The 72,089-nt window shown below is 43.6% G+C and overlaps 1 protein-coding gene across 2 annotated transcripts; it reads right to left on the bottom strand.

Moving 5' to 3' along the window:
- Positions 1-273: 273 nt before the first annotated feature.
- LOC149468403 (uncharacterized) lies at positions 274-49,833 on the bottom strand. Of its 2 annotated transcripts, none has more exons than XM_089670157.1 (10): positions 49,446-49,833; positions 32,224-32,333; positions 28,544-28,683; positions 26,685-26,907; positions 23,528-23,650; positions 18,003-18,222; positions 17,266-17,413; positions 14,166-14,348; positions 7,352-7,494; positions 274-3,244 (listed from the first exon to the last, which is right to left on the bottom strand). In XM_089670157.1, exons 3-10 carry the CDS (start codon positions 28,619-28,621, stop codon positions 3,157-3,159), a joined length of 1,206 nt encoding a protein of 401 aa, XP_089526283.1. In that variant the 5' UTR covers positions 28,622-28,683; positions 32,224-32,333; positions 49,446-49,833; the 3' UTR covers positions 274-3,156. The 2 variants fall into 2 exon arrangements, with proteins under 2 accessions (XP_089526283.1, XP_089526282.1); XM_089670156.1 differs by lacking the exon at positions 49,446-49,833 and adding an exon at positions 40,497-40,668.
- Positions 49,834-72,089: the final 22,256 nt, after the last annotated feature.

Consider the following 72,089-nt stretch of genomic DNA (forward strand, 5'->3'; position numbering starts at 1 on the left):
TGTGATTTCCTGAATTTTTTTTTTTAATTCTGTCTCAGAGTGGGAATGCACTTACAATGTGAATTTCAGACCCCTCCATGATTTCTAAGTGGGAGAACTTGAAAAATCGCAGGGTGTTCAAATACTTCTGTTCCTCACTGTATGTATGACACTGCCTTAGAAACATGATCTGTAGGACAATAGAGTTCATGAAGATCTACACGTTATCTGAACACCACATAATAAAAACACAATGTCATTCTTTTTAGTATTCAAAGAAAACTCCCCCGTCCATCCATGTCTCCATGCTTTATTTTGGCAAGAAATCGCTTTGAAAAACACCTACTTAACATTTCTGGCCATGGTCATCTTGAGTAATGGCAAATGATTCATGTAGCATTTACTTCCTAGAATCCATCTACCCTTAGCTCATTCATGCAAGCAGGAGGGTGTGCTTAGCTAAGTAAACCCCTCTTCCCCATCTGAAGGCTCCTGAGATGTATGACATTTGCCTAGGCATAGAAACCAGGAAGTAACTGAGGAAATGGATAAAAATAAGTTTAGAACAAGTAAATATAATATACCTTCCTATCTATTTACTAATGATAGCAGCATAAGGATTACAAATAGTCAGTGTTGACTGACAGAGTGAAGTTCCACTTCAAGACAGGGCTCTGCATGTCCTGGAAAATAGAAATGTTAATCTTTAATTGATTAGGGGTCATTCCTCTTGTATTGATGCTCATGGGATCAAGACTTTTTCACCTATTCTGAACATGCTTGCCCCTCTTATGTGACACTACTTTGGGAACACTCTCTGAAGAGCAATAGAATTATGACAGGGCTCTGCATGGGCCCAAAAGAACAAATGTTCATTTTTAAATATAGCAAATTGAATGAAAATGACAAATGTTGCCATAAACAAAGCAATATCAGTTTTTCAGTAAGGGCTCATTCACACTGGCTAGAGGAGGTAAAAATAGGTGGTTGAACTGCAGTTTTACTGCCCCCTAAACTCAACGCAGTTGTTGGAGGGGGTTGTATATATGCTATGGTTGCAATGCTTTGCAGGCTTGGCATAATTGTGGTGTTGGGTCCTAGGGCAGTGCGTGCAATGACTAGGAGCTCATGGTTATAACACATGTGCAATAACCCCCTGTTGAAGAGCCAACACTCCTTTGAGTAGCAATCAGGGTGACCATGAGGCCACAGAGATGCAGTAGAGACACCAATGCATTGTCTGCCCATACACTAGCAATATGACATGGGTCTACAGCAGGGGCGGACTAACAACTCATGGGGCCACCAGGCAATAGGGGGTTATAGGGCCCCTGTGTCTTTGCCCAAACTCAAAAAAGCCTATGAAAAAGGTACCAGGGGCATCTCATGGGGCCCCCTACTGACCCCGGGCCCTTGGGCAGTGCCGTGTTTCCAAATGGTCAGTCCGCCCCTGGTCTACAGTAGTGCTTTGCTATTTATTAGACCTGGATGTGACTGAGTGGGACAGAGGGCCTATCATCTAAAAGGAAAATTGTAATGTAAGTATCCCCTTTCCTTTAGCACATCCTACAGCAAGAATGAAAAAAAAAGGTCTAGAGTCCCCCCACCCCTTCCCAAAATACATACCAGACCCTTTGAATCTGTTATGAACTTTAGTGGGGTACGTCACACGGAAAAAAAATGGAAATCCATCCACTTTGGATCTAGTATAAATTTTAAGGGGGATCTCCATGCAAAAAAATGCATAAGGTTCCAATAAAAATCCATACCAGACCCCTAATCCAAGGATTCAGCCTAGCTGATCAGGAAAGGGGGGGGGGCAGCATGCCCCTCCCCCCCGGCAAAGCATATTGATGATGACAAGAGCCCCTTCCCCCATAACCTGCACTCCCCTATATGAATGAGTAGGGCGTACCCCTACTCATTCACAAAAAGAAAAAATATTTCACCTAGAAATAAAAACACCCCAACATTGAAATACATTTGTATTAAACCAAAAATCAAAAAAACTGCCAACCCGCCCCATACAACCAATCAGCTATATAAAGAGAGGGGAAGGGAAGTGGTGACATTATTGTCCAATTATTTAGACAATGATGTAACCCTTTCTGATCCCCGTTCATTTGCTTATGTGGGTGGGGATTCCCAGACATGTAAGTTAATGAGCTGGTTGATGTCAGTGCTTGGTAAGAATGCAGCACCATGCTCAGCCCGAAAAAAATCCCCGCCCATATTTGTGCAAGTTGGAAGGATAATCTGGTAAATTATGCATGTGAGATATTAATTTATGACATCTAATGTAAACCAGCACTACCAGATCTGTGTACAGTGAATTCTTGCCAAAGCCAATGCATTTCATAGTGCTTTCTTATTGATCGAAAAGCAATATAAAAAAATTCCTGACTCACAGAGCAATTTTTGGTCACTGGTGTTCATGGATGGATTCCTGGATTTGGGCATCACTTAAAGTAGAACTATAGGCAAAACATTTTATTTTGGATAGAGTAAGGGAGGGTTATAACCCCTGTCTGATTTTTTTTGTCATCTGTGTCCTATTGTGGAGATTTACCTGCACCTCCTTTCCCATTTGCCATTTCCATCGCCAATATAGGAAGTGGGAGGAAATCTGCAAATTAAGGGAATCCCCAGGGACTCCCCATGTCCCAATTGGAAGATTCCCCCACCCCGTTACTTTTCCGGGGAAAACCCAAAATTTGGGATTTTTTTTAAATGTCACTTTTGATGATAATGGTTAGCTGGACAAATGGGGGGGGGGGGATTCTTCTTAATTGGGATACAGACAGCAATAAAAACCTGGCAGCTGTTCTAATCCTCTTCCACTCCTTCCAAACCTGAAAAAAAAGACATTTTACCTTTAGTTATACTTCAATGACTAGATTTTCTAAGGTGTTTACTAAAACTTTTTAGCATATTTTCATATTTTGATTTAAAAGAGGATATGTATATATATATACTGTGTATGTCTCCATGGTCCTGAACTCTACTATCATTGCGTTTAGACTTATAAAAGATAAGATATTGGTTTACAGATTATATTTCTATAGAATAAACGTATCTATGCTGTATAGTGCACTCAGACATTGAAAAAAACAAGGCTGGAAATGTTATGCAGAAGAGCAGGGAATCATTAAGCCATCAGCTAATAATCGTCTTGCATTACTGATTTTCCTTTTGCTGATGACTGTCATTCTGTCTTCTTTGTTCAAGGTAAATCTGCAATCGGCACTGAGGCAAAGCTGGAGACCTGAATAAGAAGAGGGCCAGAAGTTAAGTACATCCAGATTTACTTTACAAGTTGCTTTTTTACAATTTTACAGCAAGAAAGTGTTAATGTATATCATTAAATTGACACTAAACTCTGGTTTAAAAAATCTGAAGTATTTAATGTTATCTCAAAAAGTGCCATTGCTGTCCTCGTACAAATTTCCAAATTCCTTTTTTCTGCTGCTGTGATATGATTTCCTGCTAGAGGGTGGCTGCATTCATTCTCCATGGCCCCATTGCATGTAGGAATGTAGCCATCCTCCCTTGCTTGCTTCTGAAATGGATTAGGGACTATGGACATTTTTAACCACTTGAGCACAATACATATATAAACGTTGCGGTTTTCAAGTGGTTTACCGGGGTTATGGCTGAAGAAATCAGCCATTTATTATTATTATTATTATACAGGATTTATATAACGCCAACAGTTTGCTCAGCGCTGTACATTATATTGGGAGACAATACAGTAACAATACAACTCAATACAAGAGGGATTTGAGGGCCCTGCTCTTTGGAGCTTACAATCTAGGAGGGAGGGATTAATGGTACAGTAGGTAATAACTGTGGGGGATGGAGCTGTTGGAAGAGCAGAGGATTCCAGTATTAGCAGAGGGCGGGATAAGCTTCCCTGAAGAGATAGGTTTTCAGTGATCGCCTAAAAGTCAGCAGAGTAGGCGATAGTCTGATAGATTGGGGTAGGGAGTTCCAGAGGATGGGGGAAGCCCTGGAGAAGTCCTGGAGACGAGCATGGGAGGAGGAGACAAGGGAGCTAGAGAGTAGAAGGTCTTGCGAGGAGTGGAGAGTACAGTTTGGGTGATATTTAGAGACAAGATCGGTGATGTAATTTGGGGCAGTGTTATGAACGGCTTTATACGTTATTGTTAGTGTTTTGAATTTTATCCGTTGGGCAACTGGGAGTCAGTGGAGGGATTGGCAGAGAGTGGTGGCGGATACAGAACGGTTAGTAAGGTGGATGAGTCTGGCAGCAACATTCATGATAGACTGAAGAGGGGATAGCCTGCGATGAGGTAGGCCAGTGAGGAGGGAGTTACAATAGTCGAGGCGAGATATAACAAGGGAGTGAATAAGTTGCTTAGTGGTTTCCGAGGTTAGGAACGGACGTATCTTAGAGATGAATAGTAAATTATATTGTGCCGCGCTCTGTTAAATATCTTAATCTATATATTAGACAAAACTCTGTACATGATTCCAAGTATATGATAGTCTGATATCTACATGAACTTCCACCATAAATGTGCATATATATAAATTATTCATGTAATCCAAATTAATACAAGATGAATAAATAATAATGGTATAAGCATAAAAGTGAAAATTAAATAAATCAGCATAAACATAAAAGTGAAAAAGTCCAATCGTGATCTTTATAAAAAATATATCAATATGTAAATCCAATGTGCATTTGTGCAAAATCAAACTGGGTAAAAGTTCAGCAGATAGCTGGTTTCAATATACTCTCCTTGTGAACAGCCTGTGGTTGTATAGCTGGAGTTGTGTAGAGAGGAAGCTGCACTGTGAGCCTGTGTGGGTACAGGGATCTCTCCCTCCTCAAAGTACTCCTCAATCCAGTTCTCTATATTTCCTTTATTTGATTCTGACTTTATCAAAGGAACCTTCTAAGCGTAATGCAGGCCATAGATGGGTCGAAAATCGGCCGATTTTTCGGCCGAAAATAAAATCGGCCGATTTTCGGATCGTTAGTGGGCGATTTGGTCGGCCGTTTTTCGGTATTTTGGCCGTTTTTTTTTTCGGTAAAGTTGGAAAAAAATCGGCCGATTTTGCCGATCGGCCGATTTTCGCGGCAATTAGTGGGCGAATCGGCCGATTTTTTACCGATAAAAAAACTGCGCATGAGCAGTGACCTGCAAGAGGAAGACAAAAAGAAGAAAAAGAAGAAGAGGATGAAGAAGAGGATGAAGAAGAGGATGAGGATGAAGAAGAAGAGGATGAGGATGAAGAAGAGGATGAGGATGAAGAAGAAGAGGATGAGGATGAAGAAGAGGATGAGGATGAAGAAGAAGAGGATGAGGATGAAGAAGAAGAAGAAGAAGAGGATGAGGATGAAGAAGAAGAAGAGGATGAGGATGATGAAGAAGAAGAAGAAGAAGAAGAGGAGGATGAAGAAGAAGAAGAAGAGGATGATGATGATGATGATGATGATGATGATGAAGAAGAGGATGAGGATGAAGAAGAGGATGAGGATGAAGAAGAGGATGAGGATGAAGAAGAAGAAGAAGAAGAGGAGGAGGATGAGGATGATGATGAAGAAGAAGAAGAAGAGGATGAGGATGACGAAGAAGAAGAAGAAGAGGATGAGGAAGAAGAAAATGAGGAAGAAGAAGAAGAAGAAGAAGAGGATGAGGATGAGGATGAAGAAGAAGAGGAAGAAGAAGAGGATGAAGAAGAAGAGGATGAGGATGAAGAAGAAGAAGAAGAGGATGATGAAGAAGAAGAGGATGATGAAGAAGAAGAAGAGGATGAGGATGAAGAAGAGGATGAGGATGAAAAAGAAGAAGAAGAAGAGGATGAGGATGAAGAAGAGGATGAGGATGAAGAAGAAGATGAGGATGAAGAAGAGGATGAGGATGAAGAAGAAGAAGAAGAAGAGGATGAGGATGAAGAAGAAGAAGAAGAAGAGGATGAGGATGAAGAAGAAGAAGAAGAAGAAGAAGAAGTAGGATGAAAATAAGAATAATTCCAGTCCAGCAAAAAGTGTCTCTGCAGAGAGCTCCGCTATTTCTGACAGTTCTCTGACAGTTCTTTGACATTTACAGCGGTTGAAACATTGTATCTATTTGTTTCCGAATAAAAACATCTGTATCCTAAATGGAAATAAATAGATACAATGTTTCAACCGCTGTAAATGTCAAGGAACTGTCAGAAATAGCAGAGCTCTCTGCAGGGACACTTTTTGCTGGCTGTAGAAGGGATGAAAATCGGCCGATTTTTTTTACCATTGATGGCAACGTCGGCCGCTTGAACGACCGAATTTTCGTTTTTTAAAAGAAAAATCTGCCGTTTTTCTCCCCATCTATGGCCTGCATTACTTTCCAGCCATCCTCCACAGCAGATATAATCATTTCAATTTGACATATAAACCTTGTAAGTGGAACCCGCTGATCTCAGATTTGACTTTTTATTACAGTGCAGGGAGAAGCACCTAGCCAATCACATAGGCAGGAAGTGAGATTTCGGAAGGCGTTCAGTATACAGAGGGCCTCCAAGCTCCCATCTTGCAAGGAAAAGATTTTTTTTTTTTCTGACGGTTTTGAAAAATAACAGGAGCCGCCGTTCCAATTAAAAAGTTTATATGTCAAATTGAAAGCGGCTGTGGGGAGAGGATTCCCAGCTCGCTGTCTCAATGGGGATCAGGGAAGGGGGGTGCTGCTCCATCAGTAACATGTTACACCCTGAATACAGGTGTAACATATTACAAATGGTGAACCTATCCTTTACCTTGGCAGTCAGCAAAGCTGATGCTCCCTGCTGATTGGAGAGCTGTGGCTCCGACTCGAGAGTGGGGGAAGACAGACCTCTGCAGAGAGTTCACTGTTTCCCCAAAGAACAAGGGTTGCACTCTGCAACATGGTAAGGGACAGGCTTTGCCATGCAGGCTGTGGCTGCTTTAGAAGGAAAATTAATTGTAAGACATTGCACACCTTTTGTTTTGAAGCAGCTGGATAGTATGTAGCAGATTAATGACTGAAAGTTCAGCCAAGCTTTAAATTTAGTTTGTGAAAACATAGCTAAGGTAGTCACAGAAAAAGCCAAAAATCTTTAAAATTTCCAACATGTCTGCAAATCGGAACAGCAGCCTGTATATACTGTCACTTATCACGTTGCCCATTCAGGTGATTGATGGCCATTTTGGCAGCATGATGGAGCAATGATCCCGTGTAGCTCTGGCCTAGCCAACAGTATAGAGTTTGTCATGGTGGACCACGGTGATTAGAGCTGTGCCAGTATATCCTGCTTAGAATGGAACAGTCCATTATGGTATTGGTAGTGTTTGGCCTGGGGATTTCAGTGGCCATACCTATGAAACTAATGAAGTCTGTTCTAATACCTGTAGGTCTCCTTGTGTACAGTGCAGAAGTCCCTGTCACCGCTCAGCTCCAGGTTATCCTTTGCAGGTTTGCAATTCTTCACCAGCTCACCTTTTTTAGGTATGAATGTAGTGCCAGTTGTAGTTTCACTGTCAAGCTTTACCTGTGAATTTTAACAGATTAGTATGTTGTTCTACATGGGAAATTCATTTTAAAAGTACATGAGGGATGTTTGTGAACTGCCTTTACTAACTTCTTTTAAAAATCACCTGCCTTAGGGCTCTTTTACAGTTGTGGAGCCCTCTGAAAAGTGATCTGTAGTGCATCACTTTTCAGAGAATATTTGACAGGCAGTGTTGCTGTTTCACTACCTGCTTTAATGCCTAAAAACCTGTCCACCGGACACAAGGAGGAAGGGGATAATGTTTTCCCCTCCACAAGACAAAGCAACGTGGCTGCAGCATGTGTACACTGCTGCCCACTGCCTTTGTAGATTAAGGGGGAGAAATTGGGGGTGGTAAAATGCAGATCAACCACATGTTTTACCACCCATATCCCCCCTGAACAAGTATAAATGAGGCCTTACTGTGTTTGGTTGTTTACCCTGCCAGAGCCACTTTTTGTTAAAATGCACATTTTAGACCTGAGGATTAGTTAATACCACAATATTATATATTTTATGATAGCAGAAACCCTGGATAATACAATAGTGGTAGTTCCAATTCTTTTGTGTCACATGGTTTATGAAACACATATTTTCAGTAAAAAAAAATACAATAAAGTGAAAGAGAAATCCCAGGTATGGATATTTCATATACGGTAACATTAATCCAGTTTGGACCAATGTGACTAAGTATATACCATACCCCCTGGAAGCTGGAAATCACTGAAGTAGTTCCATGCTGTGTGGCTGGCCTGATGCATTGTGAATACAGGAGGTTGGGTGCCATTCAGAGAAACTTCTAAATGAATGCAAAGCGTTCTCAGATTGGATGAGGCAGAGTAGTAATGTCAAACTCATCCAATTCATTTTTGGTATAATATAAAAGATGAGGATCCAGAGGATCCAGTGGATATAAAAAGTCTACACACCCCTGTTAAAATGTCAGGTTTCTGTGATGTAAAAAAATGAGACAAAGATAAATCATTGCAGAACTTTTTCCACCTTTAATGTGACCTATAAAATGTACAACTCAATTGAAAAACAAACTGAAATCTTTGGAGGGGGGAGAAGTAAACATAAAAAAACTAAAATAATGTGGTTGCATAAGTGTGTATACCCTCTTATGACTGGGGATGTAGTTGTGTTCAGAATTAGGCACTCACATTCAAAATCATGTTAAATAGGAGTCAGTACACACCTGCCATCATTTAAAGTGCCTCTGATTAACCCCAAATAAAGTTCAGCTGTTCTAGTAATTCTTTCCTGACATTTTCTTAGTCGCATCCAACAGCAAAATCCATGGTCCGCAGAGAGCTTCCAAAGCATCAGAGGGATCTCATTGTTAAAAGGTATCAGTCAGGAGAAGGGTACAAAAGAATTTCCAAGGCATTAGATATACTATGGAACACAGTGAAGACAGTCATCATCATGTGGAGAAAATATGCCACAACAGTGACATTACCAAGAACTGGACGTCCCTCCAAAATTGATGAAAAGACGAGAAGAAAACTGATCTGGGAGGCTGCCAAGAGGCCTGGAGCTGCAGGAATATCTGACAAGTACCGGCTGTGTGGTACATGTGACAACAATCTGCCGTATTCTTCATATGTCTGGGCTATGGAGTAGAGTGGCAAGACGGAAGCCTTTTCTTATTAAGAAAAACATCCAAGCCCAGATAAATTTTACAAAAACACAACTGAAGTCTTCCAAATGCATGTGGGAGAATGTGTTCTGGTCTGGTGAAACCAAGGTTGAACTTTTTCCCCATAATTCCAAAAGATGTTTGGCGCAAAAACAACACTGCACATCACCAAAAGAACACCATACCCACAGTGAAGCATGGTGGTGGTAGCATCATGCTTTGGTGCTGTTTTTGTTCAGCTGGAACTGGGGCCTTAGTCAAGGTAGAGGGAATTATGAACAGTTCCAAATACCAGTCAATATTGGCACAAAACCTTCAGGCTTTTGCTAGAAAGTTGAACATGAAGAGGAACGTCATTTTGCAGCATGACAACAACCCAAAGCATACATCCAAATCAACAAAGGAATGGCTTCATCAAAAGAAGATTAAAGTTTTGGAATGGCCCGGCCAGAGCTCAGACCTGAATCCGAGGGTGTGCACACTTATGCAACCATATTATTTTATTTTTTTATTTTTACTTCTCTCCACCGAAAAGATTTCAGTTTGTTGTTCAACTGAGTTGTACAGTTTATAGGTTACATTAAAGGTGGAAAAGGTTCTGAAATGATTTATCATATAACAAAAACCTGACATTTTAATTAGGGTGTGGAGACTTTATATATATATTCCACCCCAATTCTTGTCCCCTAGAAGAAACAAGAAGTGAGAGAAAGTAATTCCAAAGTGAGGAAAATCTTAGGCAGTTATCACTACAACAAGGGTCCCCGTTGGATGATTTTCCCTCTATTTGTTCCTTCACTTTAGTCCAAGTAAAAATTGTCACAAGGACAAAAAGAGTAGGTGAAATATCTCCAGCAGAGGACACAAACAGCAATAAAATATATATATATATATATATACACTGTATATACAATATATATATATTACACACACTATATTGCCAAAAGTATTGGGACACCCCTCCAAATCATTGGATTCAGGCGTTCCAATCACCTCCATGGCCACAGGTGTATACAATCAAGCACCTAGGCATTTGTGAAACATTTGTGAAATAATGGGTCGCTCTGAGGAGCTCAGTGAATTCAAGCGTGGTACTGTGATAGGTTGCCACCTGTGCAATAGGTCCCTCTATGAAATTTCCTTGCTACTAAATATTCCACGGTCAACTGTTAGTAGTATTATAACAAAGTGGAAGCAACTGGGAACAATAGCAACTCAGCCATGAAGTGGTAGGCCACGTAAAATGACAGAGCGGGGTCAGCGCATGCTGAAGCGCACAGTGCGCAGAAGTCACCAACTGTCTGCAGAGTCAATAGTTTAAGACCTCCAAACTTTGTGTGGCCTTCAGATTAGCACAACAGTGTGCAGAGAGCTTCATGGAATGGGTTTCCATGGCCAAGCAGCTGCATCCAAGCCTTACATCACCAGTTCAATGCAAAGCGCCGGATGCAGTGGTGTAAAGCATGCCACCACTGGACTCTAGAGCAGTGGAGATGTGTTCTCTGGATTGATGAATCATGCTTCTCTGTCCGGCAATCTGATGGACGTGTGTGGGTTTAGCGGTTGCCAGGAGAACGGTACTTGCCTGACTGCATTGTGCCAAGTGTAAAGTTTTGTGGAGGGGGGGATTATGGTGTGGGGTTGTTCGTCAGGGATTGGGCTTGGCCCCTTAGTTCCTGTGAAGGGAACTCTTAAAGCATCAGCATTCCAAGACATTTGGACAATTTCATGCTACCCACTTTGTGGGAACAGTTTGGGGATGGCCCCTTCCTGTTCCAACATGACTGCAGACCAGTGCACAAAGCAAAGTCCATAAAGACATGGATGAGCGAGTTTGGGGTGGAGAAATTTGACTGGCCTGTACAGAGTCCTGACCTCAAACCAATAGAACACCTTTGGGGTGAATTAGAGTGGAGACTGCGAGCCAGGCCTTCTCGTCCAATATCAGTGCTTGACATCTCAAATGCGCTTCTGGAAGAATAGTCAAACATTCCTATAGATACACTCCTAAGCCTTGTGGACAGCCTTCCCAGAAGTGCTGAAGTTGTTATAGCTGCAAAGGGTGGGCCAACTCAATATTGAACCCTACGGACTAAGACTGGGATGCCATTAAAGTTCATGTGTGTGTAAAGGTAGGCGTCCCAATACTTTTGTCAATATAGTGTATATGTATATATGTGTGTGTGTATATGTGGGTGTGTGTGTATATAAATATATATATATATATTACTGTTCAAAAAAATTAAAGGAACACTTTGAAAACACATCAGATCTCAATGGGAAAAAATATCATGCTGGATATCTATACTGATATGGACTGGGTAATGTGTTAGGAACATAAGGATGCCTCATCGTTTGATGGAAATGAAAATTATCAACCTACAGAGGACTGAATTCAAAGACACCCTGAAAATCAAAGTAAAAAAATGATGCAGCAGGCTAGTCCATTTTGCTAAAATTTCATTGCAGCAACTCAAAATGGTACTCAGTAGTTTGTATGCATGCCTGACAATGTTGGGGCATGCTCCTAATGAGACGATGGATGGTGTCTGTGAAAAGCAGAGGGTGCCAGTGGTGGACCTGTCAATTCTGGTGTTCAATGGAAAATGCCAATTGAGCTCTGTGGTGCCAGGCAGTGAGCACAGGGCCCACTAGAGGACGTTGGGCCCTCAGGCCACCTTCATGAAGTCTGTTTCTGATTGTTTGGTCAGAGACATTCACACCAGTGGCTTGCTGGAGGTAATTTTGTAGGGCTCTGGCAGTGCTGATCCTGTTCCTCCTTGCACAAAGGAGCAGACATAGGTCCTGCTGATGGGTTAAGTACCTTCTATGGCCCTGTCCAGCTCTCATAGAGTAACTGCCTGTCTACTGGAATCTCCTCCATGCTCTTGAGACTGTGCTGGGAGACACAGCAAACCTTCTGGCAATGGCACTTATTGATGTGCCATCCTGTAGGAGTTGGAATGCCTGTACAACCTCTGTAGGGTCCAGGTATCGCCTCATGCTACCAGTAGTGACACTGACCCTAGCCAAATGCAAAACTAGTGAAAAACAGTCAGAAAAGATGAGTAGGAAAATAATGTCAGGGGCCTCCATCTGTAAAACCATTCCTGTTTTGGGGGTCATCTTATTGTGGCCAATCTAGTGCACCTGTTAATGTCATTAACACCAAAGCAGTTGAAACTGATTAACAACCCCCTCTGCTACTTAACTGACCAGATCAATATCCCAGGAGTTTAATTGACTTGATGCTATACTCTGATTAAAAAGTGTTCCTTTCATTTTTTGAGCACTGTATATATATATATATATATATATATACATACACACACAGGTGAAACTCAAAAAATTTGAATATCATGCAAAAGTTCATTTATTTCAGTAATGCACCTTAAAAGGTGAAACTAATATATGAGATAGACTCATTACATGCAAAGCAAGATAATTCAAGCCGTGATTTGTCATAATTGTGATGATTATGGCTTACAGCTCATGAAAACCCCAAATCCACAATCTCAGAAAATTAGATTATTGTGAAAATTATTGTGCAATATTCTAGGCTCAAAGTGTCCCACTCTAACCAGCTAATTAAGCCATAACACCTGCAAAGGGTTCCTGAGCCTTTAAATGGTCTCTCAGTCTGGTTCAGTAGGAATCACAATCATGGGAAAGACTGCTGACCTGACAGTTGTGCAGAAAACCATCATTGACACCCTCCATAAGGAGGGAAAACCTCAAAAGGTAATTGCAAAAGAAGTTGGATGTTCCCAAAGTGCTGTATCAAAGCACATTAATAGAAAGTTATGTGGAAGGGAAGAGTGTAGAAGAAAAAGGTGCACAAGCAGCAGGGATGACCGCAGCCTGGAGAGGATTGTCAGGAAAAGGGCATTTAAAAGTGTTGGGGACTTTCACAAGGAGTGGACTGAGGCTGGAGTCAGTGCATCAAGAGCCACCACACACAGATGGATCCTGGACATGGGCTTCAAATGTCGTATTCCTCTTGTCAAGCCGCTCCTGAACAACAAACAATGTCAGAAGCATCTTACCTGGGCTAAAGAAAAACAGACCTGGTCTGTTGCTCAGTGGTCCAAAGTCCTCTTTTCTGATGAGAGCAACTTTTGCATCTCATTTGGAAACCAAGGACCCAGAGCATGGAGGAAGAATGGAGAGGCACACACTGCAAGATGCTTGAAGTCCAGTGTGAAGTTTTCACAGTCTGTGTTGATTTGGGGAGCCATGTCATCTGGTGGTGTTGGTCCACTGTGCTTCATTAAGTCCAGGGTCAACGCAGCCGTCTACCAGGAGATTTTGCAGCACTTCATGCTTCCTTTCCGCAGATGAGCTTTATGGGGATGCTGACTTCATTTTCCAGCAGGACTTGGCACCTGCCCACACTGCCAAAAGCACCACAACCTGGTTCAACAACCGTGGGATTACTGTGCTTGATTGGCCAGCAAACTCGCCTGACCTGACCTGAACCCCATAGAGAATCTATGGGGCATTGCCAAGAGAAAATGAGAGACATGAGACCGAACAATGCAGAAGAGCTGAAGGTCGCTATTAAAGCATCCTCGTCTTCCATAACACCTCAGCAGTGCCACAGGCTGATAGCTTCCATGCCACGCCGCATTGAGGAAGTAATTGCTGCAAAAGGGGCCCAAACCAAGTACATATGCATGCTTATACTTTTCAGAGGTCCGATATTGTTCTATGTACAATCCTTGTTTTATTGATTGCATGTAATATTCTAATTTTCTGAGATTGTGGATTTGGGGTTTTCATGAGCTGTAAGCCATAATCATCACAATTATGACAAATTACGGCTTGAACTATCTTGCTTTGCATGTAATGAGTCTCTCATATATTAGTTTCACCTTTTAAGATGCATTACTGAAATAAATGAACTTTTGCACGATATTCTAATTTTTCGAGTTTCACCTGTATGTAGGGAAAAAACTAATCTAGGGTGTACATAATATTAATAGATCGGCTGTATTCTTATTTTTGAATGCAACAGTTTTTACTGTACCAGAGGTCGTAGTGAAACACCATCCATAGGATCTCCATATCGCTGTCGTGGTTGAACACCCCAATCTTTGAACACACTTCTGTTGTGAGTAGTGCCGTCAAATTTTCCATTAAGAGGCCGAAGTACTGATCGTGGACGTCTCACTGGCTCCCTGGATTGCGGCTCAGGAGGCAGGAAAGCAAGCTTTAAATATAATTTAAAAAAATCTAAGTTGAATAGATGCAAGAAAGACTGGAGGTACTCATCTTAGTTGGTGAAGACCTTTTTTCCTAATGTGGGGATTGAAGCATAGCTGGTGGTCCTCAAAATAAATTAACCTTTTTTATTTTAGCTTTATTTTTTGTATCTCCATTAGTTTACATATCATGTGGTTTTTACAAAGTTAACAGAAGTGCATCCAGCAGCGATCATCGCAGGTAATTGCTGGCTGTACAAACATCCACGAACAGCTGCCGCTGCTGACAACCTGTCTTTGAAGTGTACATATTTAGTGGCTGCAGCTAGCAACATACATTTGTCAAAAACAGCAGCAGGAATTTGCAGATTCTTGCCACTGCCATTCACACCGTGGCAAAACGCCCATGCAAATGTAGCCTAAGTACATACATTTGTCTTGATATGGGAAGCCTGTAATCCTGTGTACCGCAACACTCAGGGAGAAGGAAGGCCATCCATCGCCAAGTGCTAATCAATCTCTGCTGCGGTATATGTTTTCTGTGTATACAGAGTGATGATGACTCAGTGTGCTTCTGCTCCATCATGTGCAATCATCAAACAAAAAGACAGTTTGAGGGCGCCTCTGCTGGAGGCAGTAGCCTCTGTGTGGATGACATCTGGAACAAGCACCCGGCAGCACTTTCAAGAGTGAAGCAAGGCTCTGTGGGCATATGGAAGAGGACAGAAAGGCACTTCTAAGTGCAGTATTCCACTGTGTTTTATTCAGAAACAGTTAAAAACACTTACAGGATTTCCGTGATCAATAAGCTCATCAGTGAAATCTATGCAGGGTTCCTGTCACTGGGGGTCTCTCTCATAATACGTTGCCTGCCAGCAACTGCAGGGGGAGCAGAGAGCACAGGTTCAAGAGGGCTGCTGCTCTTCTGGGATGCCTGGTGGACCGCACGCCGCAGTTATGGAGTGCAAACACCAGAAGTGAGATCAAAAGGGGGCGGTGATGTGTTTTGAAGCATGCGCAGTAAGCACCTTCATCAAGACCTTTCTGAATAAAACACAGTGGTTTACTGCACTTAGAAGCGCCTTTCTGTCCTCTTCCATGTGCAATCATCAAGCAGGTGGTGTGTTCTTTACTAACCTATGCTAATGCTGTGGTAGAAGTTGAGGCCCCAGTTACACTCTGGTATATGTGTATTTTTACTTTGTAATTAGTTGCTACTACAAGAGTTCAGCTTTCAGAAATATAACTGATCTTTATTTAGTATTGCAATATATCTGTAAAAATAAAATTGAATTAAGATGCATTATAGTTAAATTTAGTTCTCACTATAATTTTGGATTACAATTATAAGATGACTTTTGTAGGAGAATTAATTATAATTGTCTGAAAATGTTTAATTATTATGTTTAAAAAATAAAAAAAACAATTGCTTGTGTCCAGTTAAACTAATTAAGTAACCATATTGATAAAGCATGCAAGACTTATTAATTTTGTAACTTTCATAACATTATTTAAAACGTTGTTTTTTGTAAATATCCATTATTTACCATTGTGCATGTGGAGCATTATCAGCAGACTTTGGTGATACTAAAGTGTATTAAGGATTTTAAAGACTAAGCTTACCTATTGAAAGGCATTGCAGATGCAATCTCAGACTCCTGCAGATTCTCATAATAGCTGTTGGTCTCTACCTTGTACGGACAGGTAGTTACCTGGGAGCAGGAAGGTCAGTGGACTGCCAGAGCTCTCACCAGCACTCACAGTTAATTGAGAACTACAAGCCATCAGCTGCAATGGCTGAGAGTACTTGTCTATCCATTCACAGGAAGCCATGAATGAATAATGTGGCCACGCTGTTTTCAAATTGTGACAACTGGTGCAGGGAGAGGATCCGCTGCCCCCTGTCATAGGAAGGGATCAGGGGTGCAAGCTGCAGCTGCTAGAAGCATGTTACATGTTCCAAACTAAAAACGGGTGGAACAAAGGTGAACTTATCCTTTAAGGTGGATCCTTCTCTTATCTAGATTTGCCTTGCCATACTTTCTGGTGTAGTAGTGTACACTTGACACCTCTGTTTTTATTTCAAGCTTATATTTAAGTATTTTCTATGGCAGCCATTCTCAACCAGGGTTTCGTGGAACCCTAGTGTTCCTCCAGAGGCTGTGGGGGTACCTTAATCTGTGGCTGATCAACCTCCTATTTGATTCTACTTGAATAGTTACAGGGCCAACACAACTTGACAGAGCCAGCAGTATAACACCAATGATCTCTAAAGCTGTCTGATGGCATTCTAGCCATCACTTTAAGGGGGGCATTCTTCTCAATGACCACCATTGTAAGGCACATTTTTTTTTCATAGACTCCCTATTAATTGTTAAGCAGAGGTCCCCTTAGACCTGAAAATCATTTCAAGAGACCCTCTGTGGTAAAAGGGTTGAGAAAGGCTGGTCTTTGGCATTAGTGACAGATGATCAAGCATGAGGTGCCTTAAAAGTCAACCACAATGATTATCACATCTTTCACTTGCATTTTAGCCAATATGAATATATGCACACAATAACTTGGTGTATTCTTTTACATACTTTTATGGTACATTTCTTATAGCTATATTGGTGGCTCTCTGTAATTGGAAACAGTATGCTTTATTGGTTAACATAAAACAATAGTGAAAAATAGATGAAGACATAAAGTAATACAGTGAAAACAAATCATAAAATAAAACTACCTTTACATACTTGCGTTAATCAGAGAGAATACGCATGTCCATTACAAGATTAACATGCTATGAATTTTCAGAAAAAAAACTGGACATGAATTGGCTAAGGCTTAAATAAAAGAAGCTACACTATATTGAGGATGAAGGTAAATGTGTGGATTAGCGGGTAACACAAACTCCACAAATAATGTTGGAGAGATTTTTTTTACCTTTGTGACTGTATTTCCATCTACTTGTCCTCCTCTCTCCTTATCCATGGCTGTCAATTCCTCTTTCAGCTGAGCTGGCTCAGGCCTAGGGTGCAGAACTGGGTTCCAGCCAGGAAAAGCCTCCTTTTGAACTGTCCTAAAGTCAGTGCTGATAATCATGGAAAAAAAAGATAGTTTTCAGTTTCTTATTGGGCATGCTCATGTTATCCCCCTTTTTTCTCCCCATCAAATGTTATATTTACTGCATGTATCTCTCACACTTCAGTGCTGGGTATAGCAAGTCAATCTTTTGACTTTTTTTTAGGTAAATGTTTCCTTTACAGCTGTACTCCGGTCAGCCATTGAAATTAATATTATGTGCAACCCTGAATAGCAATGCTGAAATGCTTGCTTAGTATAGGGGAGGTTTAAAACAGAGGAATACTTACCTTATTCCTCATTCTGCAGGCCTCCTTAGCACTGTACAACCGGCTGAATGGAGCTCAGCCTTATGGTAATCATTAAAATATTCATAAGTATTATATTAAATACATTTGCACATTCCATGTACCTGGAAACATAATTTCTAAATTATCTGTAGGGAGTATATCACTGCAGAAGATCCAATTAAAAATTCAAATACTGCTTTCCAATTTATGGTTCTATTAAAGTGGATTGGGGTTCAAGCATTGAACACAGCTTAGGGTTTAAAGTGCATATTCATGCATATATGTATCTCCAAAACTCCAGTTTCTCACCTATAAAATGGGTTTACTGTCAGGTTATTGCTGGGTGGGAGAGCCAGCTTGCTTGGTTCCACGTGATAGTAGTTGGAGAAGTCACTCTGGTACTTAGTCACAGTCTCCAATGGTGGCCGCTTGATTATGTTTTTTGGCATTGGTTCCTTGGGTTCTTTAATCTTTTCCAATGGCAGAGGATGGTAAGTAGATTGATGAGTTGTCATCATGTAATGCTCTCCTGAAAGTAAAAACCAATACTGGAACTAATAGAACATTGCTAAAAGCTGGAAATATCTGTCTATTCAGTAATAATCTCTGTAATAATGAGGAGTGGATACCTTTTGTGGTGTTTTTTTTTATAGGGACCTGTAAAAGCACATTTTACCTGCAAACCATGTCAGGCTGCTTACTAGAAGGCTGTAGGTAAAGAGAAACCCTTCCATGTTACCTCACAGAGGGTCTTAATGGGTTTACTTTTTTTTCCAACTCACCCTTAGATATATTTAGATAAATAAATACAAATATTTAGCCCTAGAATTTGTTTTTTTTGCCACTGGCTGGTCATTAAATCTTTATCTGAACACCACAAACCAAATTCATTTTTAATATTCAAGGCAAACTCCCCCAATCCGTCCATATCGCCATGCTTTATTTTGCTGAGAAATCACATAGAAAAACACCCCTAGCATTTCTGGCTGTGGCCATCTTGAGTAAGGGCAGATGATTCATGTAGCAATTACTTCCTGGAATCTTGCCCTTAGCTCAGGCATGCAGGCAGGAGGGCGTGCTTAGCTGGGAAAACCTCTCATCCCCTCCTGAAGACTGTATGAGATCATTTGCCCTGGCCTGGAAATCAGGAAGTAACTGGAGAAATGTAAAAAATAGTTGAAAACAAGTAAATATGATATACTTTCCTATCTATTTACTAATGCTAGCAGCATAAGGATTCCAAATAATCATGTTGATCGAGGGAGTGAAGTTCCACTTTAAGCTATATTTGTGGAAGATGACAATGTCTTCACCATAGCACAAATAATTATTTTATGAGCTTATATTGCACCAGCATTCTGCTGTGATTTCTACACAACTCTCTAAACTCTATTATTAAAGGAGAAGTACAGCCAAAGCTCTTTTGAGTGCAGTTTGTTTTGAAGCCCCGTCAGCTGATGTCACTCAGCTGGTCCAGGCTGGGGAAAGATCCTGACTTTAGATGGGGGTTATCCATCCCAGAGTCTGGAGTGGCACCTGGCTCAGCTTCCCCCTTTGCAGCCCAACGCTTCAGTGAGCTTGGGGGGTGCAGAACAGACAGCAATGGCCGACAGTCACCGCTCTCTGCTCAGAGTGGCTGTGAGAACTCAGTGATCAGTGGTCATGCGATCACCATGTTCTCACCTGTAGAGCAGGGGACAGAGGCAGAATCGGACTGATGCTGCATCCACCTAGGTGAGTATAGATGGGATAAAAAAATGTCCTACACTTCTCTTTTAAATCCTAAAAGATAAAGTTGCTGTTGTTGAGAAACGTTTCTTTCATGGGTAATGCATTCTTGGTAAATGGTCCCTTTATTTCTTTACATAGCCCTCCTTCTTTCAGGCAATGGTTAGTTGTCCATAAATACAGTACTTGTACCTTGCAGTAAGATTTTGCATAAAGACCAAGTTTTGTTCAGATGAGCATGTCAACAAGAGGACAGCTCATTACAAAAATGATTCAGAATGATACACATGTGACTTAACATTTATTGTAATTACAGTATGTGCAAATATGCAGTAATAAAAATGTTACGCCTGCTGAGATCCTAAATACAGTATGTACATGAGGTATCCTTAAAAACCTGAAAATCTCAATAATAAATATACTTGGTATATGAATTATGTATTGTCTGTCAGAAGAGAAAGGAAGGGAGGTATGTAGAATGGCATTTTCAACATCCCTATTACATGGTTCCTCGTGTTGGTGCTGCAGATCATATGCTTGTTAAATCTAGTGACTAATGGGGACAAGCAGAACTTATCTACATTGGAAGGATGCAAGAGAAGCCACGCTTGATGCGTTTTGTAGGACTAGAAGCAATCAGCACTGTTATGCAAAAGTAGAGTGGTAAGGCTGGACGAATTCTAAAATTTTGTATCAAAGTCACTATTTTTTTGTCAAGAGAAAAACACAAGAGAGTGCACTCTCCTTGTGCATTACCATGATACAAATTTATAAAAAAAAATTGGTAACAAAAGCAGACCATAAAAACAGACATTGATCCAAATTTTTCAGTCCCAGACACAGGGGTCCTGTCCCAACAACTGCCTGGTTGGGAATAGCTGACACGTTTCTGGAGACGTGCTCCCTTCCTCAGAGCTAAGAGCTTTGTTAGGTCTGAGGAAGGGAGTGAGTCTCCCAAAATGCTTCAGATATTTCCAACCAGGAAGTTGTTGGGACAGGACCCCTGTGTCTGGGACTGAAAAATTTGGATCAATGTCTGTTTTTATGGTCTGCTTGTGAGTATAAATTTTTTTACCAAATTTTTAATAAATTTGTATCATGGTAATGGACAAGGAGAGTGCGCTTTCTTGTGTTTTCTCTTGACATTGCTTACATTCCCTGATCTTTAGAGGGCTGCACCTCATCAAGTGACAGAACACCGTGTAACACTGAGGAGCACAAAGATTAGAGCGCTGGTGTTTTTCAATTTACTTTATTGTTAATAGCACCCCAAATGCAGATTGCAAACTGCAGTACCATGGAATTCTGTGCGGTGCGTTTTTCAAAAGTAATGCACTAATTTTGTACAGTGTGATGCAATTTGCAATCCATTCGAATTAATGGGCTGTCAGATTGTACTGGTGTGAGCCAGCCCTTAATAATTGTGTACATTTCTACTTTAGTGTGATTCTTAACTACTTGCCTACAGGGCACTTTTACTCCTTTCCTGCCCAGGCCAGTTTTCAGGTTTCAGCACTGTTGCACTTTGAATAGCAATTGCACAGTCATGCAACACTGTACCCAAACTAAATTTTTATAATTTTTTTCACACAAATAGAGCTTTCTTTTGGTTGTATTTGATCACCACTGGAATTTAAATTTTTTGCTAAATACGTTTTTTTTTTATTTCTGTTATAACATTTTGCAAATAAATAATTGATTCATAAATTCATAAATTTAGGCCAAAATGTATACTGCTACATTTCTTTGGTGAAACAAACAAATTAGTGTATATTATTTAGTCTGTAGGAAAGTTATAGAGTGCACAAACTATTGTATATATCTGAAAATCAATCAATCCTGCTGTACTGATGGCCTATCCCATTTCTTGAGACCCAAAAATGTCAGGACGTTACAGATATCGATTACCCATTTTTGGAAAGCAGACAGTCTTAGGTATTTATTAAGAGGCATGGCAAGTTTTTTGAAGCTGTCATTTTCTTGTCATAATTTTGTGGAAAATGAAGAGATTAACAAACAAAATTCTATTTTTTTTTACACACTGTCACTACTGCAGTACAGCATCATCATATAATTGGTGTGGTGATCCGGGACACTGACTAGTGACAATGAAAAAAAAAACTTTTTTAATTTTCAAATTTTTTATTACATTTTTTGTTACTTTTTCTAATGATTTTTTTTAAACACACTCTGAGCAGAGTAATATAACAGTAATATATTAACATTGCACTGCTCTGGGGAAGTGATCAGTATTTTTTTTTACACATTATGATTATTGAATTTACAATTCATTTTTTTTTTTTATAGTTGAACTGGATGGACTTTTGTCTTTTGTCAGCCAGACTAACTATGTAACTATAAACAAGCATTTTACTGAATGAAATTCATTCAGTTTGTTTTGTTGTGATTAGCTGTGATTGGCCGCAGATAATCACATGACACAGATGGGCTGTAATTGGTCCAGTCTGTACCATGCATCACTATGACCAATCACAGCTAGCAACACAATTGTATACAATGGATGGCATGAAAGGAAGCCATTCATTGTTTACATTTGTCATGTAACCTGCTGTGATTGGTCACTTGGTACCGGCAATGGGTTGGTACATAGATCAGTCATTGGCAGTGTCTGATGGACACAGCCAGTGACAGTGTGGCCCCACGGGCGTACGTGAGGTGGCAATCCAGGAGGACATCATATGACATCTAGACTGTGTATCTATAGTGTCAACTGGCCCTTAGGACTTGTTCGCACCATTTGTGGTGCAGAAACGCATGCAAGAGCACGCATTTTCCTGCACAGCAAAGAAAAGCAATGCCCTTTGCAGATGTGCGCAGGCACCATGAATACTTAATTGCATCTCCACACGTCTAGTAAACACAGATGCATTCACAGCCACCAAAACGCATGGCACCACACTACTGTGTGGTTAGGTGCAACACACTTTTAAAATAATATGCCTGTAGTATTTTTGCATTTTCCCACACGTTAGGCAGCCAATTGAAATTCATGGGCTGAGGAAAAAAAATTGTCAAAAATGCCCCATTCACACAGGTCCCCTAGCCTGTACAGCATGAATGAGTGGGTTGTTCACGTGGCTGGACCCACCTGGTACACTATGGGGACACAGCAGCAGTATGAACACAGGTTTTAATCTGACAGGTGTGCAGGCGTGGGGAAGTGGCCCTGAATGCTCACTGTCTGTGTTCAGGGCTGTATACCTGCACCCATATGCTTGTCAAATTTGGACCTGCAGCATTTCCATAGTGTAACATAGGTTGCCTGCATACGGCGACAGCCACAAAAACAAACCACTGATTCCCACTCTACAGGCCACAGTACCCATGTGAATGAGCCCCAAGACCTCAATTACACACACAGTTTTATTCATGAACTCAGTACAGTTTTATCATTTAGATTTAACAGGAAATCTGTTTGTTGGGATTTTGTAATGTACACAATACAAATACAGATTAAGTTTTTAGTGTATTTTTACCATAAATATAAGTTGGATATTTTCTCTGGCAGTGGAGGGGGGCTGTCAGTTAGGCTGTACAGGACCCCATGATATCTAATAGAGGCCCTGGCTAAAACTTTCACGTAAACCAATTATTATACACTTATTGGAATTTTTTTTAGCAAAGACATGTAGCAGAATACATTTTGGCCTAAATTTATTAAGAAACTTTTTTGAATTTTTTTTTACTGGATATGTGTTATATCAAAAAGTCAAAAATATTGGTTTCTTTTTCAAAACTGTCAGTCTTTTTTTGTTTATAGCACAAAAAATAAATAAAACGGAGGTGATCAAATACCACAGAAAGAAAGCTCTATTTGTGGTAACAAAAAAGACTTAAACTTCATTTATGTACAGCTTTGCATGACCGCGCAATTGTCAGTTAAAGTAACGTAGCACCGTATCGCAAAAAATGGCCTGGTCAGGAAGGGGGTAAATCCTCTAGAGGGTAAGTGGTTAAACTGGAACATAGGTAAAGGTTAAAAGATAGTGAAGTAAATGATTAAATCAGCTGCTGAAGGTGCTTCAAAACGGAGGGTTAGATATAATTTTAAGATTGTACTTGGAACTCTTGGTTGTGTCCTTTACCTTCCATGGTCAGGTGATCGTGTGATGCTCTCGCTGGCTCTACTCTCTTCATCTTCTTTTCTACAAAATGCTCTTGGGTTGTAGTTTTCATGTCACACACACCACCAGGGAAGAGAACAGCTCCTGTCAAACATGGGTAAGGGAAGATGCAGTAGTATAAAAATCTCAGAAATATCATTTTTTTAAGTTTCTTCTTGGACCATATTGCTTAGCTTTGACAAAATGAGGTATAATTAAATATTTAGCGCATTGTCAAGAAATTTTGACGAGCCCTTTGTGATTGCTGCAGGATAATTGGCATGTAGCTTTAGTCTCCCTGGATTCTCCTGTTCGATTGCTTCATTGCTTGTTTGTGTAGTGTTCCGTGAAATAATTCTGCAGTAATAATATATATGTTTCTGTACATGATACACAATGCAGCCTTCCTCCACAGCAGAACAATAGGGGGTTTTACACCAGCAGATACTGTACAGGGGTCTATAGAGTTAAAGTTTTAATAAAGAGTGATTGGATGTCTTGTTGAATGTAAGTGTGACATATAAAACCTTAGTCTTCTACAGAATGATTTCAATAATATTGAAGGGTGAAGACAACATAATTATCAAGCTGCTACCTGTCCCCAGTGAAGTCACCAGTATTTCTCACTCCGTCCTTCCCTGTCTTTAGCAGAAGTGGCAGAAATGGTGACAAATTCATGTTTTATTCTGCTCTTGTGATGTGACATTGAAATTCTAAGTATAAATCATATGTGAAAATATATTTTTAAGCGTACATTTCTAGTTAATCAAGTGTGAGTATTGCTTCCTTGAAAATTTTCCAATCTAGCTGGAAATGTTTAGGATCGTTTCATATGTAGCATAGAGAATGCCAATAAAAATGTATATCTGTTTGTAAATAATGAATGTGTTTTATATATAATACAAACAATTGCTATTAATTCATAATTTTATAGTTTCCAACATTCAATGCATATCGCACAAGTTGCAATGGTTAATGACTGACCTCAATTAATGCAGGTATGTTCATTTTAAAAAAATCATAAAGTATATTTCGAAAAGCAACCAGTGTATGTTTCTGAACTTGACATGGTTGCAGCCCCTTGCAATCCCCTGTTCAGACTGGAAGAGAGAGGCATAGCACAAGATGCCAACCAGTTGTGCTGCAGTGCTCATGTTCAAGGAACTTGCAGATAGGAGGAGGATGCAGAGTGACAGAAAGATAAGGTCATGCATTTACTGCTTCTCCTTTACAGCCCATTCACAGGCTAGGGGTAGGGCCAATATTCAGTTTTATCACTTAACTGCAGAAAAGAAAAGTCAGGGAAACAATATGGTTCTGCGGCCTAGTAGAGCTGTGCAATTCTCAGCAGTGAATAGACAGAAATGTCATATATATATATATATATATATATATATATATATATAAATATATACTGTATATGTATGTATATATATATATATATATATATATATATATATGAGGTCAGGCACTGATGTTGGACGAGAAGGCCTCGCTTGCAGTCTCCGCTCAAATTCATCCCGGAGGTGTTCTATCAGGTTGAAGTCAGGACTCTGTGCAGGCCAGTAAAGTTCCTCCACCCCAAACTCGCTCATCCATGCCTTTATGGACCTTGCTTTGTGCACTGGTGTGCAGTCATGTTGGAACAGAAAGAGGCCATCTCCATACTGTTCCCACAAAGTTGGGAGCATGAAATTGTCCAAAATGTCTTGGTATGCTGATGCTTTAAGAGTTCCCTTCAGTAGAACTAAGGGGCCAAGCCCAACCCCTGAAAAACAACCCCACACCATAATCCCCCCTCCACCAAACTTTACACTTGGCACAATGAAGTCAGGCAAGTATACTGTATTTATGCACACTCACCAGCCACTTTATTAGGCACACCTGTTAAATTGCTTGATAACACAAATTGCTAATCAGCCAATCACATGGCAGGAACTCAATGCATCTATGCATGTAGATGTGGTTAAGACAACTTGCTGAAGTAAAAAAAATGAGCATCAGAATGAGGAAAAAAGGGGATTTAAGTGACATGGTTGTTGGTGCCTGAGGGGCTGGTCTGAGTATTTAAAAAACTGCTCTATTGGGATTTTCACGCACAATCATCTCTAGGAATTACAGAGAATAGTCTGAAAAAGAGAAAATATCCAGTCAGCTGCAGTTGTGTGGAAGAAAATGCCTTACTGATGTCAGAGGAGAATGGGGAGACTGGTTCAAGGTGATAAGGCAATAGTAATTCAATTAACCACTTGCTACATCCAAGGTATGCAGAATACCATCTCTCAATGCACAATGTGTCAAACCTTGAAGCAGATGGACTACAGCAGCAGCAGACCACACCAGGTGCCACTCCTGTCAGTTAAGAACAGGAAACGGAGGCTACAGTTTGCACAGGCTCACCAAATTTGGATAGAAGATTGAAAAAATTCTGCCTGGTCTGATGAGTCTCGATTTCCCTAGAGATGGTTGTGCATGAAAATCCCAGTAGATCAGCAGTTCTTGAAATATTCAGACCAGCTCATCTGGCACCAAAAAACATGCCACGTTCAAAATCAACTAAATCCCCTTTCTACACCATTCTGATGCTCGGTTTGAACTTCAACAAGTCGTCTTCACCACGTCTAGATGCCTAAATAATTGAGTTGCTGCCATGTGATTGGCTGATTAGCAATTTGTGTTGCCAAGCAATTGAACAGATGTACCTAATAAAGTGGCTGGTGAGTGTATTTCAGCTGTGCATTTACTGTAGATGTGTGCAGGGGAGGACTTGGATCCTTTGACCTGGGTGGCAAACAGAACCAAGTGGCCCTTTCATGATAGAGTTCTGTGGACTCTAGAAAGATTATGCACATATTCCAGCAATAGCTCACTTTATGGTTCTCAGCATTTGTTCACATAAAATCTGTGCTATAGGATTTATTTTGCCAGATGCTGTGATTGCGGATAGCCATCAAGAAGTCACTCTATATGGGTTCTACTCTGATTGTTGTCTAAATGAGGGAGCCACCAGACCAACATATCTTAATAATACTGAGCTGGGGGGCAAATGCCCCCAACACCCCAGCCCAGGCCTCCCCTGCCTTTGTGCCTGGAGTTCAGCTTTAGATTTCTTTTTAGAAAGGTTTATCTATTGTGGTACCTGCTAGAGTTGGTAGTTCTCCATATTGTGGTTGGCGCTCTGTCTTCCATTGTTTAAACTGATCCCTGTTGGTGGTGGTATGGTGTGAACTTGCAGGAGGTGGAGGGTGCAGGTTGTCTGGTGGACGTGTAGGCATAGTTCTTTCTGCCTCCTTTGGAGGATAGTGTAGCCCATAAACGGTCTGTTTTAACAGGGGTTCCTCTGGGCTCTGGTAATAACCCTCCTGTTGATGTAGTATTGAAAGAACTGTAAACTTCAGAGAATGTATGAACATTCATAGTAAAGTACCTTTTACTATTGCCACTTTTAATATTTTCCTGAACCGTTCATTGAAATGACCTTCCCTTGCAATAAAAAATAATCTTCATTTACCTGTACAGTCAGTATACCTGTATACTGAAAACTATATCAAATGTCTCCTGCAAGAGTTGGTACAGCATCATAGGGTGGCTACAGAGACTTTAGCTTGCTGTAGAATTGCAGAGGCTGGTCACTGAGATTAACACAAGAAGCTGCTTTTAATTTTAAATGTACAGATTAAATTGGTTGTAAACCCTTAAATATTACTGGTGTCAGGTGATACACAGAGTGATAAACAAATCCTCCAACATAAGTTGTACCTGTTTATCTGCAGTGTTCTCTACATCTGTTTAAAGTTCAGAATTTACACAGCTTTTCTCACCTTCCAGAGGCAGGAGGTGGGGAGCTGATGACACACACTGCAAAGCTCATTGAGAGCTAATTGGAGGGAAGAGACACACCCCCTTTACACAGCACACAAGAACAGAGCAGAGGCTGTCAATCAACTTGAGCTCCCTCTCCTGACACCTTCTTTCTATTGATGTCAGGAAAACTTGTCAGAAATGACTCATTCTGATAGCAGAGGAAAGAGGCAGCAAACAGAAATTACACTTAGTGCCCTGGATTGAGACAGGTACACACTATAGAGGGATATGCTTTGTTCATATTTCATGTCTGAGGTTTACAACAACTTTAATGTTAATAGTGCAGTCTAAAACCTGATTTTTGCTTTTCCTGGCTTTCCTGACTTATATAGTATATCATAAGATGCTAAATTATGTAATGCTTTATACCACGTCAAGTTTTATGTTTTCTAATATGTCATGTTTTATGTTATGTTATGCACAGGGGAGGACTGACAACTCATGGGGCCTCCAAGCAAAAGGGGATCATGGGGCCCTGTGTCTAAGGTACCAGGGGCATCTCATGGGGCCCCCTACTGACCCCGGGCCCTCGAGCAGTGCCGAGTTTCCAAATGGTCAGTCCGCCCCTGGTTATGCATGACTCATTCCATCATCTTTTCTTATCTACCAATATGTTATATCGGCCAGGTTTATAGAAATACCTATCACTGAAAACTACAAACTACTCTGCAAATAAAATCTATAGCATCCCCACTGAGCAATTCACTGTGGTCCCTATACAAAATGCTCAGCACAGGACCTGGAAGATAGCAGCAATCGTTGTAGTAGCAGCGACTATTACAGTGATTGTCACCTTCAAAAACGGTCCCTCGGGAATGATATATGTATACTTACATTAGTCCAAACTGGACCAATGTAACTATGCATTAAAGATCACATCTAGATCAGCTTCAAGGAAACTACTATAGTTTCCAAATTTTGCTGCTGATATCGATAGGTACTAATACAACTGATTCCTCACCAGCCCTAACAAGCAACCCATCAACAAAATCTATAACAGGCTAAAACCTAGAACACAAGAGACATAAAATTTACAACCACCCACTGTTCTGATGTTTATTTTCCTAATTACTGAATCTCTAGTCAATAGCAATTATATAATTAACAATGAAATGGATTGATTGATGTACTTACAGGAGGAACATATAATTTGGGTCTTCCTTCAAGTGGTCTTGGTACAAATTCTGCTCTCTGAGTAGTGGCCAAGTTCATAGGAGGCAAGGTCCGGGGTACAGGGGTATGAGGGGGTCTCTTACTGCTTCTTGGGGCCACATCTGTGTTGGGAATAACAGATTAAAAGTACACACAAAATGTTAAAATATTAGAATATTGTTAACTAGCTTCTTTTATTTCCCTTTACTAAGTGATTTCCCTATTCTTCCTGTTCCATAGACATCATTACTGAGATTGGAAGTAGGGGGTAATCTTGTCAGTGACCACAATTAAAATCTGACTCTACACTGTATCCAAAACCAGAAAAATGTTATGGATTGAAATAGGCTGTAAAGAAGGAAAATATTAGATAATGGAAATAAGAACAAAGATTGTACCTGTTTTTTATTCTAAATACACAGCTCAAAAAAATTAAAAGGAACACTTTGAAAACACATCAGATCTCAATGGGGAAAAATATCATGCTGGATATTTATACTGATATGGACTGGGTAATGTGTTAGGAATGTAAGGATGCCCCACTGTTTGATGGAAATTAAAATTATCAACCTACAGAGAGGACTGAATTCAAAGACACTCCGAAAATCAAAGTGAAAAAATGATGCAGCAGGCTAGTCAATTTTGCTGAAATTTCATTGCAGCAACTCAAAATAGTACTCAGTAGTTTGTATGGCCCCCATGTGCTTGTATGCATGCCTGACAATGTCGGGGCATGCGCCTAATGAGACGATGGATGGTGTCCTGGGGTATTTCCTCCCAGATCTGGACCAGGGCATCACTGAGCTCCTGGACAGTCTGAGGTGCAACCTGGCAGCGTTGGAATGACCGAAACATGACATCCCAGAGGTGTTCTATTGGATTTAGGTCAGGCGAGTGTGGGGGCCATTCAATGGTATCAATTCCTTCATCCTCCAGGAACTGCCTGCATACTCTCACCACATGAGGCCAGGCATTATCATGCACCAAGAAGAACCAGGACCCACTGCACCAGTGTAGGGTCTGACAATGGGTCCAAGAATTTCATCCCAATACCTAATGGCAGTCAGGGTGCCATTGTATAGACTGTAGAGGTCTGTGCTTCCCTCTGTGGATATGCCTTCCCATACCATCACTGACCCACCACCAAAACGGTCATGCTGAATGATGTTACAGGCAGCATAACTTTCTCCATGGCTTCTCCAGACCCTTTCACGTCTGTCACATGTGCTCAGGGTGAACCTGCTCTCATCTGTGAAAAGCACAGGGCGCCAGTGGTGGACCTGCCAATTCTGGTGTTCATTGGCAAATGCCAATCAAGCTCTATGGTGCCGGGCAGTGAGCATAGGGCCCACTAGAGGACATCGAGCCCTCAGACCACCCTCATGAAGTCTGTTTCTGATTGTTTGGTGAGAGACATTCACACCAGTGGCCTGCTGGAGGTAATTTTGTAGGGCTCTGGCAGTGCTCATCCTGTTCTCCTTGCACAAAGGAGCAGATACTGGTCCTCCTGATGGGTTAAGGACTTTCTACGGCCCTGTCCAGCTCTCCTAGAGTAACTGCCTGTCTACTGGAATCTCCTCCATGCTCTTGAGACTGAGCTGGGAGACACAGCAAACCTTCTGGCAATGGCACGTATTGATGTGCCAACCTGTAGGAGTTGGACTGCCTGTGCAACCTCTGTAGGGTCCAGGTATCGCCTCATGCTACCAGTAATGACACTGACCCTAGCCAAATGCAAAACTAGTGAAAACCAGTCAGAAAAGATGAGTAGGGAAAAAAATGTCAGTGGCCTCCAGCTGTAAAACCATTCCTGTTTTGAGGGTCATCTCATTGTTGCCCATCTAGTGCACCAGTTGTTAATTTCATTAACACCAAAGCAGCTGAAACTGATTAACAACCCCCTCTGCTACTTAACTGACCAGATCAATATCCCAGGAGTTTAATTGACTTGATGCTATACTCTGATTAAAAAGTGTTACTTTAATTTTTTTGAGCAGTGTATATAGATTCAGAAAGATTATTTCTTTTTTGTGCCTCCTACTATAAGTCTCTTTGACAAGATAAAAACATGGGAATGAAGGTTCTTCAGTATTATAACCATTAGATAGGTAGAAGGTCATTTTCACTAAACATTCACTGGTAGTGAATAAGTCACTGCCATTTAAAACGCATGCACCAGGAAGATTCATCTGCAGTGACTGAAGAATATAGATTCACTGCTTTATAAATATGCCCCTAGGTGTCGTGTAGGTCTGGCATCTTGAACATTTCGATGTCTGAGTTGGCAATGTGCTGTATTACTTATTCATTACACACCCTGTTCTGAGACTGACCAGTCTTGAAAAACAACCATTTCTTCAGTTAGAAAAGTATAGTATGTGCTTCTTAACACAAACCCTAACTCCAGGTTTTTGTGACTTTAAATAGTTTGTGTGGACCGAAGTGGTCCAAACAACCTATTTGCTTCATTGAGCTACATACAGTATACAGCGCTGTCTTCTGGCAGCAGTACTGGGATTTCAGGTTCCATTCCTGGAAAAAAGTTGAGTTGAGCTGAGCGCTGCTCAGCCATTCACAGGATGCCTTGTATATTTCATAAATTAATACAGGGCTTTCTCTGATTGGCTGGGGTACAGAGGCGGACGGATGACATCACGAACTAGAGGCCTGAAAAGCCACCATCATGCCGCCATGAGCCGCTACCCGCCTCCCCTATTTGAAGGGATCCCAACCCAGGACGCCTGTGCCGTCAAGGGTGGTGCATAGCATCACTGAGCCAAGCCGCATATGGCCGCACATGCGCTCCACCATAAAGATGGCGGGGGGATGCACCAGTGGATGACACCTGGTGATCATATTGGACAGCTACCACTGGAAGTCTTGTATTCATTCATAAAACCACAAGGCTTCCTGTGGGTGGTGCTCAGCTTAACTTGTTTTTTTTTTTCCAGAACTGGACTTGAAGTCTCTATATTCCAAGTATATAGTATATTTTTTTATTTCAGGTACTTATATAGTGCTGTCAATTTTACACAATGCTTTACACACACACACATATATATATATATATTTTGTACATTCACATCAGTCCCTAACCCTCAAGGGGTGTACAATCTAAGGTCCCTCACATTCATACATACACATACTAGGAACAATTTTTTAGACAGGATCCAATTAACCTACCAGCATGTCTTTGGAGTGTGGGAGGAAACTGGAGTACCTGGAGGAAACCCATGCAGGCACAGGGAGAACATGCAAACTCCAGGCAGGTGGTGCCATGGTTGGGATTTGAACCAACAACCCTAGTACTGCCAGGTGGAAGTGCTAACCATTTAGCCACTGTGGTGCCAATGCAGCTGATGCTACCTACAGTTTATACTGTGCTTCCAGCAGATGCATCTGTTATTGAAGGAAATAGTATAGCTCGGTCCCAACAAACTATTTAACATCACAAGAAAGCTGGGGTTAGGCATTATTACCAAGTCGTCACTACATTTACAATGCAGATATTCATTGTAATGTGCAACTGGAAAATATTTACTCTAAACTGTCAGACTGTTAATCCATCCACTTAGCATGATCTGTTACACAAACAATATAGATATCAGTGCTCAGATTACATATATGTGACATGCAGTACTTCACAGAAGGTCATCACTCACGCCTTGGTACATTAAAGGTGGCCTTATAGTGGGTGATATAACAATCTCCATTTGTCTCTCTTCGCTGAACTCTATGTTGTTTCTTGCAGCCTTTATGATGTTTATGTCGCCTGTAAAGAGACCAATATTTTCTATAGTGATTGTTTTTGAGAATTTATAAAGTGTCAAGCTCCACATTTCTAAAATTTAAAAAAAAAAAAAATTACATTTGCAAGCAAGTAGCAGAAATATACACCAGATCTCATTTGGACATAAAGGGAGATATTTACTAAAACTGAAGCACTCCGAATCTGGTGCAGCTGTGCATGGTAGCCAATTAGCTTCTAACTTCAGCTTGTTCAGTTAAGCTTTGGCAATAAAACCTGATTGGTTTCCATGCAGAAATGCACATGTTTGTGAGTGAACCAGCTTTAGTAAATAAACCCCAAAGTGTATGTTACCCAAACATTTCATATCCCTGATATGTGTCTGTTGTACCATGTACTTGTATGAAAAAGTATCCTGCTCTTTTTGTATTACTTCCTTTGTATGAAATAACAGGGGTTCCTGCCAGTCCTTCTGCTTTACTATTTCAAACTGACCATGCTATTCATGAGAACACATCCATCCCAGATTGGTCAGTTTTCTTCTTTGTGTTCTACCTGGGAACACAGCCTAATCCAATGCTCAGACTTGTAGTGGTATCCCCCCCCCTTCCCCCTGCACAGCCATTCACTGGGAAGATCAATGCACTGCTGATTCTCTGCCTCCTGTTGACACGCTCCCCTGCACAGTTCTTCAAAGTGTACCTCTGTTTCTGCATTTTACACTGGACTTTGTGCTCCATTTAAGCTGCTGTTGACAGGTCTCCACCTCCTCTACTTTCCTCCTGCTGTCTTATCTGAGTTTTCTTCTACAAATGAGGTCTGTTTTCTTTGGCCATTGGGCAGCCGCTGATTTAACCCTTGCTCATATGAGTACAGAACTGACATTATTCTGGCATCTGGCGTCATCTGTAAGATGTGGAGAGCGAACTGAGAGTTTATCTATCTATCTATCTATCTATCTATCTATCTATCTATCTATATCTCTCTCCAGGCTTCATGAGGCACATAATTGGCCTATACCTATACCTATAGCAGGGGTATTATTCAACTTTAAGTCAGAGCTGTGCAGTTTGTTTTTATCTACAGACGTCCCTTATCTGCATAGGCAGTTTTTTTTGGTAAAGGTGAACTAACCCTTTAAAGGTTACTTCACTTTTGTGGGAAAAAAATATATATAGCATACAATTGTGTCATATTGTAATTAAATTTTATTGAAAAATGACTTCTTTCCTTTTCAATCTGCAGCACTGTAATTTTCTGTAAAATGCAATATGGCAACCTGGAGGCATTCTGTACACATTCTGTAAACAGTCATTTCCTCCTTGTGTAATCACACTAACTGATTTTTCCCAGAAGTCCACACTAAGATACAAGTCAGATTTTGAGCATCCCCTTCAACAAAAATGTCATTCTTGATGAGATATTCTCAAATGGGAATCGCATCTAAAGGGATGCAGGCCCTGCCACTTTCCTCATTAGAACCTTGCAAGTGCAGCAGCTGATTGATAATTATAAAAGCATTCCAATACAGATTCACTCTGCACATGGACGCAGACAAACAGCTACTTCTTTAGAACATTGTTTCTCAATCAAGGTGCCCTTTGGATTCTCCAGGGGTGTCATGAGCATGAGACCTAGTTTTCCCTTGATCAGACATGGGTGAGAGGATCCAGGGAAGGACTCGGTGGTGATGGTGAACCCTCATGTGATGGGGGGACACTCTCATGGGACTTCTCTGATATAATGGGAGGCTCCCATGTATTGGAGGGGCTACAATGTGATGGGGTGACTCTAAAATGATCATTTTAATCATCTCGCTGTCCTCAATTTTGTATGAATTGCAGCCATTTTACATCTTTCTCAAACGCAATTTCCCAATTTCTGCATGTATAGAATTCTGCATAGTCATTACAACTCAGCGCTACATGAAAACCCGCAAGCACCTTCGGGGAGGGGGGGGGGGGGCACTTAATATACCCCACGCCCTCAGGACTTATCTCCAGAAGGACAGAGTTGACATTTGTAAATTTTAACTTGGAGTGACGTTAATTCTTGATCTTATTTATGCTGTAAAATATATAAATGTAAGAGCTAAGGGGTTGACTCTCCCAGTGGTCTCTGACATGTAAAGGGGCACAGTGTGTGTAACATAAACCTTATCTGATTTGGAACTCCTCACAGATGTTGGTTTCAGCTGGTTTTTCGCTGGTCCCTAAACATGTGATAAGGGACTTTGTGATGGGGGAGCCTTAGATGTACAGGGGGAACTCTGATGTGAAGGGGAGCTCTAATGTACAGGGGGGACCTCGACGTGAGGGGGGCTCTGATGTACAGGGGGACCTCTGATGTACAGGAAGACCTCTGATGTGAAAGGTAGCTCTAATGTACAGGGGACCTCTGACATGAAGGGGAGCTCTGATGTACAGAGTGACCTCTGATGTGAAGGGGAGCTCTGATGTACAGGGGACCTCTGACATGAAGGGGGGGGCTCTGATGTGAAGGGGAGCTCTGATGTACAGGGGGACCTCTGATGTGAAGGGAGCTCTGATGTACAGTGGGACCTCTGATGTAAAGGGGGACCTCTGATGTGAAGGGGAGCTCTAATGTACAGGGGGGACCTCGACGTGAGGGGGGCTCTGATGTACAGGGGGACCTCTGATGTGAAGGGAGCTCTGATGTACAGGGGGACCTCTGATGTACAGGAAGACCTCTGATGTGAAAGGGAGCTCTGATGTACAGAGTGACCTCTGATGTGAAGGGGAGCTCTGATGTACAGAGTGACCTCTGATGTGAAGGGGAGCTCTGATGTAGAGGGGGACCTCTGATGTGAAGGGGAGCTCTAATGTACAGGGGACCTCTGACGTTAAGGGGGGGGGGCTCTGATGTGAAGGGGAGCTCTGATATACAGGGGGACCTCTGGTGTGAAGGGGAGCTCTGATGTAGAGGGGGACCTCTGATGTGAAAAAGAGTTCTGATATGAAGGGGAAGTCTGATGTACAGGGGGACCTCTGATGTTAAAGGGAGTTCTGATGTACAAGGGGACTTCTGATTTGAAGGGGGGCTCTGATGTACAGGAAGACCTCTGATGTGAAGGGGAGCTCTGATGTACAGGGGGATCCCTGATATGAAAGGGAGATCTGATATATAGGGGGACCTCTGATATGAAGGGGAGTTCTGATGTATAGGGGGACCTCTGATGTGAAGGGGAGCTCTGATGTACAGGGGGACTTCTGATGTGAAGGGAAGCTCTGATGTACAGGGGGACCTCTGATGTGAAGGGGAGCTCTGATGTACAGGGGGACCTATGATGTGAAGGGGAGGTCTGATGTACAGGGGGACCTATGATGTGAAGAGGAGCTCTGATGTACAGGGGGACCTCTGATGTGAAGGGGAGCTCTGATGTAAAGGGGGACCTCTGATGTGAAGGGGAGCTCTGATGTAAAGGGGGACCTCTGATGTGAAGGGGAGCTCTGATGTACAGGGGGACCTCTGATGTGAAGGGGAGCTCTGATGTACAGTGGGACCTCTGATGTGAAGGGGAGCTCTGATGTACAGGTGGACCTCTGATGTAAATGGGGAGCTCTGATGTAAAGGGGGACCTCTGATGTGAAGGGGAGCTCTGATGTACAGGGGCACCTCTGATGTGAAGGTCAGCTCTGATGTACAGGGGGACCTATGATGTGAAGGGGAGCTCTGATGTAAAGGGGGACCTCTGATGTGAAGGGGAGCTCTGATGTAAAGGGGGACCTCTGATGTACAGTGGGACCTCTGATGTAAAGGGGGACCTCTGATGTGAAGGGGAGGTCTGATGTACAGGGGGACCTCTGATGTGAAGGGGCGCTCTGATGTAAAGGGGGGCCTCTGATGTGAAGGGGAGCTCAGATGTAAAGGGGGACCTCTGATGTGAAGGGGAGCTCTGATGTACAGGGTTACCTCTGATGTGAAGGGGAGCTCTGATGTACAGGGGAACCTCTGATGTGAAGGGGAGCTCTGATGTAAAGGGGGACCTCTGATGTGAAGGGGAGCTCTGATGTACAGGGGGACCTGTGATGTGAAGGGGAGCTCTGATGTACAGGGGGACCTCTGATGAAAAGGGGGACCTCTGATGTAAAGGGGAGCTCTGATGTACAGGGGGACCTCTGATGTGAAGGGGAGCTCTGATGTACAGGGGGACCTCTGATGTAAAGGGGGGCCTCTGATGTGAAGGGGAGCTCTGATGTAAAGGGGGACCTCTGATGTGAAGAGGAGCTCTGATGTACAGGGGGACCTATGATGTGAAGGGGAGCTCTGATGTACAGGGGGACCTCTGATGTGAAGGGGAGCTCTGATGTAAAGGGGGACCTCTGATGTGAAGGGGAGCTCTGATGTACAGGGGGACCTCTGATGTGAAGGGGAGCTCTGATGTACAGATGGACCTCTGATGTGAAAGGGAGCTCTGATGTACAGGGGGACCTCTGATGTGAAGAGGAGCTCTGATATACAGGGGGACCTCTGATGTGAAGGGGAGCTCTGATGTACAGGGGGACCTCTGATGTGAAGGGGAGCTCTGATGTACAGGGGGACCTCTGATGTGAAGGGGATCTCTGATATAAAGGGGGACCTCTGATGTACAGGGGGACCTCTGATGTGAAGGGGAGCTCTGATGTACAGGGGGACCTCTGATGTGAAGGGGATCTCTGATATAAAGGGGGACCTCTGATGTACAGGGGGACCTCTGATCTGAAGGGGAGCTCTGATGTACAGGGGGACCTCTGATGTGAAGGGGAGCTCTGATGTACAGATGGACCTCTGATGTGAAGGGGAGCTCTGATGTACAGGGGGACCTCTGATGTGAAGGGGAGCTCTGATGTACAGGGGGATCTCTGATGTGAAGGGGAGCTCTGATGTAAAGGGGGGCTTCTGATGTGAAGGGGAGCTCTGATGTACAGGGGGACCTATGATGTGAAGGGGAGCTCTGATGTAAAGGGGGGCTTCTGATGTGAAGGTCAGCTCTGATGTACAGGGGGACCTCTGATGTGAAGGGGAGCTCTGATGTACAGGGGGACCTCTGATGTGAACAGGAGCTCTGATGTAAAGGGGGACCTCTGAAGTGAAGGGGAGCTCTGATGTACAGGGGGACCTATGATGTGAAGGGGAGCTCTGATGTACAGGGGGACCTCTGATGTGAAGGGGAGCTCTGATGTACAGGGTTACCTCTGATGTGAAGGGGAGCTCTGATGTACAGGGGGACCTCTGATGTGAAGGGGAGCTCTGATGTACAGGGGGATCTCTGATGTGAAGGGGAGCTCTGATGTAAAGGGGGGCTTCTGATGTGAAGGGGAGCTCTGATGTACAGGGGGACCTATGATGTGAAGGGGAGCTCTGATGTAAAGGGGGGCTTCTGATGTGAAGGGGAGCTCTGATGTACAGGGGGACCTCTGATGTGAAGGGGAGCTCTGATGTACAGGGGGACCTCTGATGTGAAGGGGAGCTCTGATGTAAAGGGGGACCTCTGAAGTGAAGGGGAGCTCTGATGTACAGGGGGACCTATGATGTGAAGGGGAGCTCTGATGTACAGGGGGACCTCTGATGTGAAGGGGAGCTCTGATGTACAGGGTTACCTCTGATGTGAAGGGGAGCTCTGATGTACAGGGGGACCTCTGATGTGAAGGGGAGCTCTGATGTAAAGGGGGACCTCTGATGTGAAGGGGAGCTCTGATGTACAGGGGGACCTGTGATGTGAAGGGGAGCTCTGATGTACAGGGGGACCTCTGATGTAAAGGGGGACCTCTGATGTGAAGGAAAGCTCTGATGTAAAGGGGGGCCTCTGATGTAAAGGGGAGCTCTGATGTACAGGGGGACCTCTGATGTGAAGGGGAGCTCTGATGTACAGGGGGACCTCTGATGTAAAGGGGGACCTCTGATGTGAAGGAAAGCTCTGATGTAAAGGGGGGCCTCTGATGTGAAGGGGAGCTCTGATGTAAAGGGGGGCCTCTGATGTGAAGGGAAGCTCTGATGTAAAGGGGGGCCTCTGATGTGAAGGGGAGCTCTGATGTAAAGGGGGACCTCTGATGTGAAGGGGAGCTCTGATGTACAGGGGGACCTATGATGTGAAGGGGAGCTCTGATGTACAGGGGGACCTCTGATGTGAAGGGGAGCTCTGATGTAAAGGGGGACCTCTGATGTGAAGGGGAGCTCTGATGTACAGGGGGACCTCTGATGTGAAGGGGAGCTCTGATGTACAGATGGACCTCTGATGTACAGGGGGAGCTCTGATGTACAGGGGGAGCTCTGATGTACAGGGGGACCTCTGATGTGAACGGGAGCTCTGATGTACAGATGGACCTCTGATGTGAAAGGGAGCTCTGATGTACAGGGGGACCTCTGATGTGAAGGGGAGCTCTGATGTACAGGGGGACCTCTGATGTGAAGGGGTGCTCTGATGTAAAGGGGGGCTTCTGATGTGAAGGGGAGCTCTGATGTACAGGGGGACCTATGATGTGAAGGGGAGCTCTGATATACAGGGGGACCTCTGATGTGAAGGGGAGCTCTGATGTACAGGGGGACCTCTGATGTGAAGGGGAGCTCTGATGTACAGGGGGACCTCTGATTTGAAGGGCAGCTCTGATGTACAGGGGGACCTCTGATGTGAAGGGGATCTCTGATATAAAGGGGGACCTCTGATGTGAAGGGGAGCTCTGATGTAAAGGGGGGCCTCTGATGTGAAGGGGAGCTCTGATGTAAAGGGGGACCTCTGATGTTAAGGGGAGCTCTGATGTACAGGGGGACCTATGATGTGAAGGGGAGCTCTGATGTACAGGGGGACCTCTGATGTGAAGGGGAGCTCTGATGTAAAGGGGGACCTCTGATGTGAAGGGGAGCTCTGATGTACAGGGGGACCTCTGATGTGAAGGGGAGCTCTGATGTACAGGGGGACCTCTGATGTGAAGGGGAGCTCTGATGTACAGGGGGACCTCTGATGTGAAGGGGAGCTCTGATGTACAGGGGGACCTCTAATGTGAAGGGGATCTCTGATATAAAGGGGGACCTCTGATGTGAAGGGGAGCTCTGATGTAAAGGGGGGCTTCTGATGTGAAGGGGAGCTCTGATGTACAGGGGAACCTCTGATGTGAAGGGGAGCTCTGATGTAAAGGGGGACCTCTGATGTACAGGGGGACCTCTGATCTGAAGGGGAGCTCTGATGTACGGGGGGACCTCTGATCTGAAGGGGAGCTCTGATGTATAGGGGGACCTCTGATGTGAAGGGGAGGTCTGATGTACAGGGGGACCTCTGATGTGAAGGGCAGCTCTGATGTACAGGGGGACCTCTGATGTGAAGGGGAGCTCTGATGTACACGGGGACCTCTGATGTGAAGGGGAGCTCTGATGTACAGGGGGAGCTCTGATGTACAGGGAGTCCTCTGATGTGAAGGGGGGGGGGGGCTCTGATGTGAAGGGGAGCTCTGATGTAAAGGGGGGCCTCTGATGTGAAGGGGACCTCTGATGTAAAGGGGGACCTCTGATGTGAAGGGGAGTTGTGAAGTTAATATCATCACGGCAGTTGTGTGTATCGTCCCATGCTCAGGTTTTTTTCTTTCAAGATTTTGCATACCTTTAAATGGTGCCGTTACTGAAAAAAGGTTGAGAAATACTACAATAACAAAAGGCAGGAATCTGCAACAAACTTTGTTAAAATCCTTGCAATGTACAGAGGTCACCCAGAGGGGGATTTCTTTCTTTCAAGAAAAGTAGAGTTAATCTAATAATGATTTTAAAGTGGAGACATTGCACAACAACAGCAACAAAAAGCTTTTGTAAAATTGATCAGAAAAGATGTTAAATCAGGAGGAGTGGAATGCAGAGATTTTAGAAAAGGCAAGAGAACATCTATTGTCATCCTAAATAATAGATCTGTCAGTGTATGACCAACCGCTTGTGGTGGTATAAAAGCCAGTAGCTGTTTTATATCTATTACTTTGTTTATATCCAAGTTTATGAATATATGACTCTACTTCACCTAACACACAGGTCATCACATTCACCGAACACCGAACAATGCTCTGTTCAGGGTCTTATGTCCTTCAGTAAACTGAATGCATTGATTGAATGTGAAGAGAGAATGTTGTCCTCTCTACCATTATGGTGTACATTGTAAAGCATACAGAACAAGATACAAAAACTCTCAGGTCTGCTGTTTTCTTATCTCACCCACAGTCACACAGCTCACAGATACAGGACACTGCTGGGGGATCCATCTTCTGAAGTCCACTTTTGGAGAACGCCCCATCCCTGTTTTGTGTTGCCATGGTCCCCTGGACTTCTCTTGTCCTCTCTTTGGATTGTGAAAGCCGGTTTTACCAGAACTGATTGAGCCATTGTGTGTCTGGGAGCCTGTGGTTTGTGTACCTGACAACCTTTTCAGCAAGTGGTGACGCAGCACAGCCGGGCCAAGTTCACACACAATGAGCCAGGGGAAGGAGCAGTGTTTGGCCAGCGGGGTACGGAGATGGAATCACATTCAATTATATTGCTTTGCAGGAACTAAATATTTAGAATAATGTTTGCAAAGGAATCGTACCTGTATTGCGCTACTGTCAAGTATAATACAGAGAAATTTAAAATGTATGCTGCACTTTGCTTATTGTACCATCAGAAAATCACCTTAAAGCGGTATTAAAACCAAAAACATAATATATCCAATATACAAATACAAATTCCTATGCCTGGTACACATGATGGGAATATCGGACGAATGGTCATCTGTTTTTTTTTGCATGCTAGTCTCATATGGAAAATGAAGAGTTTACGAAAAGTCTCGTAAGACAGAATACAACTCTCACGATGATGTAATGTATTGTATTGTAAATGATACAATAAAAAAGTCCAATGCAATACAAACATATTAACACAATTAGTGCAAAAATTAATGATAATGTAACCCAAGTCCAAAATATAAACGTCCAAATAAATCTTCGCAGTACATGCACATCTGCACGTGACTGTGTACACGTCTTCCTTTCACAATTGGTGCACCTCCACCACACCAGGTGAAAAACCTGCTCACCTCCAATATCCTCATCCCATTCAATACAGCAGCCCTACTGGTCCTGAAATCCACTTCTTATCCAGGTGATATCCCACTTCTCTGCTAATGCTCAGAGATTGATGGATATGTGACCATGTAATAAAAAGGCCAAAACATAGTTTGAGACTTTATTTTCCCCACTATTAATATAACACTTACAAAATATTTATATAAAAACAGTATAAATCTACAAAATTCAGATGCTCAACACTCCACTAGCAGCAAGCAATCGTACCAAAGTTTGGCTCCTCCTCCTTAGATGCATGGCGCCCACATACGGGCCTGTAAACGCTATAACTTTCACATAAACCAATTACTTTACATGTATTGGGATGTAGCAGAATACATTTTGGCCTAAATTTATGACAAAATTTTATATTTAAATTTTTTTATTGGACATGTTTAATAGCAAAACGTCAAAAATATATATATTTTTTTCAAAATTGTCGATCTTTTTTTGTTCATAGCGCAAAAAAATAAAAACCCGCACAAGTGATCAAATACCATCGAAAGAAAGTTCTATTTGTGGGGAAAAAAGGACATACATTTAATTTATGTACAACATTGCATGACCGTGCAATTGTCAGTTAAATTAATGTAGCGTCGTATCGCAAAAAAAGGCCTGTTCGGGGGGGGGGGGGGGTAAATCCTCTGGACGGCAAGTGGTTAAACAAAAATTGTTTGTTCTGTTATTGCACAAGAAAAGTTTTCAACCTTGTCCCTTCGGATAATTTCGTATGAACTGTCATGACTGGCTCTTAAAAGCTGTATACTAATGATCAGGATATCGGAGGATCGCTCCAAAAGTGGTATTTTCCGTCCCAATTTTCTCATTGTGTGTACAAGGCTTTAGAAGTGATGGCTGCATTCAAGTTTTTAGGCTTTTCTCCTGTATTTACATCTGATGATCTGGCCAGTAACATGCCCTTGGGTGTCTCCTTTCTATGAAGGAGCATAGAGCCACCCTTAGACAACAGCATTGCCAGTCTGGGGAGTGTTAGACTAGCAGATCTGGATGGACTTGACTAACAAATTAAAGTTGTATTAAGCCCCAAAGACAAATTTAATATATTGCAGCTTACCAGTCATTAGATGTGGTGGCTGCACTAGTTTTAGTTTTTTTTTTAGTTTTTTCCCCCTTTGTTTTCACCTGGTGATCTGGCCAGTAACACACCTATTGTATTAGAGCACCCCCACTTTGGATGAAGAAGCACAGGAGGCACAGCAGACAGCAGCACTGTCAGTCTGGGAGAAGGGGATTGTTAGATGGACTAGCAGATTTAAGTACACTAACAAATTGAAGCCAAACTCCAGCTAACACTTTATGATCAATTTTGGGCTAAAGGTTTTACATGAATACATAAAAGTCTATTTTAAGCACTCCTGCCAGTGTTAAATGGTTTGTCTCATCCCTCTAAAATGAAACATCTGGAGGAGAGTTTGTTTCTTTTGAAAAACAACAAACTTACTGGCCAGATTACCAGTTGAAACCAAAGGAAAGAAAGCCTAAAAAAGAAAACTAATGCAGTTATCAGATCTACTGATGATAAAATGATTCCCCATGCTTTCACCTGGTGATCTGACCAGTAACACACCTCCTGTATTAGAGTGCCCCCACTCTAGATGGAGGAGCAACAGAGACACTTTAGGACAGCAGTAATCTCAGTCTGGGGGAGGAGTGTTAGATGTACAAGCAGATTTAAATACACTAACAAATTGAAACCAAACCCCAGCTGAGCCCCAGTTTACACTGATGCGACTTATGCAGCTTGCGACACAAAGTCATGACAAGTCAAAACACTCATTTTAATGGGTGCTCTCTTAATCAATGTGGCTCAAGTCACAGCAACTTAAAAATAAGTTCCTGCACTACTTTTCTGAATCTTTGGTGCAACTTTTACTGCCGTAGACTGCAATAGTAAAACCACAAAAGTTGCAAGGATTTTCTTAAGATTTGCGACTTTGATGCAGCATTTTTTGACTTCAGAGGGTCTCTAAACAAAGCCAAAGTCGCATAACAGCTAATTCACATGAAAGTTGCACTAGAAGTCGCTCAACTGAAGTCTCACAGTAGTGGGAACCGAGCTTAACACTTTGTAAACAGTTACAACAAACCGTTTTTTTTACTTTTGATATGAAGGTTTTAGATAAATAAATAAAACCTGATCATTGTAAGCACCTCTGTCAATGGTAAATGGTTTGTCTCATCCCTCTAACTGATATCTGCAAGATGGGTTGTACTTTTGAAAAACAACAGACTTACCGGCCAGATCACCAGCTGAAAATAAGAGAAACAGCCTAAAAAAGAAAACTAATGCAGCCATCACATCTATGAATGGGTAAATTGCAATATAATAAATGTCTGCTTGTGGGTTTTGTACTGCTTAATTTTCTTTAACCGCTTGCCGACCGCCTGACCACAATGTACTGCGGCCAGGCGGCAGCTACAGGCAAAGTGACGTACGGGTACGTCACTCTGGCTGCACTAACACAGGGGGGCACCCCACCGCAATTGAATGAATGAAAATCCCGGTGAACGGGACCCCCTGGTGATCATGTGATCGCTATGCGAACACATGATCACAATGTTAGCAAAGCTGCTATGAATCAGTCTGATTCATAACAGCTCTGCTTCTCTTCTTAGTGAGCTGTGATTGGCCCACAGCTGTCACATGATACATGGGGCCAATCACAGCACCCGGGGCCAATCACAGCACCATATGCCATGTGACCAACTCCAGCCAATCACAGATCACTATACTGAGCTGTCAAAAACCTAACTCATTCATGACAGTTCATGAATGAGTTAGGTTCAGGACACCAAGCTTTGCATTGCAGGAGAAATTATCTTTATTTTACACACACACATTCGATTAGCACATTTAACCTGTTTATCGCCCCTATTAACCCTTTGATCGCCCCGTCACCCAGCCAGTGCCATTGGTACAGTGTCAGTGTATAGACTTTTTCACTGATCACTGTATTCCTGCCACTAGTGACATCAGATAATGTTAGCATCAGTTAGCGCCCCTCCCAGCCAGGATCAGCTAGCATTAGATTGCCCGCACACTATCGCACTCCCTATAGGTTACTGATCACCCCCATTACTAGTATAGTGTTTTGTATGGATCAATATAATGATCATGAACAGAACTATACTAGTGCCTCCTTTGTATAGTGTCCCCAAAAATGCAGAGTTAGCAGGATCAGTCCCATTCGCTGCCAGCACTAGCGTTTAGCCCCTCCGCTGTTTTTCACAGAAGATTTGTACCAATAGATTGTGGGCCAAGGCAATTTATACACACAACAATACATCGCCGCCCACCCAAATTCAGCTCTTGCCAGACAATTTGCATGGGAACCTATCATGGTTTCTGAATTTAGAACTATTGTTAGGCCTAACCCTCAACATGGACATTACAGAAAAGAATGAATTGCAGTCATAGTGGTCCACAGAGCCGATTCATCATATGCCCATGTTCTCTGCTGTTTCATATATGCCCAACATAGACCAGCAATGTACTGGTATGTCGCTGGTCTTTGAGTGGTTATACTTGGATGATGCCTGCAGATACAGGCATCATCCTAGTATAGTTTTTTTCAGTTTTTGGCTTTCATGTAAAAGCAATCCTAGTGACCAATTAGCTGCTGAATCATTTTTACAAACAGCAGGAAGGGATAATCCCCCCCCCCCTCCTGCCGCTTTCCACAGTTTTCTTGGGCTCTCCTGTCCCACAGGGGAATCTGAGAATGCAGCCGGCAGTTCCGCTGGCTGACCATAAAGCTGGTCAGAGACCAGAATGTCTCCAATCATCTCTATAGTCTAAGAAATCAGAAGCTGCGAGCATTTCATCGCTTCAGTTTTGCAGGATAAAAACAGGGAAATTGGGAAAGCATCTGATCACACCGATCTTGGTGAGATCAGATGATGTAAGGGCAGAGGAGATATCTAGAGTCTAATAGACCCCAGATTTCTCAAAAAAGAATACCTATCAATGCCTATTGCAGTCACAGGGGATATTGATAGCAATAAAAGTGATCAGAAAAAAAAATGAAAGGGACAATTGTCAAAATAACAAAAAATAATCAAAATAACTAAGAAAAAAAAAGTGTTGACGCCATGCTGGTATGTAAACAGCGGTTGCACCATTCATGTGAGGTCAGATCGAGGGCAGTAATTCTTGCACTAGACCTCCCGTGCAAATATTAACTGTTGACCTGTAAAGGTTTTTAAAGTGTCGCCTATTGATAATAAAAATGTATGTAATTTGTTGCCATTGCACGGGCATGCACAGTTTTAAATCATGTCATCTTTGGAATCTATATACGTGGTGTAATGTCATCTTTTATATGTTATCAAATTGGGCAATATATTGTGCTTTTGCTCATTAAAAGTCTGAAAAGTGTATTTTTCACAAAAGATTTGCATTTGAAAAATCGCTGCGCAAATATTGTGTGAAGTAAAACATTTCAAAACCCACCGTTTTATTCTCTAGTGCCTCTGCTTTAAAAAAAGTATATAATGTTTGGGGGTTCAAAGTAATTTTCTAGCAAAAAAAAAGTTTTTTAATGTGAGCAGAAAGTGTCAGAAAAGGCTTGGTCTTTGAGAATGGGTGATATGTGGCATACGCTTCTAATGTTAGCTCTTAAATGCTAGGATAGTAGAAGGCCCCCCACCTCCAAATGACCTCTTTTTGGAAAGTAGACACTCCAAGGTATTTGCTAAGAGGCATGGTGAGTATTTTGCAGATCTCATTTGTTGTCACGTGTTTGGAAAACGAAGAAAGAAAACAAAAATGTATTTTTTCTTTTCTCAAAACCCTGTGACAAAAATGATATCTGTAAAATACTCACATTGCCTCTTAGCAAATTCCCTGGGGTGTCTGCTTTCCAAGGAGGGGTCATTTGGGGGGGGGGGGGTGTTTGTGCTATCTGTACTATGTGGAAGTGATATGAGAAAATATGCCCTTTGAAAGCCTGAAGGTGGTCATTGGATTTTGGGGGCCTGTATGTAGCTAGTATGCCAAAAAGTCTCTCACATGTGGTATCCCCATACTCGAGAGAAGAAGAAGAATGTGTTTTTTGGTGTTATTCCACATATACCCATGGCATGCATGAGCAATATATCATTTAAGTGACAACTTTGTGTAAAAATAAATAAATTGTCATTTTCGAAAAATTTGTGGCAAAAAATAAAATGTTCCATGGACTCAACATGCCTCTGCAAAATTCTTCGGGTGTCTACTCTCCAAAAAGGGGCCATTTTGGGGGGAGCTCTAGCATTTTAGCAGCTCAAGCAATGTGATAGGTCAGGCAGCAAGTAAAAGCTGTGGACATTCCAATATATACAGTCATGGCCGAAATTGTTGGCACCCTTGATATTTTTCCTGAAAATCAAGTATTTCACACAAAAAAGGTATTGCATTAACACATGTTTTGCTATACACATGTTTATTCCCTTTGTATGTATTGGAACAAATATAAAACAGAGGCAGAAAAGCAAATATGACATAATGTCACACAAAACCCCAAAAATGGGCTGGACAAAAGTATTGGCACCCTTAACTTAATATTTGGTTGCACACCCTTTGGAAAACATAACTGAAATCAGTCGCTTCCTATAACCATCAATAAGCTTCTGACACCTCTCACCCGGAATTTTGGACCACTCTTCCTTTGCAAACAGCTCCAGGTCTCTCTTATTGGAAGGACACCTTTTCCCAACAGCAATTTTAAGATCTCTCCACAGGTGTTCAATGGGATTTAGATCTGGGCTCATTGCTGGCCACTTCAGAACTCTCCAGCGCTTCTTTGCCATCCATTTCTGAGTGCTTTTTGACGTATGTTTGGGGTCATTGTCCTGCTGGAAGACCCAGGATCTTGGACGCAAACCCAGCTTTCTGACACTGGGCCCTACAGTGCGACCCAAAATCCTTTGGTAATCCTCAGATTTCATGATGCCTTGCACACAGTCAAGGCACCCAGTGCCAGAGGCAGCAAAACAACCCCAAAACATCATTGAACCTCCACCATATTTTACCGTAGGTACTGTGTTTTGTTCTTTGTAGGCCTCATTCCGTTTTCGGTAAACAGTAGAATGATGTGCTTTACCGAAAAGCTCTATCTTGGTCTCATCTGTCCACAAGACGTTTTCCCAGAAGGCTTTTGGCTTACTCAAGTACATTTTGGCAAACTGTAGTCTTGCTTTTTTATGTCTCTGTGTCAGCAGTGGGGTCCTCCTGGGTCTCCTGCCATAGCGTTTCATTTCATTTAAATGTCGACGGATAGTTCGCGCTGACACTGATGCTCCCTGAGCCTGCAGGACAGCTTGAATGTCTTTGGAACATGTTTGGGGCTGCTTATCCACCATCCGGACTATTCTGCGTTGCAATCTTTCATCAATTTTCCTCATCCGTCCACGACCAGGGAGATTAGCTACAGTGCCATGGGTTGCAAACTTCTTGATAATGTTGCGCACTGTGGACAAAGGCAAATCTAGTTCTCTGGAGATGGACTTGTAACCTTGAGATTGTTGATATTTTGCCACAATTTTGGTTCTCAGGTCCTCAGACAGTTCTCATCTCCTCTTTCTGTTGTCCATGCTTAGTGTGGCACAGACAGACACACAATGCAAAGGTTAAGTGAACGTCTCTCCTTTTTATCTGCTTTCAGGTGTGATTTCTATATTGCCCACACCTGTTACTTGCCCCAGGTGAGTTTACAGGAGCATCACATGCTTGTAACATTCTTATTTATCCGCAGTTGTGAAAGGGTGCCAATACTTTTGTCCAGCCCATTTTTGGAGGTTTGTGTGACATTATGTCGAATTTGCTTTCTTTCCTCCCTTTTTTTGTTTTGTCCCAATACACACAAAGGGAATAAACATGTGTATAGCAAAACATGTGTTAATGCAATACGTTTCGTGAGAAATACATGATTTCCTGGAGAAATATCAAGGGTGCCAACAATTTCGGCCATGACTGTATGACATAGTTTGTCGATGATATAACTTTCACACAAACCAATTAATATACATGTATTGAGATTTTTTTTTTTTACCAAGGACATTTAGCAGAATACATTTTGGCCTAAATTTATGACTAACTTTGAGTTTATTGAATATTTTTTATAAACAAAATTGAAAAAAATCGTAAAAAGCGCAAAAAGTAAAAACAGCAGGGGTGATCAAATACCACCAAAAGAAAGCTATATTTAAGTGAAAAAAAGGACATACATTTTGTTTGGGTACAGCCTTGCACAACCGTGCAAGTACCAGTTGAAATACTGCAGTGCTGAACAGCATAAAAATGGCCAGGTCATGAAGGGGGGTAAATCTTCCGGAGGGCAAGTAGTTAACAGACTGCTAAACACCCACATTACAAACAATGATTTGATTCCCTTACAGCTTCTAAACTGTTTCTAGCAGACTTGCATAAAAAACATCTATTCTTCTGTTCAGGCTTGTCAGACCAGGTCCCTAAAAAAGTTATTATTCATATTTAAAATAGTTTGCACAGAATCTTTGATTAAGTCATAATTCAAACGCTTAAAAAAAACAACATTTTGTTTTCACCAAATGGAAGCAGCGTTGACACTTTTCACAGTCAATAATCACTTTCCCTGCCAGAAAGCAATTATACTTGGCTGCAGAGATTTCGTTTTGTATAACCATATAGCGAAAACATTTTATGAATCCCAGAATAGACGCAAGCCGCTTCTGCTGTATGTTCTGCCGCGGAAGTTCATGTTTTCAGTGTTACTATGACAACGTGACACAGATTCCTTTTACTTGGGGCTGACACTTTTATTATGTTCATTACAAAAGGTTTCGGTGTCTTTTTCTGATGAAACGACTATACATGTGCTCGCATACAAACTTTGTTATCTGTTCTGAGCCAGAAAGATGCGGCACCGATTCCGCCGACTTATAAATATGAAACATCCGAAGCTTCATCGCCGCGTTTATTTTTGTGTTAATAACTGATGGATTATTCATTCGCACCGCACAATATTTGTATGGTTTGACAATTTCTTGGCAGATAGATAATCATATGTTTAGCAGAACATCTCACCTTTAGCCTGAAATTGGAACCTAGCCAGTCTTTCCCAAACAAATGTGCTGCTTCGTAGAACCTGCCTGAGAATAATAACTGTTCTGTTCAATAATAAGTCCTTTCTTCCAGAGTAAGCTGTCCTTTCTCCTGCCATGTATACGCTAGAAGTGGTAGATGCGGGCAGCGGGTGGCCATCACTTAATCAGGTCAGTCTTCTGATTTCACTCTCTACCTCCATTTATCACTTGTAGTGGCGCTCAAAGCAAACAAAAGGAATGAATATTGTCCTGCTGGTCCCAGGAATGGGGTGCTGGCGTGTAAGATCACCATCCAGTAGTGTGTATCTTGCAAGCAGAATACCGCCGCTCCCCCCCGTCCTGTCTGTGCCCTGTATATATGTGATGGCCTCAGCCTACTCCGATTCACAAGCCATGCCATCTGATGGGGCATGCTGGGCTGATGACGCCATAAGGGGGCGGGGTCACGCTGTGACATCGGGTGGCCCCATCCCTTAGTTTATTTAGCAGGGGGAGGCAGTGGAGATGTCATTCAAAGGGAGCCAATGACATGGCTCAGGCCAGGTTTTTTTTTTTTTCATTTTTTAGGTCGGTGGCCAGCGTTCATTGACATTGATTCTACTTTGAGGGACTTTTTTTTTTTTGGGGGGGGGGGGGAGGGGGGAAGGTTTAAATAAAGGACTGGCTGTGTATTTTTTATTTGATTTTCACTTTTTTGATGAATGAGCAGGGGTACTACAGATCCCCTGTACACATAGAGGGGAGCCAGGATGTGTGGGCCCTTGTTAAAGGTGGCTTCAAGATTCCAAAAAGCCCCCCGCCCACAGGCCCCCACAACCACCGCCCAGAGTTGTGGGGAAGAGGCCCTTGTCCCCATTATTGAGGGGTCAAGGTGCTTTAAGAGGGCAAAGTCCCCTCTTCCCCCAAAAGCACCCCCCATGTTGAGGGTGTGTGGCCTGGTATGGTTCAGGACTGGAGAGAACGCCCCCCTTTCCTGGCCTGCAAAGTTGCATACTCAGATAAGAGTCTAGTATGGATTTGGGGGAACCCCACACCATTGAAAAAAAAGTTGACATGGTGATCCTCTCAAAATCCATACCAGACCCAATGGGCCTGGTATGGATTGGATGGGGGGGACGGGCCCCATGCTGTTTTATATTTAATTTTTAAATGCCAACAATTTTTTTTGTTTGTATTCTGCTGTCAGCGGGCAACCCCACTGCCAGCAGATGATTCATGGCTGCTGCCTCCTTAACAACTGTGATGTTTACTGGTTGTTAAGGTCGCCAGCGGCCGCCTGCTCCTTAACAACCATGTTGTTTACTGGTTATTAAAGCAGAAGTCTATCAGCTTTTATACCTTATTAGATTCATGCTGCTTTTTCCTTTCCCCACTGTGTCATCTTGAAGAAATCCAGTGTACATTCATTGAATTTAGGCCTCAACCCCTGTTACTGCCCCACTGTAGTTCTGTACAGCGATCGGTGACATAGCTGTGTCCCTGCTCACTGTAGTGGGTGGACTCAGCAGTCTTAGACTCCCACTCTAAGTTTCCCACATTGTGACTGCTGCTGGTTATGTGGGTGTGCCTGAAGTACAGCTCTTGGCACCAACTCTGCCCTCCACTCCTACTCAGATTCAGTGCACATGCTGGCTATGACTTTTTGCATAATGGGAAATGTAGTTTTCTTTCCCCAAAAGGATATGATGTGCAGCAAAAGAGAAAGTCCTCTTCCCAGTGCAAGGAAGGAGCACTCTTTTCCAAAGATTTCCTGATGTCACTGGGGCTGAAAACTTCAAAAGAAAAGTGAGGGACTATTATTTAAATGGTGTCAGGGGTTTAACCACTTCCCCGCCACCGTATAGTGCAAATACTGCTACAGGGCAGCAGGCTGTGCAAAATCACACACACACACACACACATATATATATATACTTGGTTTTGTATTTCCAGGTAGGGCATCACCGAATCCTGGCCGGAGATTCCCCGCCGGCACCCAGCAATCACCATGTATCACTGATGGGAAAGAGGTCTGTATGTAAACAATACAGATCTCTCCCCTGTCAGCTCCAGCAGGCTGCTTTGTATTTCTTTGTATTGCTCTGCATAGCAGAGCAATACAAAACAGCATGCCTCCCTAGTAAAACACACACAGACAACACAGTAAAACAGCACACAGTTAACCCTTTGATCGCCCCAGATGTTAACCCCTTCCTGCCTAGTGTTATTAGTACAGTGTCAGTGCTTTTTATTAGCACTAATTACTGTATTGGTGTCACTGGGGATATCAGTGACAGTTAGTCAGTTCCCCCCAGTGTCAGAATGCCCGCCGCAGTCCTGCTATAAGTCGCTGATAGCCACCATTACTAGTATAAAAAAAAAATAGACGCTATGTAGACACTATAACTTTCACGTAAACCAATTAATTTACACATATTGGGATTTTTTTTTAGCAAAGACATGTAGCAGAATACATTTTGGACTAAGTTTATGCAGAAATTTGATTTTTTTAATTTTTTTACTGGACATGTTTTATAGCAAAAAGTCCAAAATGTAGTTTTGGTTTTCAAAATTGTCGGTCTGCTTTTAATTATAGCGCAAAAAATAAAAAAGGCAGAGGCAATCAAATACCACCGAAAGAAATCTCCATTTGTGGGAAAAAAGGACATAAATTGAATTTATGTACCAACGTTGCATGACCGCGCAATTGTCAGTTAAAGTAATGCAGCACCATAACACATAAAATGGCCTGGTCAGGAAGGGGGGTAAATCCTCTGGAGGGCAAGTGGTTAACAGAGTTTAGGGAAAGGGATATGCATTTGTAAAATAGCTCTAAGGACGCTGGCTGCAGCCAGCTTTGAAGTACCGCTAGCTTTCACTACTAAAATACTGCATCACTTCAAAAAATAGCTCATGCGGTATTTTAGTAGTGGTTTTTAGCGAATTACAAAAAAAAGTTTAAAAAAACGCTATGAGATATTTTACCACAGTTCTTAAAGTGGTAGATGCCGCTTAGTGAATTGAGCCCTGTGTCCTATTGGGGAGATTTACCTTAATTTTCTCTCTCATAGCCAAAACAGGAAATCCCTGCAAATAAAGAGAATCCCTTGGGGCCTCCCAGTTCACCAGAGTTCCCATTGGAAGATTTCACCTCTATTAGTTTTCTCTGGACAATCCAAAATTTGGGTTTTTCTTTTACTTTCACTTTCATTGATAATGGTAAAGGGGTCAAATAGAGAGGGTGAATCTCCATAATAAGGGAAACAGCAATGAAAACCTAATGCGTGTTCTAATCCATCTCCACTCAAAACAAAACAAAAAATAAATTTTTGCCTTTAGTTATTGTGACGGACGCGGTGTCAGACCCCCAGCCCTTCTCACCAACTCATGACCGAAGGACTAGCCAATCTAAAACCGTGCTGTCACGTGCGTAACAATACCACGCTCAGCTGCACCCTGCACAAAGATTTCCCAGCTAATGGACCACAATCTATATACCGCAGCCTAAGAGCGATTGTTACTGGGTCAGGTTAATTACGCAATTAACCCTTCACACTGCCACCACTGCCTTTTTGTACGAAGAAGGAGGAAACTCGCCAATCTTAGCAGTAATACTATGATGTTTGAATAAGCGTCTGTATACACACTGTGTCAGGAATGGACTGGCCAGCAATAGTGGGACTCACCTGCCTTATGAGCTGCAGTACCAGGGCTGGCCAGCGGGTGCTCCCAGCAATCAGAGACTCAACCTTGCAGCCAGTCAAACACCTGGAACTAATTATACTGGTGTATTTAAGGGATGGCCAGACCTGCAGACTCTGCCTTGGTGTATGTTTTTCCTGGGCCCTGTATCCTGTTCCTGCTTCCTGTTTCTGTTCCTATTCCTGTTCCTGTCTTGTTGCTGACCCGGCCTGATCTATACCTCTGCTGACTTCTCCTGCTCTGACCCCGGCTCGTTCCTGACCATCCCTCTGCCTGACCCTCTGTACCACGCTGCCCGCTACCTGCTGACCCTGGCTTGTGACCCCGACCATTCTCCGCTTGCTCCCCCTGTACCTACCTGCCCGATTGATATTGACCCGGCCTGCCTGACGACGCTCACATTGTTTGTACTGTTATCTGTGGGTGGTTAGTTGGGTTTGTTTGCACTGTATTATGTTTAGTATTGCACTGCATTTATGTTTGTATTGTTAGTGTTAATAAATCGTATTGTTTATAACATATCTGAAGTCTGCGTTTCCCTGCGTCAGTCACACACCTCTGGTCATACCCAGGAGCCCTGACATTACACCAAGGCCAAGCCTGACCAGAAGTGGCTGCACAGGGAAGCCATCTTGATTTGTTGATGGGAAGGATGGATCTGGATGAGGTTGCGTATTTATATCTGCTAGTGTTTGATGACAGGGAGTATGCTTATCAAACTCTGAAGGAGTATACCCGGGATGAACTGCTAGAATGTATACGGCTCGCTCATGTTCTAGTAGATCAGGGCACAGAGTTCTCTGAGGTGCAGCCATTGATTGAGGTTTGTGCTGAGTTGGTTTCATCTGGTACCCCCGAATGCAGGGATGAATTTTTGCCACCATTTAGTGCAGACCAGGTAGAGTCCCTGGTATGGTTATTAGAGGATGATGTGGATTACTTTCTGGAGCGTTATTCCACATGTTCACCACAGGTACTAAGAGATTGTATAAACGCAGTGCAGTCTTTGGTCAGACAGGCTTTGTGTAAGCTGAGCTTTGTTCAACCCATACTGCAGACATGGACAGATTTGTTACACCCAGCCTCAGTCAGCTTACAAAGACCCAGTCCTGCTTCTAATCTATTTCCTCAAAGCTGTACTCCTGTATTCCCAACAGCTCCTCCAGTTACAGCCCAGTATACTTGGCTATCTGCCGCATGTCAGTACCCTGTTCCCACTCGCTGCACCTATCCTGCCTTTAACCCTGTAAAGAAGCCCTCTGTAGCGACTGTTCCTTCCCCTGTTCCATCCTCCAGCTCTTCTCTGTCTCCAGCTGCTCCATTCATTTGCAGACCTGCGTTTACTTGCAGTGCACCAGTAGTTAAAACCAGAAAAAAGCGAAAATTCTTTCCAACCAGTACCATCCTGCCAGTATCCAAACCGGTCAGCCTGCCGTCCGAGAACCTGCCTTCCGTGGTTCAGCCTGATGCCTCTCTTCAGCCTGATGCCTCTCTTCAGCCTGATGCCTCTAGTCAGCCTGATGCCTCTACTCAGCCTGAAGCCTCTACTCAGCCTGAAGCCTCTACTCAGCCGGATGCTTCTACCCAGCATAATGAACTGATCCAGCCTGATGATCCTATTAGGCCAATTGACTCAGAGCCCGCTGTCGTACCTGGTGACTCGGTGTCCACTGCCTTGCCAGATGACGCGGCGCCCGCTGGCGAGCCAAATGACCTGATGCCTGGTGACCCAGTGCCCGCTGTCATACCTGGTGACCCGATACCCGCTGTCGAGCCAGACGATCCAATGCCAGACGACTCGGTGCCCGCAGTCTTGCCAGACGACTCGGTGCCCGCAGTCTTGCCAGACGACTCGGTGCCCGCTGTTCCCCCAGTTGACTCGGGGCCCGCAGTCTTTCCAGACGACTCGGTGCCCGCAGTCTTGCCAGACGACTCGGTGCCCGCAGTCTTGCCAGACGACTCGGTGCCCGCTGTTCCGCCAGTTGACTCGGTGCCCGCAGTCTTGCCAGACGACTCGGTGCCCGCAGTCTTGCCAGACGACTCGGTGCCCGCAGTCTTGCCAGACGACTCGGTGCCCGCTGTTCCGCCAGTTGACTCGGTGCCCGCAGTCTTGCCAGACGACTCGGTGCCCGCAGTCTTGCCAGACGACTCGGTGCCCGCTGCTCCGCCAGTTGACTCGGTGCCCGCAGTCTTGCCAGACGACTCGGTGCCCGCAGTCTTGCCAGACGACTCGGTGCCCACAGTCTTGCCAGATGACTCGGTGCCCGCAGTCTTGCCAGACGACTCGGTGCCCGCTGTTCCACCAGTTGACTCGGTGCCCGCAGTCTTGCCAGACGACTCGTGCCCGCAGTCTTGCCAGACGACTCGTGCCCACAGTCTTGCCAGACGACTCGGTGCCCGCTGTTCCGCCAGTTGACTCGGTGCCCGCTGTTCCGCCAGACAACTCGGTGCCCGCAGTCTTGCCAGACGACTCGGTGCCCGCAGTCTTGCCAGACGACTCGGTGCCCGCAGTCTTGCCAGACGACTCGGTGCCCGCAGTCTTGCCAGACGACTCGGTGCCCGCCGTCTTGCCAGACGACTCGGTGCCCGCAGTCCTGCCAGACGACTCGGTGCCCGCAGTCTTGCCAGACGACTCGAAGCCCGCTGTTCCGCCAGATGGCTCGGTGCCCGCAGTCTTGCCAGTTGACTCGGTGCCCGCAGTCTTGCCAGTTGACTCGGAGCCCACTGTTGTGCCTGGTGACTCGGTGCCCGCCGCTCCGCCTGGGGGCCCGAGACCTGTCGCTCCGCCTGGGGGTCTGGCGCCCGCCGCTCCGCCTGGGGGCCTGAGACCCGCTGCTCAGCTTGAGGGCCCGAGACCCGTCGCTCCACCTGGGGGTCCGGCGCCCGCTGCTCCGCCTGGGGGCCCGAGACCCGTCGCTCCGCCTGGGGGTCCGGCGCCCGCCGCTCCGCCTGAGGGCCCGAGACCTGTCGCTTCACCTGGGGGTCCAACGCCCGCCGCTCTGCCTGAGGGCCCGAGACCTGTCGCTCCGTCTGGGGGTCCGGCGCCCGCCGCTCCGCCTGAGGGCCCGAGACCTGTCGCTCCACCTGGGGGTCCGGCGCCCGCCGCTCCGCTGGGGGGCCCGATGCCTGTCGCCCCGCCTGGGGGCCCGACGCCTGTCGCCCCGCCTGGGGGCCCGACGCCTGTCGCCCCGCCTGGGGGCCCGAGGCCTGTCGCCCCCCTGGGGGCCCGACGCCTGTCGCCCCGCCTGGGGGCCCGGTGCCTGCTACTCCGCCTGGGGGCCCGGTGCCTGTCGCCCCGCCTGGGGGCCCGATGCCTGTCGTCCTGCCTGGGGGCCCGGTGCCTGCTGCTCCGCCCGGTGGCCCGGTGCCTGCTGCTCCGCCCGGTGGCCCGCTGCCTGCTGCTCCGCCTGGTGGCCCGGTGCCTGCTGCTCCGCCTGGTGGCCGGTGCCTGCTGCTCCGCCTGGTGGCCCGCTGCCTGCTGCTTCGCCTGGTAATCTGATGTGCCTCTGCCCGGAGTCCAGCCCGATGTGCCTCTGCCCGGAGTCCAGTCCGATGTGCCTCTGCCCGGAGTCCAGCCCGATGTGCCTCTGCCCGGAGTCCAGCCCGATGTGCCTCTGCCCGGAGTCCAGCCCGATGTGCCTCTGCCCGGAGTCCAGCCCGATGTGCCTCTGCCCGGAGTGCCTCTGCCCGGTGTGCCGCTGCCCGGAGTGCCTCTGCCCAGAGTCCAGCCCGATGTACCTCTGCCCGGAGTCCAGCCCGATGTGCCTCTGCCCGGAGTCCAGCCCGATGTGCCTCTGCCCGGAGTCCAGCCCGATGTGCCTCTGCCGGTGTGCCTCTGCCCGGTGTGCCGCTGCCCGGAGTCCTGCCCGGTGTGCCAGTCTTTGATATCCCGCCAGTTACCAGACCCGGGCGGTGGAACATTTTGCCCAGCTAGGACTGTTTGGAGCGTCCTGAGGCCGCTCCTTGAGGGGGGGTTACTGTTAGGAATGGACTGGCCAGCAATAGTGGGACTCACCTGCCTTATGAGCTGCAGTACCAGGGCTGGCCAGCGGGTGCTCCCAGCAATCAGAGACTCAACCTTGCAGCCAGTCAAACACCTGGAACTAATTATACTGGTGTATTTAAGGGATGGCCAGACCTGCAGACTCTGCCTTGGTGTATGTTTTTCCTGGGCCCTGTATCCTGTTCCTGCTTCCTGTTTCTGTTCCTATTCCTGTTCCTGTCTTGTTGCTGACCCGGCCTGATCTATACCTCTGCTGACTTCTCCTGCTCTGACCCCGGCTCGTTCCTGACCATCCCTCTGCCTGACCCTCTGTACCACGCTGCCCGCTACCTGCTGACCCTGGCTTGTGACCCCGACCATTCTCCGCTTGCTCCCCCTGTACCTACCTGCCCGATTGATATTGACCCGGCCTGCCTGACGACGCTCGCATTGTTTGTACTGTTATCTGTGGGTGGTTAGTTGGGTTTGTTTGCACTGTATTATGTTTAGTATTGCACTGCGTTTATGTTTGTATTGTTAGTGTTAATAAATCGTATTGTTTATAACATATCTGAAGTCTGCGTTTCCCTGCGTCAGTCACACACCTCTGGTCATACCCAGGAGCCCTGACACACTGTCACCGCAGGCAGATGTATGCAGAAGTTTTTAAAAACACACAGTAGCGCTCTTCAGAAACAGGGATTATTAGTTTGCATTAAAGAGCTTTAGAAACAGTTCAACACTTTTCAGAAAATAGGATTTATTACTAAAAAGGGTCAAAATGGTGCAATAAAAATATTTACAGAAAAAGATGTAGCCAATATATATATATATATATATATATAAATACAGAGAGCAATAACACAACAGAAAGATAACAGAAAGAAGTTTAGAGAGGTAGAATACTTGCCAGAGTACTTGGTTTAAGCAGATTCAAGGGTCCTGAGCAAAAGGGTGCCTTTTTTCCTGATGTTAAAAGGGAGATCTCTTCATCTTCTCTCTTTCAGGCCTGATAGCCTATTTTCTAGTCCACCAGCAGGGTGTCTCCTTAAAGCAGAGAATTAATCGCCTCATTTGGGGAGGGTGTTTAGGTGGGGAACTCTGCTATGACCAAATCCCTCGCACGTTTATACCGTAGTCAATAATCTTCCATAGGTACATGGAGCATTCTATCCACTGGTAGGATAATATGCAGAATCATCTATTGAACTTCTAGATATCAGATATGACATATGTACCTGTGACGGTTAAAGAGATATTGCTTTCTGCTCTCGGGTAGACTTAATCTAGGGGTGTAAGATATCAGGCGACTCGCATTAAACTGAGCTATCCGAATATATGCTTTGTTCGATTGTATGTATTCCCTATTTTAAGTTATGAAAAGTGGTTTTTAAATGGGATGTATGATTTACGGCTATTCTGGAATGTGTTTCATGTCCAGTGAAGGACTGGTTTATAGCTTTACGATCATCTCAGATCGAGAAGCTAACAGACACCCGGGCACTAGCTAATTGGGATTACAACCATGAAGTGTGTCCAGCTGTGCCTGATGCCCTTTGTGAACCCAGCACACACACACTCCACATTCCTGAGGGAGGGGGATTGGAGGAAGAGAGAATGATGCAAGATGGGGAATCTTGAGCAAGATGGATGACCACGTCCATATCTGTGTGCACAATTGCTACAGTTATCCTTTAAACTCTTTCAGTTCTGATTCAATCACTTACTGACTATGAATCGTCTTTATCTTTGAATCTCCCATTTAAGCTGGTACCATGAACACTGCCCCAGGTTTCCTTTTTCAGGGTGGTTCCTGTCTCAGGGTGGCTATACAGAGTCTTATAGATCCACCTTTGCATACAAGGTCTAGAGTTGTGTCTCCCTACACTGTGTGCATCAATAGAAACACACAGCCCCATAGCCTAGGATGGCAAAGCACTCCTCTTCTCCTCCTACCTCCCCCCCCTCTTTCTCCAAGCTAACATGTAAGCCCTCACCACAGGGCTTACCTAAAACAGGGCTGACTGAGGCCCAGCATACAGTCCACTCACAGTCCAGAGCCCACGCAGAACTCTGCCGAAGCACACATGCCTTTATAATGTTTCCTAGGCATGGTGTTCCCTGGACACACAATTCACCATACTCCTGGCCACCCTTAGCAATGACTCTTCTCTTTCTAAGGACACTACTTGCACAGAACCCATCTCCATCATTGCAGGACAAGGCACAGTCTGTTGAATGCCTGAGGCCTACGCAAAATGGGGACAGAGTTACATGGGAGGGGCTGTGTCACAGGAAGGGGGCAGTGGGCCAAGAGGCAGGCAGTGTGACAAGAGGGGGGCAGAGGGACAGTTGGGGGTAAGTGGGACAGGAGGGGGGCAGGTGGGACAGGAGGGGGGCAGAGGGACAGGCTGGGGTAAGTGGGACAGGAGTGGGACAGTGGGACAGAAGGGGGGCAGTGTCACTCTGATCACTCACAGCTTAGGAATGGCAAATCCTCCCATATTTCACCAGTCCTGCAGTGGATCTTCTAGGCGGTGTCAGTGGAAAGGATCTGGTGCCAGGAGGGATAGCTGTGTCCTGAGCAGACAGGAAAATATATCCACCAGGATCTTCGACGGCAGCTGCAGCAAAAAGCAGGGGAGCTCCTCTGCCCTGACCTCCTCCTATTCTTCCTCCTCCTCCATGAGACCCTCCACTGGCACCCCTTGGCCTGACCCACTCCGCACTGCCGGGCGCATGCCACCATTCCTGACAGGAGCCTGCCTGACAGGGGGCCCAATCCCTCCATGCATACCTGGGAATCACCCACTACTCCACCCCCTCTGCATCCTTGCAGGCCCACTCTGGTAGCAGGGCATGCACGCCACCCTGCCTACCTACTGTGCTCTCCATGCTCTCTCTGACAGCAGGCAAACTAAAGCTTCTATGCTATGCCCTCTGTCCTATGCAGGTGCAGCATGAAAATTTTAGTTTGCCTGCTGGGGGGAACGTAAGACAGGTATTATAAAAATCCAAATCCCCAGCAAGTGGCTGGGGATTTGGATTTTACTACCCCCCCAGCCCAGCACCCTAAGACGGCTGCCTGAGCTGCCTTATGCTGGTGCCAGCCCGGCTTGTCCACCACCTGCCCCAACCCAACCAGGTTTGCACAAGAGTTGTTCCACCGGGTTTCTATATCCCAACTTGTGTTTTTGTGCATGAGATGCAGCAGACTAGCAGTCAGCCTAACGGGGGTGCTGTCTCAGTTTATATCACCAGGATAACAGGAATCTATTTTAGTCACTTCAAGCAGCCATGGGCTCCATACAACTCTATATTATTGAGGTAGTCCATAGTTATAGAAAATTCTAATAGGTCAGTAGCCAACAGTGTCTATTAAAGACCACTCAAAGACACCATTGCACTAACATCATCGCGCCAATGTATATAGACCATAGACATCACAAATTGTACACTCACCATAAACTGGTGATAAACCAGCGTATCTTTAAATAGCCAGCATTCCACCACTGAACTCCAGCTTAGAGAAATCCTCACATTTCCGAATAGTACATGTGAACAAAAAGAATACTCGCCATAGTGCAATATCATCCAGCAAATTTATTCAGATAACAAACCCCCCATTAGAACTGCACTCACAATGAGTTTGAAAATACACAGCATTTCTTAACAATCAGAGATGTTGGAGACAGAGCATGTGGCATGTGCTTCATTTATTGAGGATCATATTCAACAATATATGGACTTTTCTGAATGGATTATATGCGGACTTCCTATGTATGATTTTTTTGCACTGATTAATTTATTGCACACATATGGTAGTTATATATAATTTTGTATTATATATTTTTTTTATATTTTGGTTTTGGGTTGCGCTATTATTTGTGGTTATTTGGTGTATCACAACATTTTTTTAGTCCATAGTTATAGTTCAAAAAGTATTTTGTTTCCATTGAAACAAGTCCTTTTTGTGTGGCAGTATACCTTTCCAATCCTAGTAGCAGGGATGACCATCCTGGGGTTAGCAGGAAAGATTGAAAGTCTATAACCCATCTCACAGACTAGGCTTTGTCCTTTCGTCCATTAGCCAACTTCTAGACTCCACCCTTAGCTTATATAGGATCCTGCCTGAAAGGATCTGAAGTCACCTTACTTCCTTGAAGTATTAAAAGCAGAAATCCTCCCTAGGGGACAAGAAGTTAACCCCTGCCTAACTGGAGGCTGCACTGTCCACTGTGTAACTATTTCCTTTAAAGACCAGAAGTTCAGGGAAGCAGCACATAGACAGCCAAAACCAACTGCACTGTTTATTTTATTGTGCTCAATATGTTAAACTAAAAAAATGCTGAGGGTTTAATACTTTAAAGTTACACCCTGGTTAAAGCAGATGTAAAGACTAACTGAATGGCATTTAGGCCTCATTTTAAAAACACCGGTAGCATTAGCTGTACAAAGTCACTTTAAAAATGCATGCTTTTCTACGTTTTAGAGTTTTTGCATTAGCATTTAGACACGTTTTGTCATGTTTAGCCATGTTTTTCCGCGTTAGCGTTTTTTTACAAAAATAAAAAATTTGAATTTGGCCTCAAAAACACCAGTTTTTGGCGCGTTTTACTTTGTTTACCAGCTTTAGAGCGTTTTTACAGCTAAAAAACTCTTCGTGAAACCCACTAGTTCTGGGGTTTTTTTTCCAGCCAGAAAACACCCCTGCCAAAAAACACTGATTAAACCCTATGTGTGCATAGACATGAGGCATGAGGCCCTAGTTTGTTTAAGCACTGTCATTTTTTTTAAATACTTGTTTTCACCTTTTTGTATCTAAGTGCTTCTGATCTCCTGAAGCCTCTTTGCAGCCATTTCCTATCTACATACAGTTGCAAGAAAAAGTATGTGAACCCCGTGGGATTACGTGGAGTTTTGCATGATTTGGGCATAAAATGTGCTCTGAACGTCATCTAAGTCACAACAATAGAAGAACACAGTCTGCTGAATATAATACTACACAAACATTAGATGTTGCCATGGTTTAATTGCACATAACATGTAAACATTCACAGTGCAGGGAGGAAAAAGTATGTGAGGCCCTAGCTTAATGACTTCTCCCAGAGCTAATTGGAGCCAGGAGTGAGCCAACCTTGACTCCAATCAGTGTGATGATATTGGATGTGTTGCTGACAGCTGTCCTGCCCTAAAAAAACACACACCTGTTTTGGGTTTACTGGTTTCAAGAAGCACTGTCTGATGTGAACCATGCCTCGCAGAAAAAAGCTCTCAGAAGACCTACCATCAAGAATTGTTGACTTGCATGAAGCTGGAAAGGGTTACAAAAGTATCTCCAAAAGCCTTGATGTTCATGTGTCCACGGTAAGACAGACTGTCTACAAATGGAGAAAGTTTAGCACTATTGCTACTCTCCCTAGGCGTGGTCGTCCTGTAAAAAATGACTGCAAGAGCACAGCGCAGAATGCTGCATGAGGTAAAGAAGAATCCCAGAGTGTCAGCTAAAGACCTACAGAAATCTCTGGCACATGCTAACATTTTTGTTGACACATCTACAATAAGGAAAACATTAAACAAGAAAGGAGTACATGGGAGGACACCACGGAGGAAGCCATTGCTATCCAAAAAGAATATTGCAGCACGTTTGAAGTTTGCAAAAGAGCACCTGGATGTTCCACAGCACTACTGGCAAAATATACTGTGGACAGATGAAACCAAGATTGAGTTGTTTGGGAAGAACACACAACACTATGTGTGGAGAAAAAAAGGCACAGCACACCAACATCAAAACCTCATCCCCACTGTGAAACATGGCGGAGGGAGCATCATGGTTTGGGGCTGCTTTGCTGCCTCAGGGCCTGGACGGATTGTTGTCATTGATGGAAAAATGAATTCCAGAGTTTATCAAGACATTTTGCAGGAAAACGTACGACCATCTGTCCGCCAACTGAAGCTCCGCAGAGGATGGGTGATGCAACAGGACAATGACCCAAAGCATACAAGTAATTCAACAAAACAATGGCTGCAACAGCACAGAATACGCCTTCTGGAGTGGCCCAGTCAGAGTCCTGACCTCAACCCGATTGAAATACTGTGGCATGACCTTAAGAGAGCGATTCACACCAGACATCCCAAGAATACTGCTACACTGAAACAGTTTTGTGAAGAGGAGTGGTCCAAAATTACTCCAGATCGTTGTGCAGGTCTGATCTGCAACTACAGGAAACGTTTGGTTGAGGTTATTGCTGCCAAAGGAGGGTCAACCAGTTATTAAGTCCAAAGGTTCACATACTTTTTTCCTCCCTGCACTGTGAATGTTTACATGTTATGTGCAATTAAACCATGGCAACATCTAATGTTTGTGTAGTATTATGTTCAGCAGACTGTGTTCTTCTATTGTTGTGACTTAGATGACGTTCAGAGCACATTTTATGCCCAATTCATGCAAAACTCCACAGAATCCCAAGGGGTTCACATACTTTTTCTTGCAACTGTACATGCACTGCCACTATGGCTACATATCATTTTGCAGATCAGGTTTCCCGATGTTGACAATAGTACACCATTGCTGTGTACAGAAATAATAATTTGTAGTTTCCATTGGAAGCTTACATGACAGGATGACAACACAGGAGTACAACTAGGAAACGGACAAAATGCTGTACATCTATAACAGAAAGTGGCTTAACAAGGACCTTCATTGAAGGATCACTGGATATTATTCTAATGGAAGCTTCAGATTTAGGAATACAGTCATGGCCGAAATTGTTGGCACCCTTGATATTTCTCCAGGAAATCATGTATTTCTCACGAAACGTATTGCATTAACACATGTTTTGCTATACACATGTTTATTCCCTTTGTGTGTATTGGGACAAAACAAAAAAAGGGAGGAAAGAAAGCAAATTCGACATAATGTCACACAAACCTCCAAAAATGGGCTGGACAAAAGTATTGGCACCCTTTCACAACTGCGGATAAATAAGAATGTTACAAGCATGTGATGCTCCTGTAAACTCACCTGGGGCAAGTAACAGGTGTGGGCAATATAGAAATCACACCTGAAAGCAGATAAAAAGGAGAGACGTTCACTTAACCTTTGCATTGTGTGTCTGTCTGTGCCACACTAAGCATGGACAACAGAAAGAGGAGACGAGAACTGTCTGAGGACCTGAGAACCAAAATTGTGGCAAAATATCAACAATCTCAAGGTTACAAGTCCATCTCCAGAGAACTAGATTTGCCTTTGTCCACAGTGCGCAACATTATCAAGAAGTTTGCAACCCATGGCACTGTAGCTAATCTCCCTGGTCGTGGACGGATGAGGAAAATTGATGAAAGATTGCAACGCAGAATAGTCCGGATGGTGGATAAGCAGCCCCAAACATGTTCCAAAGACATTCAAGCTGTCCTGCAGGCTCAGGGAGCATCAGTGTCAGCGCGAACTATCCGTCGACATTTAAATGAAATGAAACGCTATGGCAGGAGACCCAGGAGGACCCCACTGCTGACACAGAGACATAAAAAAGCAAGACTACAGTTTGCCAAAATGTACTTGAGTAAGCCAAAAGCCTTCTGGGAAAACGTCTTGTGGACAGATGAGACCAAGATAGAGCTTTTCGGTAAAGCACATCATTCTACTGTTTACCGAAAACGGAATGAGGCCTACAAAGAACAAAACACAGTACCTACGGTAAAATATGGTGGAGGTTCAATGATGTTTTGGGGTTGTTTTGCTGCCTCTGGCACTGGGTGCCTTGACTGTGTGCAAGGCATCATGAAATCTGAGGATTACCAAAGGATTTTGGGTCGCACTGTAGGGCCCAGTGTCAGAAAGCTGGGTTTGCGTCCAAGATCCTGGGTCTTCCAGCAGGACAATGACCCCAAACATACGTCAAAAAGCACTCAGAAATGGATGGCAAAGAAGCGCTGGAGAGTTCTGAAGTGGCCAGCAATGAGCCCAGATCTAAATCCCATTGAACACCTGTGGAGAGATCTTAAAATTGCTGTTGGGAAAAGGTGTCCTTCCAATAAGAGAGACCTGGAGCTGTTTGCAAAGGAAGAGTGGTCCAAAATTCCGGGTGAGAGGTGTCAGAAGCTTATTGATGGTTATAGGAAGCGACTGATTTCAGTTATGTTTTCCAAAGGGTGTGCAACCAAATATTAAGTTAAGGGTGCCAATACTTTTGTCCAGCCCATTTTTGGGGTTTTGTGTGACATTATGTCATATTTGCTTTTCTGCCTCTGTTTTATATTTGTTCCAATACATACAAAGGGAATAAACATGTGTATAGCAAAACATGTGTTAATGCAATACCTTTTTTGTGTGAAATACTTGATTTTCAGGAAAAATATCAAGGGTGCCAACAATTTCGGCCATGACTGTATATTGATATATATTGAGAATCACTGACAAAATTCCATTAAAATGTTGAAGCTTATACAGGGTGACCGATGGGTGTCAGACAGTTTTGAAAAAACAGTAGTTCATACATTTTAAACTTGAAATGTATTTATTTTTAAAAAAACAAAAGGTCAAGACATGCTATTTGAGTTACTTATTCAGTTATAAAAAATAATGTCATTTAGATGATGACCATTCTCTAGAATGCACCTGAGGACCGTGTTGCGACTGGGAAGGGCCCCATGTCGACCAACATTGAATTCTCGATGAAAAAGCCACTGCGTTTCTATGATAGATTCACTACTTTGAACAAAGCTGTCGAAAGCAAACAAAAGATGGGGTGGAAAAGATACCTACCTTGTCCCTCTCCCATCACCACTTACTGTGTACTACCTGTTCTAAAAACGTCCGACTCTCATCGGTTGCCTTGTATATGGCCACATTTTTGTGAACACCCGACCATCATACCTATATGAGTCTATTGTACATCTTATTCCCAACCACAGACATTAACATGGAGCACCTCTCCCCAACCCTCTTTTGCAACTGTAACAGCCTCTACGAAGTCTTTATATTACAGAACTGTAGTAAAGGATGCATTAAAAGGTTGACAGGAGAATCCACAGTGGCTAGCGGGGAACATATGATTACGTGTGACCTGGTGTGCAGGTTAACCGCTTCCCGTCCGCCCTATAGCAGAAATACTGCTACAGGGCGGCACGGGTGCGCAAAATCACGTATACGTTATTTTGCATTTCCGGGTAGGGGGCGCATCTTACCCGCGCCGCCATTCACGGGCACGGCTGTCAATCACCGGTGACTACTCGCTGGCGCACGGTGATTTCCGACGATCTCCGACGGGGAGGAGAACTATTTTATTTACTAACAGTTCTCCTCCCTGTCAGCTCAGGCACACTGCTTTGGATGGCTGTGCTGTACACAGACGTCCAAAGCATTGTGCTTACAGTGAAGCACACTGACATGGCCCCTATATAAAACACTCCCAGCACACAGTTAACCCTTTGATCGTCCCTCATGTTAACCTCTTCCTGCCCAGTGCTATTAGTACAGTGTCAGCGCTTTTTTTAGCACTGATCATTGTATTGGTGTCACTGGGGATGTCAGTGACACCAAGTCAGTTCCCCCCAGTGTCAGAATGCTCACCGCAGTCCCGCTATAAGTCACTGATCTCCACCATTACTAGTAAATATAATTTTAAAAAAAAATTACAGTATTTGCAAACGCTAAAACTTTCACAAAAACCAATTCATTTACACGCATTGGGATTTTTTGTAGCAAAGACATGGAGCAGAATACATTTTGACCTAAATTTATGAAGAAGTTAGATTTTTTAAATTTTTTTTACTGGACATGTTTAATAGCAAAAAGTCAAAAATATTGTTTTTTTTTCTCACAATTGTCGGTCTTTTTTTTTTTATAGCGCAAAAAATAAAAAACACACAGATGATCAAATACCAACAAAAGAAAGCTCAATTTGTGGGGAAAAAAGGACGCAGATTTCATTTGGGAACAGCGTTGCATGACCGCGCAATTGTCAGTAAATAACGCAGCACCGTAACACAAAAAATGGCCTGGTCAGGAAGCGGGGTAAGTTTTCAGGAGGGCGAGTGGTTAAACGGAACATGCATTGTTAGATTAACACGCACACATTAACTTGAATTGATTTTAATATAGATTTTAAGATTTACACATTGGAGTCTACCAATTCAAACAGAAAATGCACGAAACAACAGATAGAAGAACAATTGCAATATACAAGTGTTCAACCGCAAGCAGATATGAAAGACACAAATGATTGCAGCGCTGAATTATTATTACCTCCATAAATGTATTCTCTTATATACAAGCAGTGAAAGTACCAGAATTTGACTTGGTATCAGTCTCTCTAATTACCTGTACAGCAGAGCTCAGACTATCAGGGGAGAAACCGTACAAGAGCCAGGCTGTTGTGCTGCAGTGCAAGAAGCACACTGACAGGGGATGACAGCAGAGGGATGAGTTTATCAGTCTATTGCTTCTCCTTTCACTGTCCAGTCCCAGAAAACCTGTGTTACTTAACCACTTCACAACCGCACTATAGCCGAAAGATGGCTGCAGTGTGGTTGTCCAGTTCTGAGAGGCTGTCATATGATGTCCTTCCAGAACACGCCCTCCCATGTGCCCCCAGCAGCGTGCACTCTGGCACTGTCCGTGATTGCTGTGCCCTATGGACACAGCTGATCATATGATGAGGTAAAAGGCCAATCACAGCAGCCTTTTACCACAGGATCAGCTGTGTCCAATGACACAGCAGATCACCAAGTAAATACAGTTGCTGATTATTGGCAGCACTTCCCTCATGCTGTCACAGCGTGAGGAAAGTAATGCCGATAACAGGCAAATGTCACAGACGACATCTGCACTGATCATCGGGGCACTGATGATCAGTGCCCCGATGATCAGTGCCACCAGTCAGCACTGCCTATCAGTGCCCATCATTGCTGCATATAAGTGCAGCATCATCAATGCCTCCTCATCAATGCTCACCAGTGCCGCCTCATCAGTGCAGCCTATCAGTGCCCATCAGTGCTGCCTATCCATGCCACCTCATCAGTGCCCATCAGTACTGCCTACCAGTGCCCGTCATTGCTGCCTATCAATGCAGCCTCATCAGTGCCCATCAGTACTGCCTACCAGAGCCCGTCATTGCTGCCTATCAATGCAGCCTCATCAGTGCGCATCAGTACTGCCTACCAATGCCCATCAGTGCTGCCTATCCATGCCACCTCATCAGTGCCCATCAGTACTGCATACCAGTGCCCGTCATTGCTGCCTATCAATGCAGCCTCATCAACGCACATCAGTGAAAGGGAAAAATTACCTGTTTGCTAAATTTTATAATAGAAACAAAAAAAAACTTTTTTTTTCAAATTTTTTTGCTCTTTTTTTGTTTATAGTACAAAAAATATAAACCCCAGTGACAATTAAATACCACCAAAAGAAAGCTCTATTTGTGTGATAAAAAAATTATACAAATTTCATATGGGTACAATGTTGCATGACCGTGCAATTGTAATTCGAAGTTCAACAGTGCTGAAAGCTGAAAATTGGCCTGGGCACGAAGGGGGTAAAAGTGCCTGGTTAAGGGGGACCTTCCCCACACCCAGCGGCGGACTGACAACTCATGGGGCCCCCGGGCAATAGGGGATCATGGGGCCCCTGTGTCCTTGCCCAAACTCAAAAAAGCCTATGAAAAAGGTACCAGGGGCATCTCATGGGGCCCCCTACTAACCCCGGGCCCTCGGGCAGTGCCCAAGTTTCCAAATGGTCAGTCCGCCCCTGCCCACACCCTCCTCTTCCCTGTCCCTACTTTATGAACCTGTTACTGGAAAAGGGAGAAAATAAACAATCATGCTTACCTACAGTGGATATAAAAAGTCTACACACCCCTGTTAAAATGTCAGGTTTCTGTTATGTGAAAAAAATGAGACAAAGATAAATTATTTCAGAACTTTTTTGCACCTTTAATGTAACCTATAAACTGTACAACTCAATTGAAAAACAAACTGAAATCTAAAAAAAACCTAAAAATCTAAAAAACTAATATAATCTGGTTGCATAAGTGTGCACACCCTTAAACTAATACTTTGTTGAAGCAGCTTTTGATGTGATTCCAGCACTCAGTCTTTTTGGGTATGAGTCTATCAGCATGGCACGGCTTGACTTGGTGATATTTGCCCACTCTTCCTTGCAAAAACATTCCAAATCTGTCAGATTGCGAGGGCATCTCCTGTGCACAGCCCTCTTCAGATCACCCCACAGATTTTCCATCAGATTCCAGGTCTGGGCTCTGGCTGGGCCATTCCAAAACTTTAATTTTCTTCTGGTGAAGCCATTCCTTTGTTGAATTGAATGTATGTTTTGGGTCGTTGTCATGCTGAAAGATGAAGTTCCTCTTCAGGTTCAGCTTTCTAGCAGAAGCCTGAAGGTTTTGTGCCAATTTTGACTGGTATTTGGAACTGTTCATAATTCCCTCTACCTTGACTAAGGCCCCAGTTCCAGCTGAAGAAAAACAGCCCCAAAGCACGATGCTGCCACCACCATGCTTCACTGTGGGTATGGTGTTCTTTTGGTGATGTGCATGCAGTTTTGTTTTTGCACCAACCATATCTTTTGGAAATATGGCCAAAAAGTTCAACCTTGGTTTCATCAGACCAGAAACAATTGAGTACTGTCCGTGATACTATTTTTATTTGCACTAACATACAATTTTGAGGACAAGCTTTCGGGGTATGTCCCCTTCTTCAAAGTCCAAGCAGTACTATTACAAATCACAAAGTTTAAGCAGAATGTTAGAAGGAATGAAAAAAAATAAAAGGCTATAGATAAGATACAGCAAAAGGAGGGGGGGAGGGGGGATACTACACTCACACAGAGGGGGTCAAGCTAGCTAATAGTCATAAAACTGTTGGATAATGAGTGAGGAATCCCATGTCCAAATTAAGGCCGTTATCTCTTGTGTCAAATAGAATTATCATTCTTAGTTCAAAAGTTTTTCTTTCCTGAATGGATTTGAATTTTCCTTTCAGAACTAAAACATTGAGGTCTCCCATTGTGTGGCAGTATGTAAAAAATAATAATAATAATAATATAAAAAAATAAAAATGTAAAAAAAAGTTTAAAAATTATAATTTTTGGTTATAAACTAATTTGGCTTATTTTGTTTTTACTAAAAATATAACGGCATACATTTTGGCCAAGATTTATGATGAAAGATTATTTATTTGCAAAATTGTATAAGAAAAACACTTTTTTTCAAAATTTTTGGACATTTTCATTTACATAGCAAAAAAAATAAAAAACCCAGTGGTGAATAAATACCACCAAAATAAAGCTTTATCTGTCTCAAACAAATGGTAAAAAATTCATATGGGTACAGTGTTGCATGACCGCGCAATTGTCTTTCAAAGTGTGATAGCGCTGAAAGCTGAAAATTGCCCTGGACAGGAAGGGGGTAAAAGTGTCTGGACAGGAAGCGGTTTATGCCTTGGAAATTATTTTGTAACCTTCTCCTGACTGATTCCCTTTAACAATTAGATCCCTCTGAAGCTTTGGAAGCTCTCTGCGGACCATGGCTTTTGCTGTAGGATGCGACTAAGAAAATGTCAAGAAAGGCCTACTAGAACAGCTGAATTTTATTTGAGGTTAATCAGAGACACTTTAATTGATGACAGGTGTGTACTGACTGCTATTTAACATGATTTTGAATGCGATTGCTTAATTCTGAACACAGCGACAGCCCCAGTTATAAGAGGGTGTGCACACTTATGCAATGTCACTGTTGCACCATATTTTCTTCCACTTGATGATGACTGTCTTCACTGTGTCCCATGGTATATTTAATGCCTTGGAAATTCTTTTGTACCCTTCTCATGACAGCCCCACTTATAAGAGGGTGTGCACAATTATGCAACCGCATTGTTTTAGTTTATGTTTACTCCCCCCCCTTCCCAAAGGATTTCAGTTTGTTTTTCAATTGAGTTGTACAGTTTATAGGTCACATTAAAGGTAGAAAAAGTTCTGCAATGAGTTATCGTTGTCTCATTTTTTTACATCACAGAAATCTGAAATTTTAACAGGGGTGTGTAGACTTTATATCCACTGTATATCCTTGTGCCTATTTCTTCATACTTTCCTATATTTGTCCTGCCTGGTCCCTGTTCCTATGCCACCATTTTAAAAATGTCTGTGATACTGCGCATGCATGGATGAAGAACATGGTGTCCTGCACTTCATCTCGCGCATGTGGCATATGACACTACAGGCACCTATTGGAAAGGAAAATCTTGTGAGATGTCAGGCAGAAGTGTTTTTCCCAAGCAAAGGAATGTTATTTTGTACCATGCATGTGCAGATGTCACGAGCTTAACCGCTTGTCGTCCTGCCACTGTATATATACGTGTGCAGGGCGGCAGTCAGACGCAAAACCAAGTTTTAAAACGGGTTCCGCGCTCCCGCCGTTCTCGCCGGCAGGGGGCGCGTGCGCGCTCCCACCGACCCGCGGGTGACACCATTCGATCCCGGAGGGATCAATCATTAGATTTCAGCCAGTGATTTCTGGCTGAAATCAGACGATCGGTCCCTGTCCTATCCTGTCCTGTGTTGATATTTACACAGGGCAGGATATGATGTCATTCTTCTCTGCCTGGACACATTCCGTTCCAGACAGAGAAGAAGACACAGTAAAAGTGAGTACAAAGCACTACACTAACAGTTAGAACACACCTAGGACACATTTAACCCCCTGATCGCACCCCCCCCAGTTAACCCCTTCACTGCCCTGTCACCAGTGTCACTGATCAGTGAAGCGATTTTTACTGATTACTGTATCAGTGTCGCTGGCGACTTCCGATAGTGTTAGTGCCCCTCCCAGATAGTGCCAGATTGCCCGCCAGTACACCAGTAATCCCGTTTAACCCCTTGATCGCCCCCCCCCCAATTAACTCCTTCACTGCCCTGTCACCAGTGTCACTGATCAGTGAACCAATTTTTAC

The sequence above is a fragment of the Staurois parvus genome, unplaced genomic scaffold, assembly GCF_062004578.1.
Source record: "Staurois parvus isolate SC_StPar_1 unplaced genomic scaffold, SC_StPar_1.0 ptg000087l, whole genome shotgun sequence".
NCBI lineage: Eukaryota > Metazoa > Chordata > Amphibia > Anura > Ranidae > Staurois > Staurois parvus.

What these genes read in the sequence shown, in the direction of transcription:
- LOC149468403 (XM_089670156.1), bottom strand. Translation starts at nt 40,594, where the DNA reads ATGGCAACACAAAACAGGGATGGGGCGTTCTCCAAAAGTGGACTTCAG. An exon ending in ATGGAAATACAGTCACAAAG is followed by an intron (nt 14,349 to 17,265) that starts GTAAAAAAAATC and finishes TTATATTTAAAG; the next exon opens with CTTGCTTTCCTGCCTCCTGA. An exon ending in GTACACAAGGAGACCTACAG is followed by an intron (nt 3,245 to 7,351) that starts GTATTAGAACAG and finishes CTTCTTATTCAG; the next exon opens with GTCTCCAGCTTTGCCTCAGT.